At 37.9% G+C, this 72089-nt stretch overlaps 5 protein-coding genes and 1 pseudogene across 5 annotated transcripts; 3 read left to right on the forward strand and 3 right to left on the reverse strand.

Annotated features, from left to right (window-relative positions):
* Positions 1-4404: 4404 nt before the first annotated feature.
* On the forward strand, positions 4405-5355 carry LOC122200669 (olfactory receptor 52A1-like). Its single transcript, XM_042906387.1, has one exon. It carries the CDS (start codon positions 4405-4407, stop codon positions 5353-5355), a length of 951 nt encoding a protein of 316 aa, XP_042762321.1.
* Positions 5356-15072: 9717 nt separating this feature from the next.
* LOC122201216 lies at positions 15073-15992 on the reverse strand (annotated as a pseudogene).
* Positions 15993-18680: 2688 nt separating this feature from the next.
* On the forward strand, positions 18681-19613 carry LOC122200122 (olfactory receptor 51G2-like). Its single transcript, XM_042905575.1, has one exon. It carries the CDS (start codon positions 18681-18683, stop codon positions 19611-19613), a length of 933 nt encoding a protein of 310 aa, XP_042761509.1.
* A 4171-nt stretch (positions 19614-23784) lies between these two features.
* Positions 23785-24744, reverse strand: LOC122200944 (olfactory receptor 51L1-like). The gene has a single exon (XM_042906724.1). The coding sequence runs from the start codon at positions 24742-24744 to the stop codon at positions 23785-23787; it is 960 nt and encodes a 319-aa protein (XP_042762658.1).
* A 25595-nt stretch (positions 24745-50339) lies between these two features.
* On the forward strand, positions 50340-51299 carry LOC122201217 (olfactory receptor 51L1-like). The gene has a single exon (XM_042907137.1). It carries the CDS (start codon positions 50340-50342, stop codon positions 51297-51299), a length of 960 nt encoding a protein of 319 aa, XP_042763071.1.
* A 4354-nt stretch (positions 51300-55653) lies between these two features.
* On the reverse strand, positions 55654-66420 carry LOC122201218 (olfactory receptor 52Z1-like). The gene is made up of 2 exons (XM_042907138.1): positions 66240-66420; positions 55654-56612 (listed from the first exon to the last, which is right to left on the reverse strand). The coding sequence occupies exons 1-2, from the start codon at positions 66418-66420 to the stop codon at positions 55654-55656; spliced, it is 1140 nt and encodes a 379-aa protein (XP_042763072.1).
* Between the last annotated feature and the right edge of the window lie 5669 nt (positions 66421-72089).

Raw genomic sequence — 72089 nt, forward strand, 5'->3', positions numbered from 1 at the left:
AAGGATTTTCTTCTCTTCATAGACAAAATTGATTTTGTATGGGTACTGAAGCTGGACCAAAAGTTCTAAACTTGGACAACTACTCACAACTTAGTATCAAAAAAAAGTACATAAGTAAATAAACAGACTAGTGATGGTATCACATGAGACAGAGTGTCACACAGTTGATCCTCACTCAGAAGAAAAATATCTGGGCGGAAATCCTGCATTTTGGTCACTATCATCTAAAATGCAGTAACCCGCAAGCTTACTAGAGAAAAACAGTTTGCTGCCTTCACACTGCCATCAGTTAATTAATGATTTTCTATGTCGAGTGAATTAAAACTCTGAGTCAGAAAGTAGACGACCTTTGAAATATCCTCCAGTCTCTAAGAGGGATAACCCATTACTAACAAAAACCTATAAAACTTGTCCTCTGGGGTTTGGGATGTTGTTACTAAATTTACTGCCATCACCTTTCCAAAAAAAAAACAGAGAGAGAATGATACATTATTAAATATCTCAATGACCAGAGAGGCTTGAAGAATGTGGTCCTTGAAAAAAAAAAGTACTTAAGGTTTATTGGAAGCCGAAAATTACTATAAAATACTAGGCAACAGGAGTAACATTGTAGGAGGATCAGGAAGAAGAGGAGAAGGTGGTGAAATGCAAACAGTCTATCAGTAATGTAGCAGTAGCGGGAAAAAGGAGAAGCACGTAGAGCAAGATTACTATAATATTTATCAGCACAAGAATATCTACCATAGTACTTCATCTACAGGTCCTGCCAGATAACAGAGGGTGGAAAACATAATGACACTTTATTTCTTTAACTTAAGAAATCTCCATTTCTCATATTCTAGTGATCTCACTCCACATTAGCTTATGCTCAACTTTCTCTGAAAGTAACCCAAGATCAGAGAGTTACAAATTCTCATTCCAGGAAGACTCCTTCCTTCTAGAATTCACAGTGCTCTCTGGACATATGTTGCTGGGCCAGACCAACACACTCCTGGGATCAGAAGGATAATGACGCTCCAGGGGAATCAGAAAGGTAATGATGCTCTGGGATCAGCTCAGGCACTCAGGAAGGCCTAGCATCCTTTCCTTTAATATCTACTTCTGCTGGAAATTTTGCTGGAAACAAAGATGCAACTAGCCTATGCACAAGACAAATCAGTCCTCAGCTCTATCCAGGTAAGGTTCTGCCCCTACAGTTTGGGAACTGGGAGTGAAGTAGGGGCTGCAGCGGGTGTTTATCTTAGGAGAGAATGGATAGACTAAGGTTTTAAAATCCCGCTTTAGTCATTCACTTTTCTGTCCCCTGTCATGCTATTTCCATTCTCTGTGTTTAGAATTTTTCATCAACAAAAGAATTTGGGGGGATTAATGTAAATCTAATATAATTTTAAAGAATTTTGCAGATATCTTAGTCCCATCTTCTTCTATTTATGGCCCTCAAGTAATTTATGATACATGCAAAGTGTTTTTTTGTGATTCTAGATACCAGTTACTTTATGCCTGTTAACCGTAATGTTCTCAGGTTTACTGAAAATAAAAAAGGATGAGACAATCAGCCACCTATCTACCTGCACGGGCAGATGTGGGGTGTTTGGGTGATATGAAAAAGAGGAGAAATACAGAACACTGTAAACTATGAAAAGTTTCAGTATCTGCTTCATTTACACAGCATCTTAGTCCTTTTTGTGATGGAGCAAAGGATACCCTAACCTCCTTTCTGACCTCTTGCCTCTGTTGGAGCTCACCTATTAGAGTCTCTTCTTTTTCTTCTACTCAGTAACTAACAATGAGCCCATCCCTTTTATGATAGCATTTATGTTATTTTGAAAGCTTGGAGTCATCAAATTCTGCCTTTATTGTTTCTCACTGTAATTGTATTTAATGTAATTCAGATGCATTTTATTCCTATGACCTCACAAAGTCTGTAAAAGACTAATTGTTACAAAGATTTTTTTTTTAAGTCATGTGACATTTTGTAACCGCATGGGAATTTACAGACTAGTTTAAGACATCACCTTCTTATTTTGGTTGTGGTCAATCTTATATATAAGCAGATGGAAGAAAATGCTTTAGCTCTGGGATTTTCATCTTCTTGTAGGATTTTTTTTTTTCATTTCTATCATCAAGTAATTTTCACTTTTGTGTGTTTTTTCTTGTCTCCTTGAAATTGTGCATCCTATTTCTGTGTTGGCAAAACAGTTAGTCCTTTCATCAACTGTTACAAATATTATGTGAACTGTACCAACCATTGATGTATTCTCCATATGATCTCATTTAGCTCTGGGGTAAATAAGGATATTGTTCTTAATTTACAGATGGGTAAATTGTGGATGATGTGTACTCTGGCAAGATTCCATAAAAGGTAAATGTGTGTATGTGGTGGGGGGTTCAGGGTGAGTAGCCAGATCATCTCTCAGACTTTGAAACCCTTGACTTTAACTGCTTGCTGATTACTAGGTAAATAATCTGATAAAGACATTATCATCAAGTGGATGCAGCTGAGCATAATATTTATTTTTTCCTTTACAGTATCAGCCAGTTAGTGAACCATTATTTAGGGGATCCTGATTTATTCAGATTTTGAGATTTTTCTCTTACCTTCTATCATTTCTGGCAACTCACATTCATAACTATTAGGAACACCCTCCACACATTTTACCATTTCTCCCACCACATGCTTCCAAATACAACATGCGGACATCAGAGGAAATTATTTTTCACAATATTTGTTGCTTTAATCCATATCTTATGACCACTTTGACTATTGTTTGCTCATTGTATTGTTGCAAACAAGCAAAGAGATCTCAGTGTCTTTCTATCATTATTTTTCATTCATGTAAGAATTATTGCACCAAAAATTCCTTTGATATCTCCACAGATGTGCTTTAAGCAACCATTAAACTGCTATTTGTATGACCATTTTCAAGTGATTGCCTCAGAGAGAAAGAGAGACTTCCACTGCTGTACGTAAAAGGCTCCATTTTCCAGGGCGTATGAATGTGACCAGTTCAGAGGAAATCTCTTTGTGGGAGTGATTTCAGTAAGTGTCTTGACATGAAAATACTATAATAAAATGTGAACTGGTTTAAAAGTAAGAGTATGATTAATGAAATTAATGAATGGCTTCATTAATAAATTAATGAAGGATTAATGAAATTAATGAATAATGACATTATTGGGAAAAAATGAGTTTCTTAAATGCAAAATTTGGTTCCTACTAAAGAGAGCTTAGATCAATTCTGTAAAAAGTATAAAACCAGGGAGATGTAAGATTAGCTCATTATATTCAAAGGTGCTTCAGCTTTCAAATAATAGTTAATTATCATAGTATAGTGTATAAAAATCTTAATAGAGAATCATAGTATAAAGTTATTAAGGAGAAAGTAGGATCCCCAATGTGGAAACCAGAAGGAGGTGTAAATTTACCGAGTGCTCCATTGACACGTAACTTGGGGGGAGAAAACATCACACTCATCCAGCAGTGTGGTATCTCTAAACTGGATAGGCTCTGCTTTTGACTACATCGCATCTTATTTTTAGTTGTTACTTTGTTTAAAGCATTTCTCTGTATTCTTCTAATTTCCTAAGCCCCTCTGTAAACCACATCCTCTATATTCCACCTTTCCTTCTCCACTCAGCAAATCTCCTTTACACTTAAGTGAACTTAATCCATTCAGAGAACGAACCATCCCTGGCTGCCTTTGAAAACAGACCACCTTCTTCAAATCTCCTCTAAGGGCCACACTTGACCTCCTGTTAAACAGTGATTTGTTCAATATTTTTATGTGAACACTGAGTGAATGTAAGACAGCTATACGCTCTCCTACCAATCCCCATTGGAGACTTAATGCTACAGACTCAGGAATATATAACCTGCTTCCTGGGACCAGGAATAGTATTGGTTGAGGGTGAAGGCTCTCGTAAGCTACATACTTACCCACATGGGGACAGAAATGGGGTTCTTTTAGGTCCACAAGATGCCCAGATGGAATCTGCACTTGCAGCAAAACTGAGCTGGCATCTACAAGCAAATAGAAAAGGAAAGCCTACTGATGGTGTTTCAAACAGCCCAGCCTAGAGGTCATGAAAAATACAAAAGATCAGTGTTCTCAGACTCATGGTTTCCATTTCCACAAAAAATAAATCAGAAATCCTGAACTTTCCCCTGTTCACCTATGACTCTACTAGTTTTGAAGGATTGTTTGCTACTCTATGTTGGCATATAGAATAGAACCTCTGAATAATTCAGCCAAACTGAATAATCAGTCCTCCAAAGACTGAACTTATTTCTTCAATACTAAATGTGTCTGAACGATAGAGGGGTCTGTGTCCTTTCACTTCGCACTCCCACTCTCTTTCTGTAGGTATGAGAATTAGTGGTGAAAAGAGAGATCACGAACTTCCATGGCATCCATTAATATGTCATATCTAGACCCCACAACACTGATGCTAATTGGGATCCCCGGACTACAGGACGTGCAATTTTGGATTGGGTTTTCCTTCTTTGCAATATGCCTGGTGGCTCTTCTGGGAAATACTATTTTACTAATCATCATTCCTACAGAACACAGCCTGCATCAACCCATGTACGTTTTCCTGGCAGTGCTGGCAGCCACTGACATAGGGCTCTGTGTAGCCATTGCTCCCAAGATGTTGGCCATCTTCTGGTTTGGCTCATGCTCCATGGCTTTTGATGCTTGCTTAGCCCAGCTTTTCTTCATTCATGCCTTGCAGGGCATGGAATCTGGCATCCTGCTGGCCATGGCCTTTGACCGCTATGTTGCCATCTGTGATCCACTGAGGCACACATCCATCCTCACACCATCCATCCTGGTCACTATGGTGCTGGTTGTGGCAATTCGGGCAATGGTGCTTGTTGGCATTTTACCAATTTTAATCAAAAGACTACACCTTTTCCATTCCGTTGTAATTGCTCACTCCTACTGTGAGCACATGGCTGTGGTCAAGCTAGCTGCAGAAGACATCCGAGTCAATAAAACATGTGGTCTCCTAGTAGGTTTTACAATACTGGGATTTGACATGATTTTCATCTTCATTTCCTATATCCTTATTTTCCAGGCTGTTTTTCATCTACACCAAAAGGAGGCACGGCTCAAAGCATTTAACACATGCACAGCTCATATTTTTGTTTTCCTTGAGTTTTATATTCTTGCCTTCTTCTCCTTTTTCAGCCACCGTTTTGGACATGTTGCTCCTTCTACCCACATCCTTCTTTCTACCATCTATCTCCTTGTGCCACCTGCACTCAACCCTATTGTCTATGGTGTAAAAAATAAGGTAATTCATAAGCGTGTTGCACAGATTTTTCTTCTGAATCGTCACTCCCAGCAGTAACCTATTAAATGGTTATGCTCATGTAAAGAATACTTTTGCTTCCTAGGGATGAAGACAGGTTGAACTCTGTGTGCACATTGTTGGGGGATTCACTTCAATGTGTGCAAACTTAAAGAGATACATTAAAAGGTATTTATTTCACAAGCTATAGTTAGAATGAAATAAAATCTGTTCAGGTTAAGACTGATATTCGCGGTCTTCATTCATTTTAATTCTAATTTTCTTTCTTCTGTCCATCTTTTTTATTTCATTTGCAATTATTTAATAAGAAAACTTACTTAATAAAATGTAACTTCACAAGTGCCATGCCTCTGCCTCTTTCACGACTGCATATTCAGAGAAAAGAAAGGTCAATTTCAGAGTCAAGAAAATAATGTTTAATCCTAAAGGAAAAAAAAAAATCCTACCTGAACTGGGATCACCTCAACCAACAAATGCCTCTGAGATGGTTTGTGGTCAAGACCAAATTGTGTATAGTTCCTAGAGGCAAACTTCTGATATCTGAGGTTCTTCCAAATATCCTGGCAAAGATCTCTTTCCATAACGGGACCATCACTTGCCCTTTTACAAAGTCCACTACTGCCCTGCCTTCTTAACAGCCTGTGCTCTGAGGTTACCTAGCTCCAAAAGCCAAGAAACACAACTTGCCAGGATATAAAGGAGAGTTACAAAACACAAAGTTGCATTTTGCTAAGTGCCTAGAGCAGTAACATACTTATAATTTAGCTAAGTGCTTTAGATTCATTATCTTGCTTAAATATGGCCCCAAGTAGATATGGTTTATCATTCCCAATTTAGATAAGAGGAAATTAAGTCTCAAAGGACTATTAGTTCTTAAGCAAAGAGTTATGAATATCACACCTGTTTCTCCATTATAGAGTTCATTATTTTTACACAGAAACATGCTGAAACTAATGAGTAAATTTTTCTTAGATTAGTGCCCAAACCAGGTATGTTTTTTTTTTCTACATATCTATTAAAAAATAAAATTCCCGGGGTGCCTGGGTGGCTCAGTCCGTTAAGTATCTGACTTTGGCTCAGGTTATGATCTCCCAGTTCACGGGTTGAGCTCTAAATCGGGCTCTGTGTTGACAGGTCAGAGCTTGGAGTCTGCTTCCTCATATATTTGGAAAAGCAAAGATCAATTAATGTGTTTCATGAAACTGAAATTTACATATGAATATATATGGCTTTCAATTAGATATATTTTTCCCCGTCAGAATTATGGTCTTAAGTACCTAAACTTTTTTTAAAAGAAGAAATAAAAATACAATACCAGATTTCAAGACATTAAAAGTTAGAGAAGGAACAAATGCTGATAAAAATAGATGAAACCAAAACAATAAAAATAACTTTAGAAATAGTTATTTAGAAGTTTTACAAGGTAGATTTAATAATTAAACCTAAAAGTATGACTTTCGAGATCATTAGTATATTTAGCATATCAAGATATGGCTAAGAATGAAACCATTTTTGAAATTAATAAAATGTAACTTCACAAGTGCCTGATTCTTCCTCTTATATGACCGCATATTCGGAGCAAAGAAAAGGATATTTTGAGGCAAGAAAAGAACATTTCGTTCAAAGCAAAAAAAAAAAAAAAAAATCCTACCTGATCTGGGGGCACTTACAGACCTCCATCCGCTGATTTAGGGCATTTGCCGTCTCCTGGAGGAAGCCACCCAATCTCCGCTGGTATCACCTCCAAACTAGCAATTCAGCAGCACCTTCCAAGGCTGTTCCATCCCTTGTAGGCCTACAGCATCTGGGTCATGTGATATGTAAGAAGACTAACAGGTGCCATGACCAAGCCCAGAGTTGCACCTCCACCGCTACAAAGTTGGATGAGATCCTATCTGGGAGGCTCAATTACTTTGTAAACCTTGTTACTTTTGTTTGCTGAGGTCCTAAAAACAGAGAAGGCAATTCCATAAAGTAACTGACTGAATACAATCAACTCCAATCATGATGAATTGCTGATTCTTTCAGGGCAAAAGAGGTCCATTGTAATTAACCTGACACTAAGTGGCTGGTTGGTGTCCACATCAGCTCTGTTTCTGGAAGGCTGCACATTCAGCAGCAACGATGACAGTGGGGACCCACACAGTTGGATTCATGCACAACTTCCATCTCTACCCTCATGTCTACTGCATACGTTTCACACTTGTTCCAACACTGAGGGTGACCGATGACAGGAAGGCTTCTGGCCACACCATTCTGCCTAACTGGTTGTTTCAAGCTCCTTCCATGCTTGAAGCTCTCTGGTGGATATTAACTGTAAACACAAACACCTTTACTCGGGTGTCCTCTGCTTTGGGTCAGCTGTATGTCTCTTCTACGGAACGCTTTTGTCCAGTGTTTCATTACTTCTCTGTCCAACCTCCTGACCAATTAGTCTTTCATAAATTTCTGGGAGTCTACATATATTCTTACCGCAGGTCACTTCTTTTTAAACACCAAAGGACGATCGGGTACACCTCCTGAAGCTGTAACTATTGGGCACATTTGCCTTTGCTGGAACTTCCAAATCTCAGGTGCGTTTCCCTTCACTTTTATCTGCCAAGGACACTCCTGAGTGGTACTGTAGTGTAGAGGCAGTCTATTTTACTCAATCAGTCTAGACTTATTTCTTTCTCCTTTAGCTGGTCATAAGTAACTATTATGGGACAATAGATGTGACTTGAGGGAGAAGTGAAGGTATTAGGAGTGATAGTCGATGTGGCGACCTGGAACACTGGCTTGTGCTTGTGTCTTCTGGCCCCACTTGTCCCTGATCCAAGGTAAATGATTCCCATCTTATAATGAACTGGGATGGACCACATATTTTTCTTGATCTCACAGAATTTGGGGAATCATGGGTAGTCTGGCCAAATAGTCACATTTTGTTCCATGGGCTGGTGTTCTGTATCTCTGTACCTACCAGGGTCAAGTAAAATAACAACAAAAAAATTGTTAATATTTTGTTTGTTTTCATTTGCCTAAGAATTACTATTTATATTCATTACCAGATCAGCTTAGAAGTTTCTTTAGATGAATAAGAAAATTGTGTCTGTTTCCAAAATAAAGTACATGGGAAGAGAGAATTTTCTCCTTGATATTACGAGCAAAATACCTTCTTAAGGCTCTCAATGACTTATTGTGGAGGGAAGACAAAGGAACATATTCAGTACATTATTTCATTAACGGGTGCCTGGGTGACTCGGTTGGTTGAATATTGAAACCTTGACATGATCTCATGGTTCATGTCAAGCCATGCTGAATGTTGAAATCTTGGTCATGATCTCATGGTTCATGGATTCCAAGCCCTGCACTGGGCTTTGCACTGACAGTACAGAACCTGTTTGAGATTCTCTCTCTCTTCTTCTCTCTCTGGCCTTCCCTCACTTATGTGAGTTCCCTCTCCTCTCTCAAAGGAGATAAACATAAAAAATATATATTTCAATAAGTGGGTAAGGGAAAACATAAGGTAGAAACCTTGTTTCTCTACTACTAAAAAAAAAAAAAAAAATACATGAAAAAGTGAACAAGGATCCCAGCAACCCAGACCATCTGACAAACCCTTCTAACCCATTCTCTACACTGTCCAGTAATTAACATATTTAAACATGAACCTTTGCCAACTCATCTAAGATTCCTAAAAATGCATCAGCCTTGGTAGTAGAACTCACTGAAACCTGGTAAATCCTAATGATATCTAAAGTACAGCAAGCTAGAGGAAGAAGATCCCAGTTGGATGGGATGAGTAGGAAGGGCAAGTGGTCTCTTGCAGGTTGGAGAATGTTGCCTGCAGTAAATTCTGCTGCTGCACATGCTAGGTCCTTGCTAGACTGTGAACCACAGGGAAAGACCACGAACAGAGTTGGAGTCCACAGGCCTCAGGCATGTAGCTCCCAAAGCTCAACCACTTCTCCTCAGGCTGGCTTCACAGAGCAGATCCCCACCACGCCCAGGACTGAGGGTGTGCTGGCACACTAACACCTCATTTGGGGGCAGAAACATGCAACTCATACTGCTTATCCTCCATGGCTCCCATTTTCTATCACCTGTTTTAGAGATGTTCAATGCCTTGCATGAACATAGCATAGTAAGTTTCCTTATTGACCCTCAACATAAATACTGCAACATTGTATGTTTGCTGAGAGAGTGTAAGGAAGGTCTCGGAAAGCAAGCTGACAGCCCAAGGCCTGTGGAAATAAAAGGGGCCATAGCTGGGGGGAATAGCTCATCAAAGGACTGCTTTGGGGGAAATCCTTTCATACACTACTAAAAGGAGAGTCCAAACACGTCAACTCTCCCGGGACTCCTCCTCCCTTTACTGGGGATTATAGACAATGAAGTAGGGTCGGGAAAGGGAACAACAGGAGGCTCCTGGCAGGAGAAACAGCTCTAAGAATGGTGGCCAGAAAGAGTTTCTGGAGAGACAGGAGGCTGGCACAGACATGAAAGGAAAAGGTGGGGGTGAGTGCAACAGGAGAGTGACAACAGGACAGGAGAGTGACAACACAGACAAGGCCAGAGCCAGAAAAGGAGTGGCTCAAGAATAAAAGGAACTATTTTCCTCCTAAACACGAGTGTTTCTTGCACTAGGACAACTTGGACTTCACCAATGCCTAGCTTCACGGGGCGTGCAGTTTGACTCATGGTACAAAACAATTGTGAACCTGTGCTATACCCCCGGGCTACTTTCCAAGACAGCTACAGGAAACCTGCCTTGCTATAAAACTGAGTCCCATTTCTTTTTAGTCCCTCTCTGCCTTACTTCTTTCCAACTTCCTGCCTTCCTGGGGCTTCTCACCGGGTCAGATGCTGAGGGCCAGGGATGAGGACCCAGGGCTACATCCAACACCGGCCCACACAGGGAGACAGGGCCACGCGGTCAGCCGGGGATAGCAGGGTCGTCCAAGAAGGGCTTGCCTCAGAGTGGACAGAGAGGACCCGATTCTTGGCTTCGAGATTCCTCAAGCCACCCTCACTTGCCTGCAGGATCCGGGACTGCACCGCCTCCGCTGTCTCTCCACTGTTTGCAGGTGCCCCTTCCCTGCCTCTGGAATCTTTCCAGCCAGGGACTTCCAGGAAGCACTAAGGCAGCCAGGCCTCGCCCCTCTTTCGGCCGCCCCTCCCATTGGTGGAGAGGACCATTTCCCAGCCAATCACTTGCCCGAACACCTGACTCCACCCCTCAATCCCAGGCTGGGGATCTGTGATTGGCCAGACTGGAAGAGCTCTCGCCCCTCCCACCTCAGTAAATTCTGTTGGCGTGGGGCCGGAAGAAGCACCTGAGTAGGGTGCTCTATTCTTCTGAGGGGAGGATGCCCTGTCCCTGGAAACTCAGGTTGGCTTCAGAAACTGCCGCTGCTACTGGTTTTTGTTAGTTTTAATGGTGTATATTTTTTTCTGCACGTGGCATGGCTTTTCTCAAGTATTACAGAGATCTACAATGTGATTCTCTTGTTGGAATTAACCATAAATTCCACATGATATCTTTCCACTGGTAATATTATAACAGCCTAGAGACTGCCAGGTCCATGGCCTAAACCCTCAGGCTGTGTACACTGCAGCCAAGACCTGCTTCGTAACTCTTTCTTGCTTTAAACCTAACCCGAAGGTTAAAGTCTTTTGTGTGACTTGATAAATGGTTTGCAGAAAGAATTCCACCTGCAAAATATATTGTCTCAAGCACATGAAAAAGTATACCATGAATCGTGCTTAATTTTTGTAATGGAAAATGTCAGTTTCAAACATTTATCCTTAATTTGAGAACATGTCTGAGACAAACAGCCTCTTCAAAAACTCGCTGTTGAAATAATCCACTTAATATTCAGAAGGTTTATTTCCCACTCTTTCGAACACATGTGTCTTACCAAGGCCGCCAACAAACTTTTCAATTATGGCTCAACTAATCTTTTAACATGAACCAAGATGACATCCTCCGTTGAAAATTTTGGGATGGGTATCGAGGAGGGCACCTTTTGGGATGAGCACTGGGTGTTGTATGGAAACCAATTTGACAATAAATTTCATATATTGAAAAAAATAAATAATCACAACAACAAAAATAAATAAAAGAAAAAAAAAGAAAATTTTGGGCATGACTGTATTTATATTATGTTGTTGTTTTCCTTGTGAGTGTGCACTATTTATTAACTTTCTTTCTGATAGGATTGAAAAATAACGCATCTGCCAGATCAATATCTACATGTCATGTAGCTGAAAAATCCAGCCAAAACCAACTTCTGGCATAGCAGTTGCAATTGGTACCATTAATTGCTTGTGTTTTCAATAGTTCACTGACCCACTATCTATCTCCAATATTTGCTTAAACAGAGACAAAACATGTAGTTATGTTATACTATATATACTATACTATATATAATATATTTTTCTATATATATTGCATACTATATATATTTATATATATTGTATTATATATTATATACAATATATATGTATATATATTATTATGTATTGTATTATACTGTATATAATATATTTTAATATATAAAATATTCTGTAATACCTTACATGGGTGCATAGTTGGCATAAAATATTCTGTAATACCTTACATGGGTGCATAGTGCATTTACTGGCATTGCAGAGTCTCTCTACTCTATCATGTACATCTCTCTCAGCATTTTTGTACAATTGCATTTCTAGTGCTTTATTTCAGTCAGTATGGATCATCATTTTTCCAAGCTTCCAAGAGCCAAATTAGCAACATATTGGCACCATTTCCCAAGGTTCTTGGGAAAAAGTTAAGTCTTCTGTCATAAGGGATTGCTCTCATATAAACAAACTTTCTCCATCTGACTTTTAGTCCCCCCATTGTTGTTGTTGTCATTTTATTTTCTTTTTGTGTTTTAAGCTGAATTTTCAAAATTTTCAGATTTTCCAACTCAGATGTCTCCATTTTACACCTCCATGCCCCACTCTTTCCAAAACAGGAGATGGAACTTAGCATAGAAGACTTACAAGGTTTGAGAATTTTGCCTTCCCTGGAGCTTCACTACTCCTAGAAGTTCTCTGCTCTCCACGTATTTTAGGTGAGTGCTGATTGCATTCTTCCAAGGATGTCCTCTCTTCTTCCAGCTTTATCTTAAATTAGTGGTTAAAAATGGTCTCATTTCATTGTCCTTCTCTATTGCATCAGTGGCCCTCAGACATGCAATTCTGTGGTTCTAAGGATTAATGTGTTTGGTTTGTGTAGCCTTCCCCAAATGCATTTGTTACAACTCTCTCTTTTGTCCATGTTGTTCCCAACACACTGTTATTGTATCTGTCCTTAAATAACTTGAGCTTTTCTCTACCTCCAGGTTTTGTTAACTTGAGCTTTTCTCTACCTCCAGGTTTTTGTTTTGTTTTGTTTTTTACTTACTCTTATCCTTTCCATAGATTTTTCTCTCTCCAGCTTTTCAAAAAAATGCTTCCATTATATTATAGATCGCTGCTGATGGATAATCTGATCATACTATCTAAAGTAGCCCCCATTCAGAGTGGCTCAGTTGTGTAAGCAACCGGCTCTTGGTTTCTGCTCAGGTCATGATCTCATGACTCATGGGATCCAGCCACACATTGGGCCCCACACCAACAGCATAGAGCCTGCTTAGGATTCTCTCTGTCCTTCTCTCTGTGCCCCTCCCCTACTCATGCATGTGTGATCTCTCTCTCAAAATAAACAAACATTAAAAAAAGTAGTCTCGGGGCGCCTGGGTGGCTTGGTCGGTTAAGCGTCCGACTTCGGCTCAGGTCATGATCTCACAGTCTGTGAGTTTGAGCCCTGCGTCGGGCTCTGTGCTGACAGCTCAGAGGCTGGAGCCTGTTTCAGATTCTGTGTCTCCCTCTCTCTGTGACCCTCCCCCATTCATGCTCTGTCTCTCTCTGTCTCAAAAATAAATAAGGGTTAAAAAAAAATTTTTTTTAATAAAAAAAAATAAAAATAAAAAAAAAGTAGTCTCATCCTTTGTTCTCTCAGAGCATCTCATCCATTTTTATAACACATTTTCAGAATGCAAAATTCTTCACTCAACTTACGAGTTACATAGTTTATTTTATGTAATTTCCCAAATGCTCTCTCTCCATTAGATCAACATTTTATGAAACCCATCTGCTTCATAGCAGACTTGTTTTTTTACTACATCCTCAGCACCTACTACCATGCCTACATTAGAGCAGAATTCTAGTGTGCATTCATTGAACGAATCTTCTTTGATTGAATACCTGGCTGACCTATTGTGTGATAGGTAGCCTAGGCTCCTGACTACTCCAGAATAAGTGTTGCCATTGATCTATAAATAATTGAAATTATTTCTTCAATATTAACTAAAACTCACACCAAAACCCAAAAACCAAAAACAAAACAAAAATCCTCAAACAACAAAATACTTTACCTATGAGAATGGGATCATGAGCCAAAGTCGTCACTTTTATATTAAGCAGAACAGTGTAGACTTAGAATAAACATGAATATGAAGATGCTTCTGAGGGTATCAGTCTGTTTTTTCTAACTGGACTCTTTTCCTCTTTAATTTCTTTTCCTTTCTATGTTCACTGGCAAATTTTCATCATTTTTTAAATCAGAATTAATAAATATAGACACCTAAACAGTGAAGTTATTTCCAATTTACCCATCTGATTCCAACTTAAACACTTGTCCAGAAAGAAGAAATAAAAAATTCAAGGTTAAAAGTGACACGATACTTAATAAATAGACATTGAGAGAGGTATTCTAGCCACAGAAGAAATTGCTAACCTATGCTATTAAAGGCTAATTTTGAACATTATCAGGAATACAATAGATCATAAAGAAACTATAATCTTTATATCACATACCCATAATAACTTACCCTACAAAATAGTCCATATAAATATGAGTATTGAACTTCAAAAAAAGAAAAGAGGTATATCACAGTCAAGAGTAGCTAGAAAAATGAATTATAAGAAAATACCATAACAGAATATTTCTCTATTTAAAATAATAGATAAGGAGCAGATGGGATTAGAATATGCAAGATCATCAAATGGGAGAGGGGGCTATAAATATTTTCAAAGAATCAACTGAGTCAATTTGAACCACACTGAAGAAACAGATAAAAGAATGGTAAGACAGTTTTTGATATCATCAGGTCTTCTGGAAGAGTGTTTTTAGGAAGAGATTTCATTTAAAAACTTTAAAAGAATTTTAGCTAGACAGAGTGAAATGAGAATATGTTGCCGAAAATTCCAGGAAGAACTCTAGAAGGAACATCATGAGAGTTTCTTCATCTGTTCAGAAAATTTGGTCAAAATCATCCAGATCTCCAGGATTGCAAATTTAAAATGCCTTCAGTCTTAGTGTTCAAGAGATATAAATAATCCCATCAATTAAGACCTACAAATGTACAGCATCACAATGAAAGTCAGAGATAATGAGTCAATAAAACACCTCTGATAAAGGAGATAAGACTGAACAACAGGATAGTCTTGTGGCAGCAAACATAGTAGATAAGACCACATAATAGTGGATATATTACATTATCAGGGAAATATATTAAGAATATATCATTTAAATCAGCCACCTTCCAAGCAGTTCTCCTGAGAACAAAATCTAGTCAATGCTAATTAATACTTTAAATATTAAAAATAGAAGATATAGGGATTCAGGCTTTTAGAAAGAGGGTTAATATTTTTCCCCCATGTAAGTAAATGAATCTTAACAAAAGAATAGTTGATGAGGTTGTTGTTTCAGAATTTGTGAGAAGTAAAAGCTTGGAGGAATCGATCTCTGATCGTCTTGGTTCTTATAGATCATTCACCATGGATGGAGCAAGGAGGTAGATGCTAGCCACAAAGATGTGAATATGAGGAGCCATATGGCCACCAAATCTGTGAGTGAGGAAGGAGAAAAAGGCTGGAGCATAGACCACTAAGATCACACACACACATGAGATCCACATGTTTCCAAGGTCTTGAGCTTAGCACCTTTGGATGGAAGATGGAAGACAGTGTAAAGGATGATAACATAGGAACGTAGGATTAATATGAAATCTAAACCTCCAGCAAGGAAGGCAGCAGTCAGCCTGCAGATTCTGCAGATCCTTGTGTCTTCACAAGGTAGCCTGATTAGAGCCATAAATTCACAGTAAGTGTGAGAGATGACAGTAGTTCTGCAGTAAGGAAGCCACTGAGGCATGAAGGGTTGAGGACTGAAGAGCAAACCCCCATGGAGAGAAATCAAGTTCTTGATGACTCTATGTGTCAGGATAGCAAAATGTCTCAGAGGATCACAGATTGCCATATACCAGTCAAAGGCCATGGCCAAGATAAACCCTGAGGCCATGTTGCATAGTGAATGAATGAGAAACACTTGTGTGAGTGTTCTTCAAAATAGATCTCCCTACCATGGAGCCAAAAAATGCTGAGGATCTGGGCACAGTGGTGATGGAGATGAACAAGTCAGCCACAGAGAGCATACAGAGGAAGAAGTACATGGGGTCATGCAGGTTGGAATCTGTTCTGACAATAAAGAGAAGAATTACCCAGCAGAGCACTCAGGTAGATAGGCAGAAGGGCCATGAGAGCAAAGTGTGAATGGCCTCCATCCCTAGAAGGCCAAGGAGAAGAAAGGTACTGGGGTGGAAATTGGTATTATTTGACAATGACATGATGAAAACCCCTGGCTCCACTCAGTCGTGAGATGGTGCTGAGTCTTTCATACTCATTTGTCCATTCATTCTCTTCTGCCTTTATTTTCATTTATATAAAAGCCTTGGCGATGTTTTATACCCCAAGGATACAGTGATAAGTAGGACTGATCCCTAGCTTTAGATATTAGCATTCTAATAGTGGAGAAACCTATGCAAACCAAGGATTAAATTCCCAAGTGAACAATTCAGTGAAAGTTATATGAATAAACAGGGAGACTTATTCCACTTGTATGAGCCAGAAGATTCATAGTGAAGATGCTTAGTCTTGGTTCTGAAGCATATTGGACCTTTAAAATTAAGAGAAAACTATGACTACAATAAAGTTCACAGTCAGAAGACATCAGTGCCTCCACTGAGATTAAAGAATCTTCTTTTGCGGGGTGCCTGGGTGGATCAGTCGGTTATGCGTCCCGCTCCTGATTTTGGCACAAGTCATGATATCAGGGTTTGTGAGGGTGAGCCCATGTTGGGCTCTGTGCTTGACAGTGCAGAGCTTGCTTGGGATTCTCTCTCTTGCTCGCTCTCTCTCTGCCCCTCCCCTGCTCACATGCTCTCTCTGTCTCTCGAAATAAATAAATAAACTTAAAAAATAAAAAAATAACAATCTTCTTTTGTTTGTATGTGGGTGAATCTGGAGTAGGTTGTTTGAAACATAAGCTTTTATGTTTATTTATTTTTGAGAGAGAGAGAGCTCATATGATCAGTAGAAGGGCAGAGAGAGATAGAGGGGAGAGCGTGAAGGACAGAGGATCTGAAGCAGGATCTGGGCTGACATCCGAGAGCCCGATGTGGGGCTTGAACTCACAAGCATGTGAGATCATGACCTGAACCAGAGTCAGATGCTTAACTGACTGAGCCAGCCAGGCACTCCAAGACATAAGCTTTTGTCTATGGCTGCTTCCTCATGTTATCAAGCACAGAAGTGAAGCCATCAGGATACACTTTTAATTGATTAAAGACACTTTCTATGAATTAAACATTATGTGGTTGCCTAAAACATATCTTTTGTATACACCTCGGCATCATGAGAAGTCTGAAACATTACAAACCAATCTGTTAGCAGAGATTGGGAGTTGTAAATCCAGGGAGATAGAAACAAATATTGCTTCTTTATAACAATCCTGCATTTTTTTCCTATGTGAAAAAAAAAAGTTATGTGTTAGTGGTTTCTCACTAATTCGAACATGTTTTGTTTTCATTTTCATTCGCTTTAAACTGTTTTCTAATGTTTCTTTTGATTTCTTTGACCCACACACTATTTAGAAGTATGTTATTACTTTCCAAATATCTAGGGAGGGGGCTTCAAGGGAAATTGCTATTACTTTGGAATTATCATAGCAGAACTCTGACCTTAATTGTCTCACCCCAAATTAGAATTCATTTTTCCAGAACTGCTTCCAAGATATATTTGATGACAATGAAACTGTAGACTGAAGAGAACAGAGGATTGTTTCCTAAATTTCACCTGATTGCCCACTATGCTACATATAATTAGTATGTATTGATAAATAATATTAATTTCATGTATTCTAGATTCTTTTTCCAAGGAGTGAGAGCTATAAGAGTGACAGCAAAATGTCTTAAGCCAGGGCATATCTGCATCTATCTCCTTAAACTAAGCAAAAATGAGGAAATCAGGAGTTAATGAAATTAGAACCTGAGTTCTGAACCTAATCTCTAATTCCCAATAGCTTCTTTCTCTGACAGCATGGGCAGGCCATCCCCCTCTATGCCCTTGGGAACCTTTGATGTTAGGAAACATGTCTATAGCTGAGCTCATTTGGAAAAGCCATAAGTCATGAGAGAACTGAAGGTCTCCACAGGTGAGATGACTGCTCATCTTTATCCCCACAGAACCTCTGGTGAGGTAAGGCAATGCACAGTGGAGCTCACTTGTGTACAACTTCAGATGTTAGTCAGAACTCTTTAAAGCTCATTTTTTATGTGTCCTGTGTATTAATTATGAACTCCTTGGACTCCAGTCTTATTCTTTCGTACACACCTTTAAGGTGAAGTTGAGAGAGGATAAAGATACAGAAATAATAGAGTCAGCATCTTATCCTAATAGGACCTTGGGGTTATGTATTGATAAAGATTCTAATTTAATCAGGGATATGAGGGATATGAGGCTATTCTCACTGCAAAGACTCTGTATGGATGACATTCCTATTTCCCTAACTGTCACCATCAATTGCTTTCGTGGCCAAGAAGACAGATAGCAAGCATAAGAATCAAGAGAGGTTTCTCCCCTTTCCACCTATTTCCCTAGACTTTAATTTTTAAAGTAGTTTTAGATTGTCCTTGCCCAGCAACTATGCCACAGGTTATATGAAAAAAAATGGAAGAAAAATTTAGAGACTGTTTTCATATGATTTTTCATGTCTTTATTAAGATAGTGTTATATGTGGAAATTAAATAGCTCATATGAGTTTCTTCTTATGATCTCTTGTCTATAAGTTTACTAGTGACTTCGTGTTTCTCTTTGACTACAGCTTTGAATAGGTGGTGAAGGGGACTTGTGTAGTCAACAGCACAAGCACCGAATGTAAACTTCATGAAATAAGAATCATGGCGATGGGGTGCTAATCCAGACTCTCTTAATATATATACAAAGATTGTTGATTTCTGCGCTCCAAATGACACATCATGGTCTTCTTCAATGGTAGTAGCTACAGACCTTTTCTTCTGAGTGGTTTTCCTGGTCTGGAAGACTCACATCCAGTGATTTCCATTTTGTTTTGTGTCCTCTACCTGATTGCCCTAATGGGTAACGTCACCATCTTAGTGGTTATTAAAGTGGAACGGTCACTTCATACACCCATGTACTTTTTTCTCTCCATGCTGGCTGCTAGTGACCTTGGAATCTGTGCTACCACCCTGCCCACCCTGCTCAAGCTTTTCTGGTTTAATGTTCGGGAAATAGACTTTGATGCCTGCCTCATCCAGATGTTCTTTATCCATGTGTTTTCCTTAATGGAGTCAGGCATCCTCCTCACCATGGCTTTTGACCGCTATGTGGCCATCTCCAACCCACTCAGGTACACTACTGTTTTGACTGATTCTACCATTGCCAAGATAGGTGTGGGGCTTCTGCTACGGGCTGTGGCTGTCATCTTCCCAGGACCCTTTCTCATCAAACGACTGAGGTTTTGTAAGGCTAATGTGCTCTCCCACTCATACTGCCTGCACCCAGATATAATCAAGCTCTCTTGTTCTGACCACCGAATAAATAGCATCTATGGCCTCATCATCATTCTCATCACCTTTGGTGTGGACTCTGTACTCATTCTCCTATCTTATTTGAAAATCCTGATTACTGTGCTAGGCATTGCCTCCCGGGAAGAACAATTTAAGGCCCTTAACACTTGTGTCTCCCACATCTGTGCTGTGCTTCTGGTTTATGTCCCTATGCTGGGTGTATCCATTATCCATCGTTTTGGGAAACATGTTCCATCTATGGTGCACATTATCATGGGTTATATATACCTATTGATTCCTCCTGTTCTCAACCCTGTTGTATACTGTGTTAAAACCCGAGAGATACGTACCCGTATTCTAGGTAATCTACTGAAATTATAGCTGAAGTGCTTTAGAGTCACCTATTATTTCTAGAATAATCCTTATGAAATTAATTTCTAACTTGAGAAAATGAAATATATATCACTGAGAAACATTCATATGTTCACAATTCACATGTACATATTTTTCTCTCACTCTTCTGGAATTTTTGAAGATAGTATCAATATACTACGACTTTTCATTTCCCTCAAGTAACTCGACATAGATAGATGATAAATAATCATACAAATAAAGAGTGACTTCTCAATCATCTATATTGTCAGAAAGCTCCAATATCCATGGAAGTCAGTGGATTAGTTGGAAGATGTAAGATGCAAAGCATAAGGCATCCAGTAGAGGCCATGCTATCATCTGACTCCATGTAGTCTGCAATTTAACTTCTGATGACACCTCCCACAAATGTCTCTTCCATGATTTTTTACTATCCATCTTTGAAATTATATTTAATTTTGTCAGCTTTCACTTGTGAGAGATCCTTAAATATGACTTTACAAATGTATTAATCTATTTTACCATGCACAGGCCCAACTTCTTTGATATCTGCAGGCACACATGTAACATCTAGAAAACTAAACTAAAAATTTTAGCACAGACTGAAAACCTGACATGAACTGGTGTTTTGGCATGCCAGGTACTACTCTTTGTCTCATATTTTTTATTTGCTAATGAGTATTCTGCTTATTTGTGAAATTATGTAACTAAGCTTATATAAAAGTAGGCTATTGACTCTCAGTAGCTTTTGGAGAGTGTGCTGCTGAGAATATTTGATAGAGGACAGTTACTTTTATTTGAACAGCATCAACTTTAAATTGTTTTTGCCTCCAAGGAGTTATTAAAATAATGACAAAAAAAGAGAGAAATAACAGTGTTTCCAGTTGGTTGCATTTGCAGCATATCCTGCCAAGAATAAGACGGAAATATTTCATGAGTCAGGACATCAACTTCTTAGAGGCTATAGGGCCTTATATATTCCTCTATCTCAAGGTTTGCTGATTTCTATGGCTTTCCTATACCTACTGAAGAAAAACAAACAAACAAATTTCTACAAAATTATGTTTACAAAGATTTCCAGACAGGGGCACTTGGGTGGCTCAGTCAGTGAAGCGTTAGACTTCAGCTCAGGTCATGATCTTGTGGTTCCTGAATTTGAGCCCTGCATTGGGCTCTGTGCTGACAGCTCAGAGCCTGGAGCCTGTTTCAGATTCTGTGTTTCCCTCTCTCTCTGTCCCTCCCCTGCTCACTCTCTGTCTCTCTCTCTCAAAAATAAATAAAAAACATTAAAAAACCACAAAGATCTCTGGACATAAATGGGAATTTCATAGTATTTCTAAATGTATGGTAAAGTAGGACCTTGTAAATTTAACTATTGCCTCACCTGTGTCTGTAAACAACCTATTTCCAGCTGTAGACATTCCATTTAGACACTCTGGAAAGCCAATGAACGTTTCCTACCATTGTTATTTTTATTTTCTCATTTACCATTTTCATCTTTCATATAATTCCAGAACTCTTTATTTTTTAAACTAAATGCCTTTATCTTACCTGGGAAACAATTGTGTGTATGTGTGTGTGTGTGTGTGTGTGTGTGTAGAGTATCTGAATATTTCTTTCATTAAGACACAATACTTGTATCTTTCCCTGAGTATTCATACTAACAAGAAATACAGCATACATGTGATCTACAAAATATGTATCAGAAGAATAAAGAAATAAATATATGGTCGTATATTATTTGAGATATAAACCACAAAGTAGGCAAAAAAAAATCAAGGCCATGGTCTAAATAAGGAAAAATTACATAAATTTTCTGGGCAATAGAGAAAAGCAGTTTATTTCTTTTGGAGCAACTGGGACATTTGCGCTTAGACATGACTCTGAGATCAATGGCAAAGGTGAGGCTAAGACCTGTATTTGACCTGTAGGAAAATTCTAAATGAAGATCATATTATTGAACTCTACCTTGAATGTTCTTCAGTGGAAAATGTGGCTTAGTATTATATTATCCAGTGTTTTCTGACTGATAATTAATAATTTCTCAAGTCTGGTGGTGAGGTAGTTAATAGGTGTCAATAGAAGAATTTCAGGATAATTTCATATTGGTGAATTAAAATACATGACTTACTATATCCCTTTGAACTACGTACGAGGGTATGTAATTTCAGAGTTCAGGAGTACCTGAAGGCACAAATATAATTAATGTAAAAATAAGAATACATATGAAGACAAACTGCATTGATTTACATCTCTAACCACTGAGTAGCATCATAATTATGTATCTTCACTAAAGGAATGTTCTTAGCTTATTGGTATTCTCTTACCATTGCAATAAGTTGTCTCACTTCTCTGGATCATCAACATTCAATGAATTCATTTTTGTTTTTCTCTCAGGTAAGCATATACATGTAGACTCCTTTTAATTAATAATGTGTATATTTCCTTAATCTTATATATAATCTCCACTCAAAATTATGGTTAGTAATGACAGTTTTATTTACTCCTCTTCTAATTCAGGTGGTATATACCTAAACATGAACAGTTATTACTTGACCACTGGAAGCTGTTGTCTTGGTATTAGTTTATATATAGTACCAGGAATGATCAAATGATAGAACAGTATTGGAGTTGCCCATGAATTTTAACTGAAAGTTAGGCAAGCCAATAGCAGTCAACATCATCTCTTTCTCTTATTCTCCTCGGTAAATTGTGTAAAGAACATGGGAATCTGTGCTAAACCGTTCGGGGAATAAACAGCTGATTGCAGTGCCAACCTTGACGCAGGGGAACTTGACATAAGTGAAATCAACTTGCAGAAGTGGAAGTATCAGGGCACCTGGGTGGCTCAGTTGGTTAAGCCTCTGACTTAGACTCAGGTCAGGATCTCATGGTTCACAGGTTCAAGCCCTGCATAGGACTCTGTGCTGACAGCTCAGAGCCTGGAGCCTGCTTTGGATTCTCTGTCTCCCTTTCTCTCTGCCCCTCCCCCACTCATCCTCTTTCTCTCTCTCTCTCTCTCTCTCTCTCTCTCTCTCTTTCAAAAATAAACATTAAAAAAAGACTTCTACAAATATTGGGAATTATAAGGCATTTTAAAAGTATCATTCCCCCCTTCATTTTTTAATTTATTTTTTTGCCTTTAAACAAGTGTAGACCATGAACCAAGAAAATTCAGTTACATTTGCAAGGTATTTTTTGTACCACCCTATGCACAGCTATGTGCTAGATAATTTTAGAATTATAAGGAAAGATGGTTTTGTATACTGAAAAGAGTTACAGATAAAATTGAGACCTAAATCTGTAACTGTCTCCTACTACCACAAATTTATAAGTTGCTACACCTCAATGGGTTATATTGTTACATGAATGAAATTCCTCATAGCCAAATTCATCAGGGATACATTTATTTTTACATTTGAATAAGTAGTGTAGCCCTAAATTATTATTAAGATACATTTGATCCAATGGATTATAGTCACTGGCTTCATATGACAATATCTAGAGGCTTTCAAAAATTACTGAGTCTCAGTAATTATTCTAAAAAATATTTCTTAAAATTAAGTAAAAGAAAAATATGCAAATGGCAATTTTCTATTCCTGAGGGAAACAAATCTCCTCAGAAAAGGCGGAACATGTGTATAGACTTTTAAAAGATGATGCTGATGTACCATGAATCTTGATAATTTCTGTTTTGAGCCTTAATATTCTCTTAAATCAAGAAAAAAATTTCCAATCTTTAAAAAAGAGAGAATAAGTGGACATGCAGATATAGAAACACATTGATATAACAATAAAGGTAATATTAAATATCCTGGAAATATAAATATCAGGAAGCAAAGAAATATGGGTTTAATATATTTAAGGCAAACTTAATGGATAAATGACTTTGAAAGGGTTGGGATCAGAAATGGGAGGGAGCAGATGGAAATGATTTCTAAAACACTCAATACCAACATGTTCATATTTAAAGGGAATTTATGAAGCACTTGTTAAGTCAATCTGTATGGTCTCAGTGGACATCAACTCTCTCCTTTTGGCCATTCTGAGGGTACTCTGTTAGCACCATTTCTGCCTTTCAGTATTTCACTGATAATTCTGATGCCAACATACCTAGAGCAAACAATCAGTATGTATTTACATCATTTAGACTGATGTCATCATTGTTTTAAGGATATACCTACATCATAGTAGAACTGATTTTTGTGTGGAGAAGTAGGTAGAGGACTCCTTGACGGATCTGTTTGGTCTTCACACTATAGATGATTGGATTGAGCACAGGTGGAACCAATAAGTAGATGTGAGCCATGAAGATATGGATCAATGGGGAGGAGTGTTTGGCAAAACGATGGACAATAGATAACCCAATCATAGGCACATATAGGATGAGTACAGCACAGATGTGAGACGCACACGTGTTGAGAGCCTTAAGCCGCCCTTCACGTGATGCAATTTTTAATATAGAGTGAAGGATGTACACATAAGACACAAAAATACCCAGAGAGTCCATTCCCCACAGCACACTGATTAGAACCAACCCATATATAACATTAAACTTGGTGTCAGCACAGGCAAGGCGGATCATGTCCTGGTGCAGACAATATGAATGAGAAAGGATGTGAGAGTGGCAGAAAGGAAAGAAGGCCAGCCGAGCCAGAAGTGGAATCATGGCACAGGCACTCCTAAGCAGGGCTGCAATTCCAATTTTCATGATAAGTCTTGGGGTGAGAATGGTAGCATATCGTAGAGGGTGGCAGATAGCCACGTAGCGGTCAAAGGCCATGGCCAAGAGCACAGATGATTCTGTGAAGGAGAAAGTGTGAATGAAAAACATTTGGACCACACAGGTACTGAACTGGATTTCCCTGGAAATGGACCACAACACCCTGAAGAGTGATATCATGGTGGGCATGGACATGCCCATGTCGGTGAGGGAAAGCATGGCCAGAAAGTAGTACATGGGCTGATGGAGCCTGGGGTCTGTCCGAACAATACGCAGGATGGTGCAGTTACCCATGATTCCAACAAGGTACAGGAGACAGAATGGAATGGATATCCAGTGGTGAAATTCCTCATAGCCAGGGATACCTGAGAGATAGAATGTGGAGGACAGGGTATTACTGGAGTTAAAGGTTGCCATAGAGCTCGCTTTTAACCACAATCCACTTTCAGGATCACACTCCAGTGGGGAGGGCAATGATAAGATCAGCATCTGAGTCAGGAAAACAAAGCAAAACAAATAAAACTGCAGCGCTTTCCTGTAAGCACTCTTAAATTCATCCCTACATTTTTCTTTCTTCATTTCATTGCTGAGTAATGTTGGTTAAGTAAAATATATACTGTATAACAACTCTTTCCCTCCTGCCTCTCAGATGCAGACTCGTTGACATTCTCTTAAAATACAGACAATCTTCTAAAGACTACCTACAGCAGCACGCACACAACCTGTTCAGGATGACATCTTTCATTTTATATTTTTCTTCCAGAATTTTCTTGGCAAGAGCTATTGATGTTAATATTAATCTTTTTTTAATGACTCCTGCTATGATTTACACACAATGCCTTTTTCTGCCTAAGCTTCAGAGCTTTTTCAATAATAGTAGAATGGCATGTGAGATGTCTACAGAATTCAAGCAAGTATGGGTCAACAGTATGTATTACCATAAGCAGGTCTTAATAACATAACTGCAGTTATATAATTGAGGCCACAGGCCTTGTCTCAGACTAGATTCCCAAGAACTAAACATGGGTTAAACTGACTTAATTAAAATAATTTTTAATTTTAAAAGTTGTAATAATGAACTATGTAATTTTACATATAATGTTCTCATTGTAATAAAATATGTTATTTAAGCAAAGTATAACTGCTTCTGACTCTGATTTTTAATTTAAAAAAAAATTTTAATGTTTATTTATTATTGAGAGACAGAGGACCAGCAGGGAAGGGCAGAGGAAGAGGGAGACAGAATCTGAAGCAGGCTCCAGGGTCTGAGCTGTCAGCACAGAGCCCAATGCAGGGCTCGAACTCACGAACCGCGAGATCATGACCTGAGTCAAAGTCGGATGCTCAACCAACTGAGCCACCCAGGTGCCTCAACCTCTGACTCTGATTTTAAAGATGCACAACCTTCTTTCTATTATGATTCAGATCTGATCAGTCATTTAGAGAGTGGTACCTTGTGGAAGAAAGAAAGAAAGAAAGAAAGAAAGAAAGAAAGAAAGAAAGAAAGAAAGAGAGAAAGAAAGAAAGAAAATAGAAAATAGATAGGATTTGTGGAAAGATAAAGTGAAAACTCATGCTTCAAGGCAAAAACAACACAAATAACTAAAAAACTATAGTGCTCAGAAAAAGCTTCTGACCTTGATCCTAAATCTTTCCTACTAAGAACAAATGAGAAAATATATTTCCCCCAGCAGATTCCAGTATTTATGTGCTCAGGAAAAACATCTCTGAAGTAAGAAAGAGGAGCCACCTCTCAAAATCCCCATCAAGTGCCCATCAAGTGCCAAGAATCCCTGCTCACCAAAATGCTGTTTTGAGAATTTACAATCCATGAGACAGATTGCTTCCCCTTGTAAATGAATAAACTGCTATCTTCCTGTCTTGTAAAGTCTACTGTGGCCCTTTGGGAACCTCAAATCCCCTTCAATCTTCTCTAGTTCCATGCAGATAAACCCTGATTGTAGCAGATATTTGGCTGGAATGATAAATAATGATAATTTTCTAAGAAACAGAAGACCCATAATGTAGAAGTCAAACAAGCAAGTTCCAGAGATAAATTCAGCCTTTCTGGCTACTCATATTACAGTGAAATACTGTTCATCTGTTGTATGACCTGGTGATTAAGGTCCTGCTATTTTCCTCAATCTGCCTGGCTTATTACCACCACCAATCCCTGCTTCTCTTGCCTGGGGCTTGTCTGTATAAATGACAGACAAATAAAGAAACTGATCCCATTCTCAATTGCACCAAGAAGCATAAAATACCTAGGAATAAATCTAACCAAAGATGGAAAAGATCTGTATGCTGAAAACTATAGAAAGCTTATGAAGGTAATTGAAGAAGATATAAAGAAATGGAAAGACATTCCCTGCTCATGGATTGGAAGAATAAATATTGTCAAAATGTCAATACTACCCACAGCTATCTACACATTCAATGCAATCCCAATCAAAATTGCACCAGCATTCTTCTCGAAACTAGAACAAGCCATCCTAAAATTCATATGGAACCACAAAAGGCCCCGAATAGCCAAAGTGATTTTGAAGAAGAAGACCAAAGCAGGAGGCATCACAATCCCAGACTTTAGCCTCTACTACAAAGCTGTCATCATCAAGACAGCATGGTATTGGCACAAAAACAGACACATAGACCAATGGAATAGAATAGAAACCCCAGAAATAGACCCACAAATGTATGGCCAACTCATCTTTGACAAAGCAGGAAAGAACATCCAATGGAAAAAAGACAGTCTCTTTCACAAATGGTGCTGGGAGAACTGGACAGCAACATGCAGAAGGTTGAAACTAGACCACTTTCTCACACCATTCACAAAAATAAACTCAAAATGGATAAAGGACCTGAATGTGAGACAGGAAACCATAAATACCTTAGAGGAGAAAGCAGGAAAAGACCTCTCTGACCTCAGCCGTAGCAATCTCTTACTCGACACATCCCCAAAGGCAAGGGAATTAAAAGCAAAAGTGAATTACTGGGACCTTATGAAGATAAAAAGCTTCTGCACAGCAAAGGAAACAACCAACAAAACTAAACGGCAACCAACAGAATGGGAAAAGATATTTTCAAATGACCTATCGGACAAAGGGCTAGTATCCAAAATCTATAAAGAGCTCACCAAACTACACACCCAAAAAACAAATAACCCAGTGAAGAAATGGGCAGAAAACATGAAAAGACACTTCTCTAAAGAAGACATCCGGATGGCCAACAGGCACATGAAAACATGTTCAACGTCGCTCCTTATCAGGGAAATACAAATCAAAACCACACTCAGCTATCACCTCACGCCAGTCAGAGTGGCCAAAATGAACAAATCAGGAGACTATAGATGCTGGAGAGGATGTGGAGAAACGGGAACCCTCTTGCACTGTTGGTGGGAATGCAAACTGGTGCAGCTGCTCTGGAAAGCAGTGTGGAGGTTCCTCAGAAAATTAAAAATAGACCTACCCTATGACCCAGCAATAGCACTGCTAGGAATTTACCCAAGGGATACAGGAGTACTGATACATAGGGGCACTTGTACCCCAATGTTTATAGCAGCACTCTCAACAATAGCCAAATTATGGAAAGAGCCTAAATGTCCATCAACTGATGAATGGATAAAGAAATTGTGGTTTATATACACAATGGAATACTACGTGGCAATGAGAAAGAATGAAATATGGCCCTTTGTAGCAACGTGGATGGAACTGGAGGGTGTGATGCTAAGTGAAATAAGCCATACAGAGAAAGACAGATACCATATGGTTTTACTCTTATGTGGATCCTGAGAAACTTAACAGAAACCCATGGGGGAGCGGAAGGGAAAAAAGAAAAAGAGGTTAGAGTGGGAGAGAGCCAAAGCATAAGAGACTGTTAAAAACTGAGAACAAACTGAGGGTTGATGGGGGGTGGGAGTGAGGACAGGGTGGGTGATGGGTATTGAGGAGGGCACCTTTTAGGATGAGCACTTGGTGTTGTATGGAAACCAATTTGACAATAAATTTCATATATTAAAAAAAATAAATAAATAAATGACATTGTCTGGCTCTAATGCTTGCTCGATTTTTCAGTTGAGCAAATGACTTATTTCCTTCTGTACCAAAGTAGCCTCATCTGTAAACTGAAGATAAAATCATTGACAGGATTGACTAAGATTAAAGGAGATATAGTAATCAAAATACTTAGCACAGATTCTTTATATATAGTGACCATAAAATAATGGTAATTTGATGAAGACAATATATGACAACAGCAGTATTTCTTTGAAAAGTCACAGGAGGTAGGAAGCTATGAGGAGATTCTGAAGTATCCTTCCAGAAAGGAAACACCCCAGAGCGGGCACCTCACAAAAGTGACCTAACCTGGTAACCTGAGGGGTGGGAATGATGCCAGTTTCATCTCCATCTCATCCAGTTGAAAATTCAGTGGAGCCATAATATAAATTACTTCATAACCTTTTTCTCCACCCCCAAAGTCTTTGGGTAATTATGATGGCTTTACTTCTATACTTTTCATTCTACTCAGTGTCAGTTGTGGAGAAAAAAAAAAGTCAGAACCCAGGATGAAATGGGAAGTCTCTCCAAGAACAGGAATGAGGTCTTTGGGACTACAGGGAGCCTGGAATCTGAGTAGCCATGTTACTGTTCTCAAGTTGCCACAACATATAATCACTACATTCCATATATTCACTAATGTTTGCTCTGCGTGTTTTTCCACAGCTCCTTATATGCTGGCTTTGGTTCAATTTTTGTCCAATTCTTCTTGTTTCTGATCCTATATTTCAAATTCATTCACATGATCTTGTGATGTCTTCTACCATTTCCTAGAGGAGGAGGATTGAGTTTAAGGATTGAATTTAAGATGTCAAACATCAGAAGAAGTGTAATTCGGTTTTAGACCTCTGAGTCATATTAATGTCACCTTAAAAATCACTGATACTTGGGATTGGAAGGGACCTTCTTGAAGGTCATCTAGTACATCCTACTAGAATTCTTGAATCCCTATTCTGTCATATCAGAAAAAAAAATAATCCTTCTCCCGTTATAAGCATCACATCCCACCCACGGACTCAAAGACCACCTACCATAAAGATCTAGGGCATCCTGGGCACGTCCAGCCTGAAAAGCCTGAGTCTGGCTTGAATGCTATAGGAATGAACATGAACAATGAAGGTATTTTAGTGAAAATTATATCCTCTGGTGAACTGAGAATGTCTCTCTTCTCCAACAGTGTCCTGGTCCTCCTTTCCATACTCTGGGTGTCCACCTTCCTCTCTTTTGTCTCTCAAGTGCCCCCCTATAATTTCCTCTTACCTCCCACTTTTATTTCCCCCAGGACTCACTCATGTACTAGGGAGAACAGTTCCACTTGTCATCAGAGACCATTCTAATTCTCAGAGGAAGAAGGATCAGTTCATAAGTCTCCTCCAGTCCTTTGAGATAGGAGGCCCCAGGATAAATGCAGGGCAGTGTTTGTAACCCTGTCAGGGCCACCACTTCAGTCTGTGTTTCTCTGGCTACAGCAGTATTGAGACTTTGGGAATACAGGGGCAAGTAGGCTATTGAGAGTCTCAAATACTATTGCATCTAGGTCTAGAAGAAATGAGGTAGCACAACATGAGATGAGATACTAGTTTGTACCCGAGATATGATGGGGCAGTAACGATTTGTGGATATGGTGCAGCCAGTGAGAGGGACTTCTTAAGGACTTAAACTGAGGAGGGACAGAGTCTATACCCTAAGAGCTGGAAGTGATCTACTTCAGTTCTATTATTATACACTGGATAAAAATGAGATTCAGTTATGATCTGCCTCCCTCAAAATCATACAACAGTGGATATATGGGAAATCTCTGTTCCTTCCACTCAATTTTGCTATGAACCTAAAACTGCTATAAAATATAAAATCTATTTTCAAAACCTCATGATGTGCCATAAAAGCAATGTAATCGCTCAGATCTGATTGACCAGTGTAGTACTTTGTTCACCGTGCCCTAGAGCTCTTCCTGATGAAACAGATTAATATGTTTGATAGGATTAAAAATAGAGGCCTTTACTCAACCTTTAAAACTCTATGTTTGTCAACAATATTGTTTTCTACATGTCTATTGGTGATTGAGCAGTACAGCAGCCTGGCATGTGCATTAACGAATGATCAGAAATCTCTAACTGGGGTGGGAGTTCCAATTGTAATGTCAGCCCTGTTTAGTATAGGAACTACATTTGAAAATGTGGTGTACAGCTAATTTTTCCAACTCCAGTTTTGATCTTGGCAATATTGGTCTAATTATAACTCCTAACAACTTTATCATAGGTTCACTCAACTCAGATTTGTCTATTGCACATTTGTCATGACTCACCAATCTCTAGACATTGCTGTATTTAATACTTTCAGTTGAGAACTGTTTTTTTCAGGAACTGATGACCTCAATATAAATAATAGTTTTCCTAAAGAAAATGTACTCAATTACTAAAGAAATTCACCATCCACTGGTAGTCTATGTAAATGAAACTCTTTATACTTTAACAGTAGAAAAATCCTCACAGTTCCATCTTCAAACATCTTCTTATGGAATTACCAGACAAATGATCTGAACTGACTGCCTTCACTGATACTCAATGCATCATTCTTCTCCTTTTACTTTAATTTCTTTTTATTAAAATTTTTATGTTTATTTATTTTCAGAGAGAGACAGCATGAGTGGGGGAGGGGCAGTGAGAAAGGGAGAGGGAAAGACTCCCAAGCAGGCTCTGCACTGTCAGAACAGAGCCCAATATGGGGCTTGGACCCACAAAGCCATGAGATCATGACCTGAGCCAAAACCAGGAGTCAGATGCTTAACCTACTGAGCCACCCAGGCGCCCTACTTTAATTGCCTTAATGTTAATTTAAATCACTCTTCATGGATTTTCCTATAAAGCAAATAAATAATAACATACATTTTAAAACTTCTGATGATTTACATAAGCCAAAATGAGGGAACTTTAGCCTATGGAGAAACTACAATGCATATAAATGTTTAGGTAGGAGTTATTTTTGTCATAAGACACAGCACCATATAGTCTTTCTGAGTTACTCTGCCTCAGCAAGGGCTACACCTGAACAAATACATACAAGGTATCTTTAGGGACAGACAAGTGCAAGAGTATTTTGTTTTGTTATTGTAAGGCCCTGAGGTGATCTCTGTGAATATCTCCTTATTTATCAATAGAGAAGCTTTGCTAAATTTTACTAATACATTTCCACATATATTTACATTCATGTATATGTATCTATATGGAATTTTCAATATGACCTTTGGGTGGATGCTAAATGAGGGAAAATATCTGAGCACCAATATCCAGAGTTAAATGTATGAAAATCCAAAAATCTTCCATTTGGAAGATCGTGATACCACCTGAAAGCTGAAGAATGTGCATGAGTCTTAGGATTGGGGTACTTAGTAAGAAATAGTGCAGTTGTAAGACAATAAATAGAGTGAGACATGATGTGAGAGAAGGTTTTTGCTACAGAATAGATTTCCTCCACCTTCTTTTCTTTTTTGTTCTTTCTTTCTTTCTTTCTTTCTTTCTTTCTTTCTTTCTTTCTTTCTTTTCTTTTTAAGATTTTAGTCTTAATAGTTTAGGGACATGCCAAGTTACAGGGTGGGGCTTTGAGATTGAAAAGCCAGAATTTTTGATGATGTGCTGCTTGCTGTGGAATGAACAGAAGGAGGTTCGTTGGCACCAACATGAAGTTCATTCAGTGTGAGGACAAGGTGAGCCCGTTGCCAGTGTGCTGGGAAACCGACAGCTCCTTGCGTTGCTCCTGACTCTCCACTTAGGACACAATTTGTACTCACTCTGGACCTCAGCAGGCAAGACCTGCAACAATGTGGTTACAACCTGTATGGTGAGCTTCCTTCACTTCCTTCTACATATCCAGTTAGTCAAACAACTTTATGGCTTTCTCTCCATTCAGCTCCCTCTCTAAGCAGTCAGATTCATCCAAACTTCCCCTCAAGACCTTTCCTCCACTCTGCACACTTCTGGATTGGCTCCCCCTCCCCCCACCCCATGCTGTGATTGGCTGACTATACTTGTCTCATTTCCTAAGATTGTAGAACAACGTTGGGGCACCTGGATGGCTCAGTTTGTTGAGCATCTGACTTTGCCTCAGGTCATGACCTCCTGGTTCATGAGTTCCAGCCCCGCGTCGGGCTCTGTGCTGACAGCTCAGAGCCTGGAGCCTAGTTCAGATTCTGTCTCCCTCTCTCTCTGCTCCTCCCCTGCTCATGCTCTGTCTCTGTCCCTCTAAAAAATAAATAAAGATTATTTTTTATATACAAAAAGATCATAGAACAACATTTTGAAAGTCATACTGGTCCCACTGGTCCCATAATAAACAGCCTCGCCGCCACCCCCCACCATGCGTTCTTTTTTTTTTTTAATTTTTATTTATTATTTTAAAAAAATTGTTTTCAGATGCTGAACAGTATTTTATTTATGCTGCCAAAAATGCTAGACCTTAAAAATCAGTCCTCATTTTTGTCTTCAAATTAAAAAAAGGTAAGAAGATAACCAATTTTTAATAGTATGTTATATATTACCATGTTAATACACTCTATTCAGTACTCAAAGTACTGAACAATATGGATTTATTTATTTATTTATTTATTTATTTATTTATTTCTGATATAATTTATTGTCAAATTGGCTAACATACAGTGTGTAAAGTGTGCTCTTGGTTTTTGGGGTAGATTCCTATGGTTCATTGCTTACATACAACATCCAGTGCTTATCCCAACAAGTGCCCTCCTCAATGTCCATCACCCATTTTCCCTTCTCCCCCACCACCCCATCAACCATCAGATTATTCTCTGTACTTAAGAGTATTTTATGGTTTGCCTCCCTCCCTCTCTCTTTGTAACTATTTGTTCCCCTTCCCTTCCCCCATGATCTGTCTTCTGTTAAGTTTCTCAAGTTCCATATGAGTGAAAACATACCATATCTGTCTTTTTCTGACTGACTTATTTCACTCAGCATAATACTTTCCAGTTCCATCCACATTGCTGTAAATGGCATGATTTCATTCTTTCTCATTGCCAAGTAGTATTCCATTGTATATACAAACCACATCTTCTTTATCCATTCATCAGTTGATTTGGGTTCTTTCCATATATGGCTATTGTTGAAAGTGCTGCTATAAACATTGGGGTACATGTACCCCTATGAATCACACTGTTGTGTCCTTTGGATGAATTCCTACTAGTGCTACTGCTGGGTCGTAGGGTAGTTCTATTTTTAATTTTTTGAGGCACCTCCACACTCTTTTCCAGAGCGGCTGTACCAGTTTGCATTCCTACCAACAGTGCCAGAGGATTCCCCTTTTTCCACATCCTGACTAGCATCTGTTGTTTCCTGAGTTGTTCATTTTAGCCATACTGACCAGTGTGAGGTGGTATTTCAGTGTAGTTTTGATTTGTATTTTCCTGATACTGAGTGACGTTGAGCATCATTTCATGTGTCTGTTGGCCATGTGGATATCTTCTTTGGAAAAGTGTCTATTCATGTCTACTGCCCATTTCTCCAGTGGATTATTTGTTTTTTCAGGTGTTGACTTTGGCAAGTTCTTTATAGATTTTGGATACTAACCCTTTATCCAATATGTCTTTTGCAAATATCTTTTCCCATTCTATGGTTGCTTTTTGGTTTTGGTGACATTTAGTTTTGTTGACATTTTGAAAGTCATACTGGTCCCATAATAAACAGCCTTATCCCCCCTCCCATACCCACATGCTTTCTTCTTTTTATTTTTATTTATTTTTAATTTTTAATGTTTAGTTTTGAGAGAGAGATTGACAGAGTGTGAGCAAGGGAGGGGAGGGGCAGAGAGAGGGGGAGACACAGAATATGAAGCAGGCTCTAGGTCTTTTGTTCTACCCACTTATACATTGGGGGAGTTCTCAGGACCCAAGACCTCAGCCACCAACCAATGTCAGGTTCTTGACTTCGCTGGAGAAAGAATTCAAAGACGAGTTAGAATAAAGTATAAGCATAAGATTTATTACAATGCAAAAGTACACACTCCCAAAGTGGAAGTGCGGGAAAACTCAGAAAATCCAAGTGATGCCAAGTGGATGTTAGGCTCTGATGCGTATGGGAGGTTATCATTTGGGGACTAAATATTCCTATGGGGTTCTGGGAATAGCAGGGGATATCTAGGAACTCTACATAGTATTACGCATGCTCTATGGTCAGTACTATGCAGAGGCAAATTTTGCTCTTGCGGATACTCCATATGTGGCCAGGACCTACTAGGAGTCTTCTGGCATTCCCAGTGGAGGCGTCATTCTCAGTCATTTAGTGCAGAACGGGCTTTTTGTGCGCATGCGTGCTGCAGTTAAGTCTACTTGCTGTCTTGAGAAACCACAGAGCTGTCACAGTTTGGCTTAATCACCACAAACTGTCAGATGTCAGACTCAGTTCCCTATTTTTTTTTTTTTTTTTTTTTTTTTTTTGTTACTCTTGCAAATATCCAGCGCTTCCCTAGTCTGCCTGCCTCACCACTATTATAGACACCTGAAGATTATGGAGTTTTGTGATCAGGAAAAATAACCCTTAATTCAGGGTCCATTGAAGAAAAGATTTGAATACGTACAACAAACTGGGCATCGATATTGAGTTACAGTGATGACACGTGTGTTTCCACTTACTCTGTTGAAGTTTCATATCCAAAATTTCTGCTTACTGTGATCATTTGTACTTCAAGGTCCTAGGGATGGATATTCTCTTTTGAACATTTAAACAGATGAATATGTGGATATATAGTTGATCCTTGAACAGCATGGGGGTCAGGGGCTCTGAGCCCTGTGCTGTCAAAAATTTGCCTATTATTTTTGATTCTTCAAAAACTTAACTGCTAATAACCTACTGTTAGCTCTACTGATAACATAAATTGATTAACACATATTCTATATGTTATATTTATTATATGCTATATTCTTACAATAAAGTAAGCTAGAGAAAATAAAATGATTTTGTGTTTTTTTAATAAAGTTTATTTATTTTGAGAGAGAGCATGCACAAGCAGGGGAGGGGCGGAGAAAGAAAGAGTGAGAATCCCAAGCAAGCTCCACACTGTCAGCACAGAGCCTTACATGGGGCTTGATCTCATGAACAGTGAGATAATGATCTGAGCTGAAATCAAGAATTGGCCACTTATCAAACTGAGCCACCGAGGAACCCCAAGAAAATAGATGTTAAAATAATCATAAGAAAGAGAAAATACATATACAATACTGTACTGTATTTGTTTAAAAAATCCATGTGTAACTGGGCTCATGCCATTCTAACCCATGTTGTCCAAAGGTCAATTGTATAATATATGCACATTTGTAATGAGAATTATATAAACCCAGAAAACAATTTAAAAGAATACATACCCAAATTAGGAGTCTTAAATGTAGGATGGATGGAAAAAAAGTATGGGAAAGATATAATGTAGTTGTATCTCTGTGGTTTGATTTTTTTTTTTTTAACAGAGCTAATGTACTCAGTATACTTGTGTCACTGTGTAGCTTAAGGGAGGCAAATAAATAATGCAGTTACAATTGTACTCATCAGAAAAAATATAAACCAAGAAATTACAAAGAAAATGAGGCCTCCCATGTCTTGTAAAACATTAAATTTTTCTATCCTCTTAAGATTCCTTTTCTATATCTCTCTGCATAGAGAACTGGTCATTTACTTAGTTGATGAAGGTAACAACTCTGTGTCTTTGTTCATAGTGGTATTTCTTCACACATACACGCCCTCAGCAACTTGGTTAGAATTGGAGATTCTGCTCACATATCAGTTCCTGTGAGAGTATAATTCTAGGAACTTTGAACCACCATCGACATCTATCCTCATTCCATATGGCACATGAACTTGTCTTTTATTTCTTGCCATTTTATATTTTATATTTTTGTATGTCTTTCTCCTTTATTGTAGTGCACATTTTTCCTTAGCAGAGGCCATATCTTCTATATTTGCCATCATTTCAATGAATGAAAAAAAAAGAGAAACAAAAAGAAAGCAAGGGAGTGTTATTATTTTTCTGTCCAATAATGTCAGTATAAATTTAAGACAACCAGTGAATTGTCATAAGTTTATTAGATTCCACACCAATCCCCAAATACTGTTGTACATTCATAGTTTACTGATTATAATATTGAATCTTTCAGACATAACCAGGGATCAGTCTCCAACAAAAGCAAATTCTGTCAACATTTTGCTACTTATTTAACTACACGTTGGAGAAAAAAGGGAATAGAGGAAAGAAACTTCACATCTTATTTCCATGAAGAATAAGATAAATGGCCTATAATGTATTCTGGCTAAATCTTACATACTTTATCTATCTCTTTACAATAAATAAATAAATAAATAAATAAATAAATAAATAAATAAATCGAAGAGATAAACTAATATGTATTGAGCATATATGAAGGTTATGTTCGTTGTATTGTAGGCATTATCCCATTTGATACTTTTTTTGAGTTTTGATTTTATATTTTAATTTAATTCCACTATAGTTAATATACAATGTTATCTTTGTTTCAGGTGTATGATACAATGATTCAAAAATTTTATACATTAGTCAGTGCTCATTGTGATAAGTATACTCTTCATTCTCTTCACCTATTTTTCCCACCCCCACCCACCTTCTCTCTGGTAACCACCAATTTGTTCTCTATAGTTGAGAGTCTGTTTCTTGGTTTGCCTCTCTATATCCTTTTTTTTTTCCCTTTGTTCATTTGTTTTGTTTCTTAAATTCCACATATGAGTGAAATCATATGCTACTTTTCTTTTCTAACTGTGTTATTTCACTTTGCATCATGCCCTCCAGATCCATCCATGTTGTTGCAAATGTCAAGATATCATTCCTTTTTATGGCTGAATAATATTCCATTATATTAGTGGATATATGCATATATATCACATTTTCTTTATCCATTAATCTATAGATGGACATTTAGGCTTCTTCCATAATTTGGCTATTCTAAATAATGCTTCAATAAATCTAGGGTGCATATATCTTCTTGAATTAGTGTTTTTCGTATTATTTGTATAAATTCCCAGTAGTGAAATTACTAGATCATATTGTAATTATATGTTTAATTTTTTGAGGAATCTCCATACTGTTTCTCATATCCAATTTAATTCTTAAGGAATTTTATTGATATGTAATCATACCATAACACAGTTAAGAAAACTAGCTAAGAATGTTCAGTTCATTTGCCTAAAAACTATTCTAGTATGAATTCATTGCACTGGAATTTGAACCCAAGTAAAATTACAAATTTTTAATCTTTACATTAACATTGTAAACTGAGGAGTCATATAGTTACATATTGTTAAGTTAAACTATTAGTTAAGTTTCGGAGGAGTCAACTTAAAAGATGAGCATGTCACAGGATTTTGTTAATGTAAAATGACATAATGAATTTAATACTGTTTTAAGCTGCATGAACCATTAATCAGATATCATCTATTTCTAAAATTTGCTCAGAATATGGGACTGATTCATCTACTCTCCTACCCATCACTCCATCGGCCTTCCTCTGATGGACTGAATTAAGCAGAGATGCCCATGCATAAATTCAATTTCAAGGGAGTTGCAATCTAGTCCCAAAATAGAGTGGAGATTCTGTTGCTTGTAAAACAGAAGCAGATGTATAATTTTAGTATCCACAGAGCCTTTTGTTCTACTAAAGGCTTTTCAGTTGAAACTTGTCCACTCCTCTGTGTATGTATCTAAGCTCAGCCAGCTATCAGAGATACAGTCAGAGTTTCCTTGAATTTATCCACCTGAGTCTTTCTTGGGCAGTCTCTGTTCCTGTGGAAATCCCCACTGTCTCATCCTGAGCTACATTCATCCCTTATGCCCATGGGTCCCCTACTCCTTATGTGGAATTAGTGGCTATGGTTCTCTCAGGCTTCCAGGAACCATCTATATCCAGGAAAAACTAAAAGCTTATTTTGTCTCAGATATATAATTTGGTAACTCCTATGCAGCTTAGGAAGCACCATCTCCAATTTGAGCACTCCATGAGCAAGAAAGCAAGGCACTGAAAGTTAATTAAGTAATGGGGAAACGCAAGTGGCTATAGACTTGGTAAGTCTGTTATGGGGGAGCAGGGCTAAGCTTGGAGGAAAAACAATGACCAATTTGTCAATGGAAAAAGGGAAAGAGAATGTGGGTTAAAGAAAAGAGATTGTGGGTGGTTGGACATAAGGATTTGGTTGAGGTGGAAAAAAATGAATTTTGTGGGAAAAAATACATAATGTGGTAGAGTACTATGAGAAGAGATATGTTGCAGTATTTTAGATAAGTGGAAAGAGACTATTTGAATAGAATTATGAGAAGACTTGGATTATTATACAAACAGAGAAAGAAAGAATGTCGGTAATGTGGTGAACAATGGGAACCATAATGTTTTGAGGCTGGAAATAGTAAAACTGTCTGAGAGGTACTCTGGGGGATTTGAGCAAAAGGTAAAGAGTCAAGGGAGTAGGGGCAAAATCACATGTAGAAATCCATCTTCCTTTCCCCACACACTGGAAAGAAAGATCTTATGAGTAATGGCAATGGCTTTCCTTTCATCCTGAGATCAGTAAGCAGCAGTTAACACATTTTAAACACAGGAATGATTTACCTTGCTGATGTCTTTAAGAATTTACTGCTATAAGAAAAATTCATTTGAGGGAATGGCTCAAAAAAGAAAAGAATTAGATGAGTTAAATGGCTAATAAAATAGTTTAGAAGAGAAATCATAGTAGTGATAAAAAGCAGAAGTGAATTCCTATTCTGGACATAGGAACAAGAGGACATGTTAGTGGGTTAGGTTGAAGTGAGAAGATTTGACTAATCAAGGACAATGCCTAGTTTTTATATTTGATCAGCTATGCAGCATGAGTTACATTTACTAAAATGGAAATATTAAGGCAATTATCAAGAATTCTTTCTTGGCCATGTGACCTTTGTTGTGCCTTTTAGACATACAAGCAGAGATATTCAGTGGACTGTTTCATACATCCTCACTCTTGTTGGAGATTCTTAGAGCTCTTCCCACTTCACTCCTTTCTCTGCCCAGCAAAACCTTTTCCTTTCACGACCTGCCTCCCTCAGTTTTGTTCTAGACCTATCTTTTTGGTAAAATTGTAAAGAAAAGTGAGAAAACAACACCTGCCCAGGTAAAATTTGGGGGCATTTGCAGGAGAGCACAAGGGAATTACATAAGGAAGCCGGGAAAACATGCTCTGCAGTCTGAGTAGGAAGAGCCATTTATGAATTATATCCATCACTCTAATTCTTACTGTGTGACTAAGAGTCATCACAGTACAGAATCGGGCTACTTTCTGAAATAGGGTTAACATGTTTCAGTAGAAGTTACGGAAGGTTTAGAAGCAGGGGCTTAGATTCTACTTCTAATGATTCTTTTGTTTGGTCAGTAATATTTCTGAACCCAGGCTACTCATATATAACATGGCTTCTGTTGATCTCATATAGATATTTAGTAGTTCAAATATGATAATAAATGTGTAAATAATTTTAAAGAGTCAAAAATACTCTTAGATATTGGGATATGATTATAATTCATGAATAAACTTAAGGAATTAGATAATGATAATTTTTTTTCTTCTTTAACTATGTAAAGATCTCCATTATAGGCAAATTTCTCTTATGAAAGAATCATTGCATTATGAGGAATAAGGCATAGATGGTTAACTGATTAGGGCTTTAGTAACAAACATAAGATGTTGTGTGTTTGTTGTGATAGAAAGAAGGCATGGCAGCAAAAGTACAGATGAGTAAAATACTGAGCTAGTGAAGTGTCTGAAGGAACTGAATTTATTTTAACATTGCTTTGGTCTTAGGGACTGCTCACTGTAGTAGGCTGGACTTGGATGTTGACCAAGCTAGTCACAAGGCTGCAGCAACCAGACAGGTGATGCAACCACTATTCTGGGAAATTACCATCTACATCTGTGTGCCTTTAGGCAAACCATTTAAGTCTCTAAGCCTCAGTCTACTTACCTATAACATGCCTCTCTTTTGATGTCATTGGAGATATTTTATGGTACAAATATGATAATTAAAATGTAAAAATTCAAATTGAAAGAGGACTGTGGTAAGCATTTTCAAACATTGTTTAATTACCTGTAAAATATTGTGACATAAAGTTAAGTCACTTTGTAACTGAAATACACTAAAACTGAATGAGCAAAGAAGCAAAAATAAGAAAACTAGGAGAATGGCACCAGCTATTTGCAATTATAATGGGCCATTGGATCATAGTCTGAGGGTGTGGGGGTACTAATTTCATTAGTTAGGATCATGAGAATAGGATCAAGGTTTCCTAAGGGTACTATCACCCAAAAGGGTTGGGCTTACACTTAAATGGGATAAGATTGTCTATTACTTTGACCTTTGCATCCATTTTCTGCATTCTAAAGATAACTTGTTTAGAATTTCTTGAGCACATTTTGTGCGTAATAAGTACATGATAGTTAATAAATTCTACATGTCTCTGCAGAAGAATGAAACCGGACCACTTTCTTACACCACTCACAAAAATAAATTCAAAGTGAATGAAAGACCTAAATGTGAGAGAGGAACCATAAAAATCCTATAGGAGAAAACAGGCATCAACTCCTTTGACTTTGCCGCAGCAACTTCTTATTAGACATGTCTCTGGAGGTAAGGAAAATAAAAGCAAAAATGAACTATGGGGACCTAATCAAGATAAAAAGCTTCTTCAGAGGGAAGGAAACAAATAAACAAAACTAAAAGGCAACTTACAGAATGGGAGAAGATATTTGCAAATGACATATTAGATAAAGGGTTAGTACCCCAAATCCACAAAGAACTTATCAAACTCAGTACCCAAGAAACACAAATCCAGTGAAAAAATGGACAAAAGACATGAGCAGACACTTTTCCAAAGAAGACATCCAGATGGCTAACAGACACATGAAAAGATGCTCAACGTCACCCATCATCAGAGAAATACAAAACAAAACCACAATGAAATACAACCTCACACCTGTCAGAATGGCTAAAATTAACAACTCAGGAAACAACAAATTTTGGCAAGAATGAGGAGAAAGGGGAACACTTTTGCACAGTTGCTGGGAATGCATACTGGTGCAGTCACTCTGGAAAACAGTATGGAGTTTCCTCAAAAAATTAAAAATAGAATTATCCTATGACCCAGCAATTGCACCACTAGGTATTTATCCAAAGGATACAAAAATGCTGATTTGAAGGGGCACATGTGCCCCAATGTTTATAGTGGTGCTATCTACAATAGCCAAATTATGGAAAGAGCCCAAATGTCCATCAATTGATGAATGGATAAACATATGGTATATATATGCAATGGAATATCACTTGGCAATCAAAATGAATGGAATCTTGCATTTGCAACAACATGGATGGAATTAGAGTATATTATGCTAAGTGAAATAAATGAGGCAGAGAAAGACAAATATATGATTTCACTCGTACGTGGAATTTAAGAAACACAACAGATGAACATAAGGGAAGGGAAGGAAACATAAGACAAAAACAGAGAGGGAGGCAAACCATAAGAGACTCTTAAATACAGAGAACAAACTGAGGGTTGCTGGAGGGGAATTGGAGGGGGATAGACTAAATGGATGATGGGCATTAAGAAGGGCACTTGTTGGGATGAGCACTGGGTGTTATATGTAAATGATTAATCACTGGGTTCTACTCCTGAAACCAATACTACACTGTATGCTAACTAATTTGAATTTAAATGCATTAATTAAAAATGAAAATAAAAAATAAATTATACATGTGTCTATAAGAAAAATATTATAAGAGTTTCTATCGTTACTTCCTAGCTTGAAAGCATCTCCAAATCCTGGTACAAGGAGATTTAGTAAGAGGAAATTAATTTCACTCAAAAAATATGGAGATACTTGATATTCAGGTTTGAGAAGTCCAATTTTTCATATTAAAGCTAAGACTTACAGAAGTTAACTATTCAAAGATAACAGAGGTAATATGTAAAAGAGTGGGCAATGGTAACCAGGTACATTTTCTTTCCATTGAGGCAAAGTAAACCTTATTCTCTAGATTTTGAGCTAAATCATAATCAAATAGATGCTTCAATTTAGGTATAGAATAAATAAGAAGTTTGCATTTCTTTGTTTCCTTTACTTCTATTGGAATGAATGTCAGAAAAAGTTTGGGCAATGAATTAATTGAGATAGTTTTCACAAGACCAATCTACACCTCACACTTAAAGGGCTATATACCTATGATGAAATAGGATAAAAAGTATATCAAAATCCCTTGATTAAGTGTACATTCCTAGTAAGCAAAATGTCTTCAGAACTTTATATAAACTAGAGTAAGAGAGATGCCAAAAACTAGACTCTTGCTGTCCCATCTAATTCCCTAAGAAATAAGAGGAAACACAGTTTTAATACTGAAGCTTAAAGGTGTACACTCCAATTGGAGAATAGAATGTATCTGAGGCAATTAGCATGTCGGTTCAAAGAAAATCTAAACTAATGTTTGTACAGATACTATTTTAAATCATTCCCCTCAAAACTCCCTTTGGTTAAATAATGGGAAGCTGAAAAACATAAATAAACACCTTTTATACAATATTATGGCTAGGATTCCCTGAAAAGAAGAAAAAATATATAAACAATTAAAAAATTAAAAACTTTGTCAAACCATAGTTTAAAATTTTTTTATTTAAGGAATAAAATTATTTCAAGTAACAATGAAAAAAATAACAACAGACTGTAGTTTCCAATGATTTTAAAAGCAAAAAAATCTGAAAAATGCACTTTAAAGATGAAATGAGATGGGAAAACAGATTTTATAGCAAAGGCACAGATGAATGTTAGAGAAAACAGAATGCTAGAGAATAAATATATACATGCAGTTAAGGTCGATACATGACAAAGACCTTATTTTTTACATTCTGACCATGTGGTCTTATTTCCCACAACAAAAGTCTAAGCTCCAGGGCAATTCCCATCTACTCTGGGAAGATGATTCCCATCTACTCTGCTCTATGTACATTGCCACTTGAAGAATTGATTCAACTTTTCTTTGTGAAAGAGGCCTCTTTTCTTCTTCTTCCCTAGTCTCATTCACTCTTCTTATCTTTTCTCAGTGCCAGCTTTTTCTAACTGGAGTATGTAAGAAAACTAAGCATGCAATAATTTATCTGAAGTTTTCTCTTATCCACTTAAGTAGCTGGCTTCTCTAAGTTGACCCTCAATTTTGAAAAAACAAAACAAAACAAAACAAAACAAAACATTTTGTCCCTTTTAATAAAAAAAATGGACATCATGTTTCTTGTAAGAAAACAATGAAGAACAAATTTACACACATAAAAACTTTGGCATGTAATAAACTCCCAGAGAGTGGTAGGGAAGGTGATCAACACAGAGATGGAGAGTAACAGAAATGTATACGAGGTAGACATGACTCCTTTGTATTAATTAAGTTTTTCTTGGAAACAGATGCCACCCTCACACTGGATAATTTCAAGAATTTGATAAAGAGGTCAGGAGTCATTAAAAATATATAGGCAATATTTAGGAAAATGAAGAAAATTTGTATTTATAGTTGTATCTTTATCTGTATATATATTTATTTTATAGTATTCCAGATGAGATGTTTGCTACCATCACTAGTCCTGAAGTGGCAAAGGAAAAAGAGTTTACCTGAACTCAGGAAAGGCATCGCGTGGAGAAGGACACCTGATATACACTTGTCCTTTCTGTAGAGAGATACAGCCATCATGAAGGGTTGATAGGAACCCAGGGAAGTAAATATCTAAACTGTATGTTCTTCTGTATTCCTGTTTCCAGCTCCCATCACTGACCAAGTCAAATGAGAACCCAGATAGTGAAAGGACCCATTGAGGCAATCCACTATGATCAAAACACAGAGCAGGGAAGATCTGGGAAATAGACAAAACATGCCCTTCTCACAGAAACCACTTTGACTTTTATATTTATATCCACTCTCAGGCTTGTGATTTAGGTAGTGCTTGAATATGGATATCTGCCCATCACATTCTCCCCATCATAGTGAATCATTCAAAATTGGACTTATGACCAGTATTGTCAAAGATGTGGGCAGTGGAAAATAAAATTGTGTTCTTATTTCCTTCCATTGTATACCTGAGTAATATATAGACCATATGGCAAGGGAGTATGGATACATTGACTATTAAAAATCTTTTAATTTGGGATCCTTGATTGTATCAAATTTATATGATATCAAAGTGATTTCAATTAATATCAAATAAATTAAGTATAAGGAGAATTGTGAAACATCCATCCAGTGAACACAGTAAGTTCATATCATTTGTCTGGCAATCCATGGAGAAGACATTTGAAGATGGAATTGTGAGGGTTTGCAACTGTTAATGTATAAATAATGTCTTATTTCCATAGACTATCAGTGGATGGTGAATTTCTTTAGTAATCGAGTATGTTTTCTTTAGGAAAACTATTATTTATATTGAGGTCATCAATTCCTGAAAAATTCCTGTTGTGCTACCTCATTTCTTCTAGACATTGATGCAATAGTATTTGAGACTCTCAATAGCCCTCTTGCCCCTGCATTCCCAAACTCTCAATCCTGCTGCAGCTGGAGTGGTGGAGAAAAACAAACCAAAATGGTGGGTGGCACTGACAGGGTTACAGATACTGTTTTGAATTTATTGCAGGGCCTCATATCTTGAAGGACTGGAGGAGACTTATGAACTGATCCTTCTTCCTCTGAGAATTAGAATGGTCTCTGATGACAAGTGGAACTGTTGTACCAAGTACATGAGTGAGTCCTGGGGGAAATAAAAGTGAGACTGTAAGAGGAAATTACAGAGGGGCACTTGAGAGACAAAAGAGAGGAGGGTGGACACCCAGAGTGTGGGAAGGAGGACCAGAACACTGTTGGAGAAGAGAGACATTCTCAGTTCATCAGAGGATATAATTTTCACTAAAATACCTTCATTGTTCATGTTCATTCCTATAGCATTCAAGCCAGACTCAGACTTTTCAGGCTGGACGTGCCCAGGATGCCCTAGATTTTTATGGTAGGTGGTCTCTGTGTCCATGGGTGGGATATGATGCTTATACTGGGTGAAGGATTATTTTTCTGGTGTAACATAATAGGGATTCCAGAATGGGATTAGGATTGTACCAGATAACCTTCAAGGTCTCTTCCAATCCCAAGTATCAGTGGTTTTTAATATGACATTAATTATGACTCAGAGGTCTATGGGTGCCTGGGTGGCTCAGTCGGTTATGTGTCCGACTCTTAATTTTGGTTTGGGTTAGTTTTTTTTTTTCATGGTTCCTGAGATCAAGCACTATTCTGACTATGTTCTGACAGCACAGAGCCTGCTTGGGATTCTCTATCTTCTCTCTCTCTCTCTCTCTCTCTCTCTCTCTCTCCTGCTCCCCTGCTTGCACTTTCTCTCTCAAAAAATTAAATAAACACTTAAAATAAGAAAAATATATTAATCAGAGTCTAAACCCCAAATTGTAGCTCTTTCTGGGTTTTTAGTTTATAATCTGACTACTCAAAATCCATCCTCCTTCTCTGGGAAATGGTAGAAGACATCACAAGATCATGTGAATGAATTTGAAATATAGGATCAGAAACAAGAGGAATTGGACAAAAATTGAACCAAGGCCAGCATATAAGGAGCTGTGGAAAAACACGCAAACACTAGTGAATATATGGAATGTAGTGATTATATGTTGTGGCAACTTGAGAACAGTAACATGGCTGCTCAGATTCCAGGCTCCCTGTAGTCCCAAAGACCTCATTCCTGTTCTTGGAGAGACTTCCCATTTCATCCTGGGTTCTGACTTTTTTTTTTCTCCACAACTGACACTGAGTAGAATGAAAAGTATAGAAGTAAAGCCATCATAATTACCCAAAGACTTTGGGGGTGGAGAAAAAGGTTATGAAGTAATTTATATTATGGCTCCACTGAATTTTCAACTGGATGAGATGGAGATGAAACTGGCATCATTCCCACCCCTCAGGTTACCAGGTTAGGTCACTTTTGTGAGGTGCCCGCTCTGGGGTGTTTCCTTTCTGGAAGGATACTTCAGAATCTCCTCATAGCTTCCTACCTCCTGTGACTTTTCAAAGAAATACTGCTGTTGTCATATATTGTCTTCATCAAATTACCATTATTTTATGGTCACTATATATAAAGAATCTGTGCTAAGTATTTTGATTACTATATCTCCTTTAATCTTAGTCAATCCTGTCAATGATTTTATCTTCAGTTTACAGATGAGGCTACTTTGGTACAGAAGGAAATAAGTCATTTGCTCAACTGAAAAATCGAGCAAGCATTAGAGCCAGACAATGTCATTTATTTATTTATTTTTTTTAATATATGAAATTTATTGTCAAATTGGTTTCCATACAACACCAAGTGCTCATCCTAAAAGGTGCCCTCCTCAATACCCATCACCCACCCTGTCCTCACTCCCACCCCCCATCAACCCTCAGTTTGTTCTCAGTTTTTAACAGTCTCTTATGCTTTGGCTCTCTCCCACTCTAACCTCTTTTTCTTTTTTCCCTTCCGCTCCCCCATGGGTTTCTGTTAAGTTTCTCAGGATCCACATAAGAGTAAAACCATATGGTATCTGTCTTTCTCTGTATGGCTTATTTCACTTAGCATCACACCCTCCAGTTCCATCCACGTTGCTACAAAGGGCCATATTTCATTCTTTCTCATTGCCACGTAGTATTCCATTGTGTATATAAACCACAATTTCTTTATCCATTCATCAGTTGATGGACATTTAGGCTCTTTCCATAATTTGGCTATTGTTGAGAGTGCTGCTATAAACATTGGGGTACAAGTGCCCCTATGTATCAGTACTCCTGTATCCCTTGGGTAAATTCCTAGCAGTGCTATTGCTGGGTCATAGGGTAGGTCTATTTTTAATTTTCTGAGGAACCTCCACACTGCTTTCCAGAGCAGCTGCACCAGTTTGCATTCCCACCAACAGTGCAAGAGGGTTCCCGTTTCTCCACATCCTCTCCAGCATCTATAGTCTCCTGATTTGTTCATTTTGGCCACTCTGACTGGCGTGAGGTGATAGCTGAGTGTGGTTTTGATTTGTATTTCCCTGATAAGGAGCGACGTTGAACATGTTTTCATGTGCCTGTTGGCCATCCGGATGTCTTCTTTAGAGAAGTGTCTTTTCATGTTTTCTGCCCATTTCTTCACTGGGTTATTTGTTTTTTGGGTGTGTAGTTTGGTGAGCTCTTTATAGATTTTGGATACTAGCCCTTTGTCCGATAGGTCATTTGAAAATATCTTTTCCCATTCTGTTGGTTGCCGTTTAGTTTTGTTGGTTGTTTCCTTTGCTGTGCAGAAGCTTTTTATCTTCATAAGGTCCCAGTAATTCACTTTTGCTTTTAATTCCCTTGCCTTTGGGGATGTGTCGAGTAAGAGATTGCTACGGCTGAGGTCAGAGAGGTCTTTTCCTGCTTTCTCCTCTAAGGTATTTATGGTTTCCTGTCTCACATTCAGGTCCTTTATCCATTTTGAGTTTATTTTTGTGAATGGTGTGAGAAAGTGGTCTAGTTTCAACCTTCTGCATGTTGCTGTCCAGTTCTCCCAGCACCATTTGTGAAAGAGACTGTCTTTTTTCCATTGGATGTTCTTTCCTGCTTTGTCAAAGATGAGTTGGCCATACATTTGTGGGTCTATTTCTGGGGTTTCTATTCTATTCCATTGGTCTATGTGTCTGTTTTTGTGCCAATACCATGCTGTCTTGATGATGACAGCTTTGTAGTAGAGGCTAAAGTCTGGGATTGTGATGCCTCCTGCTTTGGTCTTCTTCTTCAAAATCACTTTGGCTATTCGGGGCCTTTTGTGGTTCCATATGAATTTTAGGATGGCTTGTTCTAGTTTCGAGAAGAATGCTGGTGCAATTTTGATTGGGATTGCATTGAATGTGTAGATAGCTGTGGGTAGTATTGACATTTTGACAATATTTATTCTTCCAATCCATGAGCAGGGAATGTCTTTCCATTTCTTTATATCTTCTTCAATTACCTTCATAAGCTTTCTATAGTTTTCAGCATACAGATCTTTTCCATCTTTGGTTAGATTTATTCCTAGGTATTTTATGCTTCTTGGTGCAATTGAGAATGGGATCAGTTTCTTTATTTGTCTGTCATTTATACAGACAAGCCCCAGGCAAGAGAAGCAGGGATTGGTGGTGGTAATAAGCCAGGCAGATTGAGGAAAATAGCAGGACCTTAATCACCAGGTCATACAACAGATGAACAGTATTTCACTGTAATATGAGTAGCCAGAAAGGCTGAATTTATCTCTGGAACTTGCTTGTTTGACTTCTACATTATGGGTCTTCTGTTTCTTAGAAAATTATCATTATTTATCATTCCAGCCAAATATCTGCTACAATCAGGGTTTATCTGCATGGAACTAGAGAAGATTGAAGGGGATTTGAGGTTCCCAAAGGGCCACAGTAGACTTTACAAGACAGGAAGATAGCAGTTTATTCATTTACAAGGGGAAGCAATCTGTCTCATGGATTGTAAATTCTCAAAACAGCATTTTGGTGAGCAGGGATTCTTGGCACTTGATGGGCACTTGATGGGGATTTTGAGAGGTGGCTCCTCTTTCTTACTTCAGAGATGTTTTTCCTGAGCACATAAATACTGGAATCTGCTGGGGGAAATATATTTTCTCATTTGTTCTTAGTAGGAAAGATTTAGGATCAAGGTCAGAAGCTTTTTCTGAGCACTATAGTTTTTTAGTTATTTGTGTTGTTTTTGCCTTGAAGCATGAGTTTTCACTTTATCTTTCCACAAATCCTATCTATTTTCTATTTTCTTTCTTTCTTTCTCTCTTTCTTTCTTTCTTTCTTTCTTTCTTCCACAAGGTACCACTCTCTAAATGACTGATCAGATCTGAATCATAATAGAAAGAAGGTTGTGCATCTTTAAAATCAGAGTCAGAGGTTGAGGCACCTGGGTGGCTCAGTTGGTTGAGCATCCGACTTTGACTCAGGTCATGATCTCGCGGTTCGTGAGTTCGAGCCCTGCATTGGGCTCTGTGCTGACAGCTCAGACCCTGGAGCCTGCTTCAGATTCTGTCTCCCTCTTCCTCTGCCCTTCCCTGCTGGTCCTCTGTCTCTCAATAATAAATAAACATTAAAATTTTTTTTTAAATTAAAAATCAGAGTCAGAAGCAGTTATACTTTGCTTAAATAACATATTTTATTACAATGAGAACATTATATGTAAAATTACATAGTTCATTATTACAACTTTTAAAATTAAAAATTATTTTAATTAAGTCAGTTTAACCCATGTTTAGTTCTTGGGAATCTAGTCTGAGACAAGGCCTGTGGCCTCAATTATATAACTGCAGTTATGTTATTAAGACCTGCTTATGGTAATACATACTGTTGACCCATACTTGCTTGAATTCTGTAGACATCTCACATGCCATTCTACTATTATTGAAAAAGCTCTGAAGCTTAGGCAGAAAAAGGCATTGTGTGTAAATCATAGCAGGAGTCATTAAAAAAAGATTAATATTAACATCAATAGCTCTTGCCAAGAAAATTCTGGAAGAAAAATATAAAATGAAAGATGTCATCCTGAACAGGTTGTGTGCGTGCTGCTGTAGGTAGTCTTTAGAAGATTGTCTGTATTTTAAGAGAATGTCAACGAGTCTGCATCTGAGAGGCAGGAGGGAAAGAGTTGTTATACAGTATATATTTTACTTAACCAACATTACTCAGCAATGAAATGAAGAAAGAAAAATGTAGGGATGAATTTAAGAGTGCTTACAGGAAAGCGCTGCAGTTTTATTTGTTTTGCTTTGTTTTCCTGACTCAGATGCTGATCTTATCATTGCCCTCCCCACTGGAGTGTGATCCTGAAAGTGGATTGTGGTTAAAAGCGAGCTCTATGGCAACCTTTAACTCCAGTAATACCCTGTCCTCCACATTCTATCTCTCAGGTATCCCTGGCTATGAGGAATTTCACCACTGGATATCCATTCCATTCTGTCTCCTGTACCTTGTTGGAATCATGGGTAACTGCACCATCCTGCGTATTGTTCGGACAGACCCCAGGCTCCATCAGCCCATGTACTACTTTCTGGCCATGCTTTCCCTCACCGACATGGGCATGTCCATGCCCACCATGATATCACTCTTCAGGGTGTTGTGGTCCATTTCCAGGGAAATCCAGTTCAGTACCTGTGTGGTCCAAATGTTTTTCATTCACACTTTCTCCTTCACAGAATCATCTGTGCTCTTGGCCATGGCCTTTGACCGCTACGTGGCTATCTGCCACCCTCTACGATATGCTACCATTCTCACCCCAAGACTTATCATGAAAATTGGAATTGCAGCCCTGCTTAGGAGTGCCTGTGCCATGATTCCACTTCTGGCTCGGCTGGCCTTCTTTCCTTTCTGCCACTCTCACATCCTTTCTCATTCATATTGTCTACACCAGGACATGATCCGCCTTGCCTGTACTGACACCCTGTTTAATGTTATATATGGGTTGCTTCTTGTTGTTGTGCTGTGGGGAATGGACTCTCTGGGTATTTTTGTGTCTTATGTGTACATCCTTCACTCTATATTAAAAATTGCATCACGTGAAGGGCGGCTTAAGGCTCTCAACACGTGTGCGTCTCACATCTGTGTTGTACTCATTTTATATGTGCCTATGATGGGGCTATCTATTGTCCACCGTTTTGCCAAACACTCCTCCCCACTGATACATATCTTCATGGCTCACATCTACTTATTGGTTCCACCTGTGCTCAATCCAATCATCTATAGTGTGAAGACCAAACAGATCCGCCAAGGAGTCCTCTACCTACTTCTCCGCACAAAAACCGGTTCTACTATGTCTTAAGGCATGACCTTAGACATTGATGGCATCAATCTAAATGATGTAAACATATACTTATTTGTCCACACTAGGTATGCTGGCATCACAGTTGTGAACAAAATAGAAAGAGGAGCTATAGAATCCACAGAGTATCAGGAGAAGTGCTTAAAGGAAAAAGCTGGGGTCCTTGGGACTATACAACTTAACATGTGCTTCATAAATTACCTTTAAATATCAGTATATGTAGGTGTTGAGTGTTTTAGAAATCATTTCCATCTATTCCCTTCCATTTCTAATCCCAACCCTCCATGAGCACTTACCCATTAAGTTTTCATTAAATATATTAAAACCAGGGGTGCCTGTGTGGCTCAGTCGGTTAAGCTTCTGACTGTTGTTTTAGGCTCAGGTCATGATCTTCAGTTTGTGAGATTGAGCCCCATGTTGCGCTCTGCGCTGGCAGCATGGAGCCTTCTATGTTTTCTCTCTCTCTCCCTCTATCTCTGCTACTCCTCTGCTCTCTCTCCCTTTCTCTCACAGAAAATAAATAAATAAATAAATAAATAAATAAATAAATAAAACTCATGTTTCTTTGCTTCTTGATACTCTGTAGTTGTTTGGAAATCTTATATTGCCCTTCTTGTTATAACAATGTGTTTGTATATCTGCTATTCTTTCATTCTTCAAGATGGAAAACATTTTATCTTGATATAAGAGCATATTAGGGTTCAAAGCAGAACTTATCAATCCTTATTGTGAATCAGCATCATATTTTAAAGTTTATACACATGTCTGCCCTACTAAGAAATTTAGTTTGCTCAGGAATAGAAAAGGCCAACTGCATATTTTTTTTATTCTCTTAATTTTTAGAAATAATTTTAATTTTATAAAAATTTGAGACTCAGTAATTTTTGAAATACCTCAGCTACCGTGATATGATGTCAATGATTATAATCCATTGAGTAAAATGTATCTTAATAATAATTTAGGACATACTATTTCTTTAAGTGTAAAAAAGTACTGGGGTGCCTGGGTGGCTCAGTCGGTTGAGTGTCTGACTTCAGCTCAGGTCATGATCTCAAGGTCTGTGGGTTCAAGCCCCATATCCAGCTCTGTGCTGACAGAGCCTGCTTCAAATTTTGTGTCTTTCTCTCTGCCCCTCCCCTGCTCACTCTCTCTCTCTCTTTCTCTCTCTCTTTCTCTCTCAAAAATAATGAATAAACATTAAATTTTTTTTAAATAAATGTAAAAAAGTACTATCCTTGGTATTCCTGGCTACGAGGTATTTCACTTATGTATCAATATAACTCACTAGGTGTAGCTACTTATAAATTTGTGGTAGCAGGAAACAGCTACAGATTCAGGTCTCTTAATTTTATCTAGAACTCCTTTCAATATACAAAACTATCTTTCCTTATAATTCTGAAATTAGCTAACAAATGGCTGTGCATAGGGCTGTGTAGAAAACTTGCAAATGTAATTGAATTTTCTAGTTTGTCTGGCTATACTTGTGCAAAGGCAAAAAGTAAGCAAAGGGTACAAATAAGATTTTAAAAAATGTGTTATAGTTCCCAGTATTCGTGTATTTGTGGAAGTCTTAATAATAATCTATTTTTACCTATCTTGTTCTACCTAGTATAGGAACTGTGCTTTGAAGAGTTTGTTACTTGTAAAAATGAATATATGCTTGGTATAAAAGTGACACCAAGTCTTTATTGAATGTAAATGATTAAATAAATGAATCAATCACTGATACTTTGGATATTAAAGAAAATCGAGGAAAAGATTTGACATGTCATGAACCCCCATGTCATCTAATAAAAGAGATCTTACTAACTTAAAATTAGTGTTTCAAATTTCAGTCATATGGAGCACATCTACAATTTATTTCTGCTCCCTGGTTTTCACTCAACTATGTCTGTTTGCCCTTTTATCCTGTTTCTTGATTCTAATTGCCAACTGCCCCTGTCCTTTTAGCATATTCACCTTGAATAAAAAATGTCAACTAAAAATAAAGCTATGTAAACATCAAAATTAGATAATATTTGTTGTAATAAATAATTAAATCAAACTGATAGGAAAAATTAAAATTTTGAGAATGAGCATTACCATCAGCCACACATTGTATATGTAACATTCAACTATTGCTAATCATCTTTAAAATTAGAACTTCAAATTCAAAATATATTTTGACCTTTCCTAGTCTTTGTGCTCTAAAAAACGAAGTCTTACTAGTTTTTATTTGCTAACGGAAATATGTTTAAACTATTGCATACTAGATTTTGCATTTTACATGCCAATAAAACTATTTTAAATGAACACCTACATAGATAATCTAAATTTTGAGTTTACAAATTATTATTTACTATACTCACTTCTTAAATTTGTTATTAGTATTACATTATATTCATAAAATATATTTTACTCTAAACATTTAGAAACCAGATATATTCAAAATTAAAATATTTATTCTCAGTAAAATACAGTTGGTAGGGAGATAAGTGAATATAACAATGAATGAATGAGTGAACAAGGTTGTATTAGGAGTTGAGAACAGAAGCATTATCCTATTTTGGAACCTTAATGAAGGCAGGAATTTAGTCTTCTGGAAAGCATCTGGTGCTCCAAAAACAAGAAGGTCTCTTGTTCCTGCCTAGAATTGCAACAATACGACTAAAGCATCTTTCTCACTTGTACGTGGATTTATAAATTAGGATACACTATTACTCATATTATCTTGTTTGACAAAGTCTTGAGTGGTTATTTGCCTTTTGAAAGCATTCTCTGCCTTCTTGCAGAATCTGTAAGATAACCAGAAGCCAAAATAAAAATTCATTTGTGTATTTGAATCCCCTATCATCAGGCAAATATGCAATGCAATTATTTTCGTAATGTCAAATGTTATCTTATAAGTTATACATTAATTATCTTGATGCTGCAGAAGGCTCTTGGTGGCAAAACACAATGGCAAGAAAAAAATAGTAGAGAAGATCACTATCCCTTTTGTCATCTAAGTATCTGGCATTTTCTTCTATACAAAGCATTGCACTGCAAAATACTTCATTATCCCACTTAGCCATTCAGTTATTCAATCTGATATCTTAAATAATAAAAGCATAATTTCCTTATAAAACGTATATTATCATAATTACCTGGTTACACATAGAATCTAGAAACAGCCATATACATTTTTAAAGAGAATGATAACAATATAAATATTTTCAAGACACTCCATTCAATTAATTCAACCACTAGACCATTTATTATGCTCATGATGCAATTTTTTATTCTCTTATGCCAGGGGTAGATTTTAGGTCTTTTATTAATTGACAGGTGAATATTCTCTAGAGGAGAAAAGGGATTACATGCAGGAATTATGACAGATAGATTTATAGATGATAGTTTGTCCCAGCTACTATAGAATGAAATTAGTAGGAATGTTTGGTGTGCAAAAACCAATAAACTAGAAAAATTGCAGGTGCTTATATAAAAGAGCCAAATGAATCCAGTGAACATAATCTTGACCATTTGCCACGATTTATCTTTTTTGAGAATTTCCCTGACACAATTTCAACGCTGTTAATCAGAATATTAAGTGCTGTAACAGATTGATGCAGTTTTAACAATATGACCCAATATGGGGCAGTTAGCCTGGCTGTGTCCTTCCTGAGTCACAGATATTTAAATTGCTTGAATGTATGCCATGCCTCATACTGTTTTTCTGTTTACTTAATCTAACCAAAGTAACTTTCATTTGTGTGTAACCAAAATAATCTTTATTACACCAAGGTATTAAAGGAGATAGCAACATTTTCTGAAAGATAAGGGAAAGTTTTTTAAGAGGAAAGGAAAGAAGTATTTAAAGTATAGGTCTTATTTAATACATAAGGACATAGTAGGGAGTTTGTTACATAAAATTATTAGCATTTGACTTTTGACTAGGTAGTGCATTTACCTATTTAACAATATTTATTAATTTTTTTTATATTCTAGGTTCTGTGGATGTAATGATGAAGCTGGAATCTGAACTAAGCCATGACTCACAGAGTTTACATTTTGTCCTGTCCATAGCAAATTGACATAAAGGAGGAATTGTGTATTTAAAAAGGATGTTTAAGTCCCCTGTGCTTACAGTGACATTCCACTGATTTTTACCTCATTATGTTGAGATATTCCTTGATGGTACTGAAGCAGTTCCCTATTAGCTTCCTGTTTACCCTACGTCGTCGGGAAGACAGCATTTAGAAATGTGACTATTTTAAGCTCTATTCAGAGGTTAAGTGTTTTGGGAATGGATCTGCCCAGGTTGATTCAGACTTGACATTTAAGCCTGATCCCCATCCTGGACTTATCTATTCCTTGTTGCTTCATAACCTTTGAGTCATTTTGGTTTGTTACAGAGCCCTAGTACATGCATCCTTATCTCCTTTGTCTTTACTCCATAAACAATGGGGTTCATAGTAGGTGGCACCAGTAAGTAGAGGTTTGCCAGGAGGATAAGGACATGCTTGGGTACATGATCTCCAAAGCGATGGGTAAAGAAGGAAAAGAAGGCCAGAGTATAAAATATCAAGATGACACATATATGAGCTCCACATGTTGCAAAGGCTTTTGTCCGGGCTTCCCTAGAAGGTAGTTGGAAGACTGTTCTCAGGATTAGCCAGTAGGACAGGGAGATGAGGACAAAGTCTAGCCCTGTGGTGAGGAGAGCAGCAGTGAGCCCATAAATGCTATTGAGGGCAATGCTATTACAGGCCAACTTGGCAATGCCCATGTTCTCACAGTAGGTATGGTGGATGATGTTTTCCCGGCAAAAGCGTAGCCGGAGAATGAGGAGGACACCAGGAGTGACCACAGCCACACTCCGAGTCACCAGAGCCAGACCCACCTTGCTAATGAGAGAACCTGTAAGAAAGGTTGCATAATGGAGTGGTGTACAGATAGCCACGTAACGATCAAAAGCCATGGCCAAGAGAACAGCAGATTCAGAGAGGAACAGAGCATGAACAAAAAACATCTGTGTGAGACATGCAGGGAATGTTAATGGGGAAGGACCCTGCCAGAAGATAAGAAGCATTTGGGGCACTGTCACAGTACAAAGGAGAACATCATTGAGTGCCAGCATGGCCAGGAAGAGATACATGGGTTCATGGAGGTTCCTGTCCCCAACCACCACTGCCATAACCAGGCCATTGCCTATCACAGCCAAAAGGTACATGAAGCTGAAGGGGATGGAGATCCAGATTTGGAAGTCTTCTAATCCTGGGACTCCAGTCAGCAGAAAGGCAGTGAGGTGAGTGGATGTAGAATTGGATATTCTTGTAGACAGGTGGCCCAAGTCTGTTACATGAAAATTAGAGAGAAAATAGCTGGAGTAAATATTAATAGAAAACACATTACTTCATCCTAGTTAAGATCTAACCATTAATTCTGGGATAAGGAAGTAGAAACAGAATAAAATCATCTGAAAAAAATTATTAAAAATCTGAATGAGGGTGCCTGGCTGGCTCAGGCAGTAGAGCATGTGACTTTTGATCTTGAGGTCTTGAGCCTGAGTTCAAGTCCCACTTTGGGCTTACAGCCTACTAAACACACACAAACACAACAAAAAAAAACAAAAAAAAAAACACCCCCCCCAAAACCTGAATGATTATGGGCAAACCACTTCCCTTTTATGGGGCATCTTGTTCTCTCTGAAAAAAAATATGAATCAGAACACTAAGTGGTAAACCTTTATTTTTGTAAACTTAATTGTTACAAACACATGATTTATGTATATGTCTTTTGAACTTTCAACTGTCCTATGTATATAGTTTTTGCCTTTCTAACTTGATAATAATTTATTAAATACCAAAAAGTAATTTGTATTTATTTTTTCTATGTAACACTGAATAGAAGACTTTGTCAAACAATATTCCATTGTTTGACAAAGTTAACGGGAGGACGTGGGTTCGATGGTCAACTAATACATAATGAGTCAGCATGAAGATTCCAATTCTTATTTTCCATCCTGATGGTGTGAGTGATGTTTCCTTGGCTTACTTTTTCTACAGTAAAGAAAATGTTTTATTTTGCCTCTCATTTCAACTCTTGAAGACAATAGTTTAATTACCATGAAATTTAAACTGCTTTGCTAAAGTTGTAGTGTTATTCAGACCCTAACAAGCACAAACATTCAAGGATCATGAAATGGAGTCAAGGAAGACGAAGACAAATGAAACTCCAGAGTACAGAATGTTCTCATTCAGAGCAAGACAGTCACTGAAGATGCCAAGGCCCATGATTATTCAATTCCTATTATTGAAAGACCCAACCGCAGAGTAGAGTGACTAAAATGTTCACATTCACAAACAAAAGAATAAGATCACATTTTAGCAACTTTAAAAAAAAATTTAATGTTTACTTGTTTTTGAGAGAGAGAGAGACAGAGCAAGCGAGAATGGGGGAGGGGCAGAGAGAGAGAGAGGGAAGCACAGAATCCGAGGCAGGCTCCAGGCTCTGAGCTGTCAGCACAGAGCCTGACGCAGGGGTTGAATCCACAAACCAGGAGATCACGACCTGAGCTGAAGTCAGATATTCAACTGACTGAGCCACTCAGGCGCCCCCACATTTTAGCAACTTTTTAAAGTAGCAGCAGTTCTTACTTTTCACATATCAAAAAAATTTTGAATAAAAATAGATTTTGTAAAAAAAAAAAAACACCTCAAATATCTTTTCCCAGGGCTTATAAAACACAAATTCAATTAGTCAAGTTTGTAATCAAATGCAATACTTTTGGTAAAGGCACCAAGTATGTTTATAAACACTTTTTGACTGCAAATCATGAGAGGTTTCAAAAAGATGGATAATAAATGCTGTTTTCACTAAAAAGAACCACCAAAATCTAGAATCTGCAAAGGATCCACTTTTCATGTTACACCACCACGAGGATGGAAAACTACACTGTAGTGCAAGATGTCTGTCATCCCTTTAATGGTTAATTGAAACCCTTTTCAGATTATCCCAACCCTTAACAAAGAAGTAGGACACATTATCACATAAGTTAATACATATTTATTCTAGGGGTGCCTGGGTGGCTCAGTTGGTTGAGCGTCTGACTTCGGCTCAGGTCGTGATCTCGCAGTCTGTGAGTTCAAGCCCCGCATGGGGCTCTGTGCTGACAGCTCAGAGCCTGGAGCCAGCTTCTGTTTCTGTGTCTCCCTCTCTCTCTGCCTCTCCCCCATTCGCGTTCTGTCTCTCTATGCCTTTCAAAAATGAATAAATGTTAAAAAAAATACATATTTATTCTATTGTCCTTCACACTGTCCTCACTCTCTCTCTCTCTCTTCCTCTCTCTCTCTTTCTCTATTGAGATGATGAAGAAAAGACAAAATTTTTCATCAAAAGGCAAACACATAGAAGAGATGAAATGGTTTTTAATGCAAGTCCAAGAGAGAATTTTTGAATGGTTGTTTTGGAGGTATAACCACAACTTTAATTAGCCTGGTAAGATTGAGGCTTTGCTTCTTTTATCTGGTTGTTTCCCAGCAGTGCCTGGCTTTGCCATGTAGCAGTCACACAGAAAATGTCAGCATATTTAAATAGAAGACATATCACATTTCAGCACGGGGATGGGCAATATGGCAGTAATGGTAAAAATAATAATTATATAGATGTATTAATGCTTACCATGTGCTAAGCATTTTCTTAAAACTCATTCTAATCACTTTACATAGATTATCCATTTTTTTTAAATTTTTTTTTAACGTTTTATTTATTTTTGAGACAGGGAGAGACAGAGCATGAACAGGGGAGGGTCAGAGAGAGGGAGACACAGAATCTGAAACAGGCTCCAGGCTCTGAGCTGTCAGCACAGAGCCCAACGCGGGGCTCGAACTCATGGACCGCGAGATCATGACCTGAGCCGAAGTAGGCCGCTTAACCGACTGAGCCACCCCGGTGCCCCTAGATTATCCATTTTAATGGTAACAACTACTATATGAATAACTATTGTTAGTATCTAATTTTACACAGAAGGGAACTCAGGTACTCAAGGACTTTCCCAAGGTCACATCACTAAGGAGTATGTAAATCCTGTTTCAAAATCAGGGATCTAATTGCAGCACCCACAGTATTAACCACTAAACTATGCTAACTTACCTTTTAGATGCATGAGTTTTCTAAATCATTGGGAACATAAAAATGCAGATCTTGAATTTCCTCTTAGCACTGTCCACAGTGGTATTCTTAGGTCTTAAGTAAAAAAGTCATGTCTAGCTTATAGAGATTCAGAGAACATGTGTATACATATATATACCACCTGCATTTTACATACATATCTATAACAACAATTGAAATCACCTCGGGGCCAAGAAGTCTTTTGGGTATTTTACCTGATGCGTGATTGTTTTTGCACCTGAGACCCATAGTTTGTATATGGATTAGCTGATTAAACCAACCCTTCACACTTGTGAAGTTATATTTCCCAATTTTGAAATGCATTGTGTAATTTTCCATCTCAAACCAAGTACCTGAGCAACATCTCTGCACTTTTTTGCTAGTTCAGTATGTAGTCCTTGAGGGATACTATTGCCTGACTATTCTGGAACAAGGAAATCTTTTTTGATAAAGACCAACTATTGAGGCTATTTTAATACATGTCCCTACATGGCTTGGTCTCCTTTAGTGAGATATTTTGAGGTTATTCCAAAGGAAAAGCACGTCAGAATATTTGAATGTTTGAAATATTCAAAATAATTGAAATATTTTAAACATTGAAGATTTAAATATATATAATTACATATATATATATATTACTTATAAAGCAGTTTTAAGTTTATAGAAAAATTAATCAGAAAGTACAGAGTCCACACATAATCCTTTCACTACAACCCACCCGGTTTCTCCTGTTATTAACACATCACAAAGGTGTGATCCAACAGTTATAACTTATTAGCCAATATTGCCACATTGTTGTTAGTTAAAAACAATAGTTACATGAGACCTCACTCCTTAAGGTGTACATTTTATGGTTTTGACCTTGTCAAATGATGACATGTATCCCCTGTTACAGCATCATACACCACAGTTTCACTGCTCTACAAATCCCTTCTATTCTACATGTTTACCCATCCTCCTTCCAAGCCCTTTGACAACCACTAATCTGTCTCTATAGTTTTATTTTTTTCACACTGTCATATAGTTGGAAACATGCAGTATTGGTGCCCTTTCATATTGGGTTCTTTCCCTTAGCAATAAGCATTTAATTTCCTCTGTGCCTTTTCGTGGCTTAATAACTCATTTATTTTTACTGGTGAATAATATTCCATTGTATGGAAGTGCTACAGTTTATGCATTAACCTATTGAAGGACATCTTGGTTGCCTTCAAGTTTTGATCATTATAAGTAAAACTTCTATAAATATGTTGGTACCAGTTTTTGTGTGTAAAATAAGTTTTCACCTCATCTAGGCCAATACAAAGGAGTGTCATCACTGGCGTGTATGGTAAGATTATATTTACTTTTGTAAGAGCAACCAAATTGCCTTCCAAAGCGATTTTAGTGATACAGTAACTATCAAAACAAATATTCCTCCACCTGCATTTTAAGGGATGGAGGGCAGTCTGACAGGAAAATACTCAAGTGAAATCCACACTATGTCAGAAATAAGAGGCTTTTGGGATCAAAATTACCATAGTTTATTTGTTCCCAAGGATACATGATCTGGGACCCATTTTCTCCATCTTCTGGCTGGCCATCAACTTTTATGTCACAAACTGGCTCCATACATTGAGGGCAGGAAAAAAAGAAAGAGGGAGCCCACTCTAGACAGGTAAGTGGCAGGTTTAATAAGCAAGGGAACTTGCTTATGAGGCTTATCTTGGGTGGCCACAAGATGAGTAACTCCCTACACCAGCCCACCAGAATCTTAAAAGTTCATATGGAGGCCCTTGTGGAATTTGGTCATGTATAGCCTCCAGGCGGTCTCAGCAACATGTGACTCTCTCAAGGCTATGTCCTTGGAACCGGTCCTAGTCTGAAATGGTGGGCAGAATGTATATTCCAAAGACAGTGGAGTGGGTGAGAAGCCAGCAATTGCTTGGGTCTAGCTTGTGGGTTAACCAGCCCTCAAGTTCTCTTGATGACCTCCTTCAAAAATATGAACACAACATTGATAATAAAACAACTATGTGTTTCATCTTCCTTGAACTACATCTTCCAGAATTTTTCTATATCATTTCATTATGTTTCAATAAATATTACGTGTGGTTTACCTATCAAAAAAAACCTCCCCTAGATTATTTACAAACATGCCTGAATCCTACATTCTTGTCTTGTGCATTTAGGCATATTTTTATGCAGCTTCCTGAGAAAGGGAAGACTAGAGGAAGAACAAGATTGTGGAGATTGGAGTTCAAGAATTCTGATTTAGAAGTATTAAGTTGAAATTCATATTAGATACTATATGGAGATGTCAAGTTGTATGAGTAAAGAAATATAGGGCAGGGATGGTGATATGCACTTGGAAATTATCCGCACATATTGTTTGTGGTCATAGGAATAAATGTGGTCATAGAAGGAAAGACTATAAATATGTAGAAGGTAAAGGCAGAACAAGAAATAGGGGCCCTACAGATCAGGAGAAAAAGGGAAGATATGTAAGGAGGTAGATGATATGAAGTATCTCCACTGATTCCCTTTTTCCTACCTTCTACATTCATTTCAACAGACAGCTTTATTTATTCTACCTTTAATTGATCTCAAATTTCATTTTTAAGTTTATTTTGAGAGAGAGTGAAAGAGTGTACATATGTGTGCATGTGTGTGTGTGTGTGTGTGTGTGTGTGTGTGTGTGTGTATACATAAGCTGGGGAGGGGCAGAGAGAAAGGGAGAGAGAAAATCCCAGGCAGACTACCCCCTGTCAGTGCAGAGCTAGATGCAGGGCTCGATCTCACAACTGTAAGATCATGACCTGAGTTGAAATCCAGAGTTGGCAGATAAGTGATTAAGCCACACAGGAACCCCCTGAAATATTATTTTGAATTTGTTTATTGTTGATTTCTTCCCCTTCAACAGATGTTTCTCACATCATGGGCTTTGTCTGCTTTGTTTATTACACTGCCGTTTGTTAGAATATTCCCCTATTACCTAGTGCTAAAAAATAGTTGATTTAATGAATGAAAGAGCTGATTTAATGAGTAAATGCAGGAATGTGAAAAAAGTCCATGTGCATGGTGGTGGAATAAGAGATCTTAAAACTTCTTTGCAGGGTAGTGTTCAGAGCAGTAGATATGTGTAGTTTTGTCTTTCTTTTTTCTATATTTCTGATATATTCCTATCATATTTTCATAAAGAATTGATCTTCTTCATATCTTTTCCTAATCAGTATAACAATAAAAATAAGACATATATCTAAGAACTGGAAAATGGTTAAATGAAGTATAAAACATGAAATTAATGAACTGTTTTGCGACCCTTAATATTGTAATTCCAAAAACTGTAGCATTAAAAGCAGTCTTTACTACATAATATTTTCTCATTGGAAATCAGGAATTATGTATGTGCAACCATGTAAAAAATTATTATGTAAAGCCAATGTGATTACAAATTTGAAAGAATTTAGTGTGAGAAACAGATCTGTAAAGTATTTTTGACCAACAAATACACCCCCACTGAAAATAGTTTTATTGGGAGACAAATTCTACTAAAGAAGTCATCTGTTTTCTTTCCCTTTTCATGGGCCATTAATAAAAATAGTGGGAGAATAACTCTGAGGATTTGGTGCTATCTTCTGTTCAAGAGTCTCTGCTCCAGCATAGTTGGGTTCCACAGGGAATGCATGCACAGCTGGGCCACTTTCTTGGCTTCCCTGAGGCAGTTCTAGAACTATTAATATAGTTGTGGTTAGCTGAAAAGGCAGTAGATTATAATAAAGTCAGGTCAGCAGCTTCTGATGATACAGGACAAGTAAGATCAAGGATAACACAACCACTTCAGTGTCTCACTTTATCACTAAAAGTATGGAACATGAGACACCGAACACTTCATCAATGTCAGCAGGGTCAGAGAACAAAATAGCATTGAAGATTCAAATGTTCTCTAAGGCAATAGGAGGGAGGAAATAATGGGATGCTGATTAGTATCTTCTATGAAGGAAATTCCTCATAAAATTGACAAGATGCCATAAAATTGTGGGGTTTTTTGTTTTGTTTGTTTTGTTTGTTTGTTTGTTTTGTATCTTTCTCCTTATTCTATCAATTCAGGTCCCGAGTGCCACAACACCTTACCTCTCTTTAGAATTCTCCTTTTCTCCAGCAGCTTTACACTATTCCCATCTGATCTTGTATCTAGGAAAGGCAGGCAACCCACCTGAGGTTTTCTGAGGGTAAATAATGGCAGTGAAAACAAAAGACATAAAAGTAGCAGCCCCTTGACCTCCTATTTAGTCAAATCCTAGGGCAAAGCACAGACATCAACATTGTTATGTACAACAGAATCAAGGATAACCCAAGTTATTTAAATATTTTTTAATCAAAGATCTGATAATGAAGAATTCTAGCCTGTGATACAGAAACACCTGGAAAGAGAGGGGTTGTATCAGTTTACTCTCTTTATCCAATTCTGTATCCTCAGGAAGGCTACCTGCATATGTCATATCTGCAGTGCATAATTATTGTTGAAGTGAGAAGCAGGGACTTTGTGATCTACTGAAAAAAAGTCAGTTCCTATAGTGCCACAGTGACACAGAGAAAACAATTCCAAGCAAGTATTGTACCATGTTGAATTTCATGCTAAATATTTTAATTGCTACTTTGCATTTGTAAATTTGCTTAATTATCCATTTAGTTTTTCTTAACTTTGATAGAATCTTAACAGATTTTGCCCTGTTTTAAATAGTATGTTCTTATTTTTTTTAACTGTCCTGCCAGATTCCACTTTTTAAAAACTTTCATTATTTTCTTATTCCTATTTCTCTAGAGATTATTGTTGGTGTTATTTTGAAATTCTCAATTTAATACTTCTTTATTTATTTCTCTTTTTTATCATTTATATAATAAAACCAAAGAAGTCTATGATTTTACTACAAACTAAGAATCGGAATTTGCCATCCAGATGACAATGTTCTCATATTTTACAATTTCATAGGACTGTATTTTGAACTTGATTTACTCTTTCATTGAAGAGCTGCTCTGAAAAGCAAATTTAATTGCACAATGATGGGTGTGCTTTACTTACCCTTTACATACTTCTGTCTCCTTTCTAAACTATTGTATTTGCTGAAGTAAAACTAATATTCAAAATACATATTGAACTGTATATATTCAGCCAATTTCCAATTTCATTACCAAGTAATTTGAGATTTCCTTTTTTGTCTGTTGTCTTATGCATTCTCAGAGAGAAAGATCAGCCTATTCTCAGTAGTTGCTAACTCCAAAATTGAGTGATATATTTATTGTCCCCCCACCCCTCTCTTTCTGCCATCCTCCAGGCTACTAGGGTCTAATGACAAAACTATTTTGGACATTATTAGGAATAATATAGATCTTAGAGAAACCATAATCTTTATATTATATACCCACAGTGACTTATCCTACCTGATATTCCATACAAATGTGAATCATTGAACTTCCAAATTGTTTTTAATTCTATGCTTTAACTTTTCAAGCTCCTCATAAGTTAACACCAGGGGAACCTAATCGCATGCAGGGCATTTTTTTTTTAAATGTCAGAATTATTTTCTGAAATTGCTACAGTCAATATCTCCATTTTACCACTAAGGAAACTGAGGCAGAGAAGCGCCATAATCTGAGGGGCAACACAGATTGTAAGTGGCTGTTTTAGGATTCAAAACTGAGCAGTACGACTTGAGAGTAGTTGTCTTAAACGGTACCATTTATTGCCTGTCTTAGAATTTTCCATATGCAAGGATATTCCATCTGCACCAAGACAGTGTGACATATAGGACAATAAAATACATTTAGACAATCGGAAATATGAGCAAACAGTTAACATGGTGCTTTCAAAGGAGAAGGTACAAAATCACATGTCAGCCAACAAAGTGTGGTCATGTAGTTCCTGACACCTGATAACCCACTTGTTTAGAAAACAGAAATAAAACAACCAAGGGAAAAATTCTCATGATCCTGAATAACTTCACATTGAGAGAGGTACTCTAGCTGCAGAAGAACTTGATAAAAGGCAGAGAGGGACGAAAAAGAAAAAGGACTCAGTTTTATAACAAGGCAGGTTTCCTGTAGCTGTCTTGGAAAGTAACCCGGGGCTATAGCACAGCTTCACAATTGCTTTGTGCCATGAGTCAAACTGCAGGCCCCGTGAAGCTAGGCATTGGTGAAGTCCAAGTTGTCCTAGTGCAAGAAACACTCATGTTTAGGGGGAAAATAGTTCCTTCTATTCTTGAGCCACTCCTTTTCTGGCTCTGGCCTCGTCTGTGTTGTCACTCTCTTGTCCTTACCTGTTGCAGTCACTCCCACCTTTTCCTTTCACGTCTGTGCCAGCCTCCTGTCTCTCCAGAAACTCTTTCTGGCCACCATTCTTAGAGGTCTTTCTCCTGCCAGGAGCCTCCTGTTGTTCCCTTTCCCGACCTTACTTCATTGTCTATAGTCCCCAGTAAAGAGAGGAGGAGTCCCGGGAGAGTTGACGGTGTTTGGACTCTCCTTTTAGTAGTGTACAAAAGGATTTCCCCCAAAGCAGTCCTTTGATGAGCTATTCCCCCCAGCTATGGCCCCTTTTATTTCCACAGGCCTTGGGCTGTCAGCTTGCTTTCCAAGACCTTCCTTACACTCTCTCAGCAAAGATACAATGTTACAGTATTTATGTTGAGGGTCAATAAGGAAACTTACTATGCTATGTTTATGCAAGGCATTGAACATCTCTAAAACAGGTGATAGAAAATGGGAGCCATGGAGGATAAGCAGTATGAGTTGCACGTTCGTGCCCCCCAATGAGGTGTTAGTGTGCCAGCACACCCTCAGTCCTGGGCATGGTGGGGATCTGCTCTGTGAAGCCAGCCTGAGGAGAAGTGGTTGAGCTTTGGGAGCTACATGCCTGAGGCCTGTGAACTCCAACTCTGTTCGTGGTCTTTCCCTGTGGTTCACAGTCTAGCAAGGACCTAGCATGTGCAGCAGCAGCATTTACTGCAGGCAACATTCTCCAACCTGCAAGAGACCACTTGCCCTTCCTACTCATCCCATCCAACTGGGATCTTCTTCCTCTAGCTTGCTGTACTTTAGATACCGTTAGGATTTACCACATTTCAGTAAGTTCTACTACTGAGGCTGATGCATTTTTAGGAATCTTAGATGAGTTGGCAAAGGTTCACATTTAAATATGCTAATTACTGGACGGTGTAGAGAGTGGGTTAGAAGGGTTTGTCAGATGGTCTGGGTTGCTGGGATCCTTGTTCACTTTTTCATGTATTTTTGTTTTTTTAGTAGTAGAGAAACAAGGTTTCTAGCTTATGCTTTCCCTTACCCACTTATTGAAATATATATTTTTTATGTTTATCTCCTTTGAGAGAGGAGAGAGAACTCACATGAGTGAGGGAGGGCCAGAGAGAGAAGAAGAGAGAGAGAATCTCAAACAGGTTCTGTACTGTCAGTGCAAAGCCCAGTGCAGGGCTGGAATCCATGAACCATGAGATCATGACCAAGATTTCAATATTCAGCATGGCTTGACATGAACCATGAGATCATGTCAGGGTTTCAATATTCAACCAACCGAGTCACCCAGGCACCCGTTAATGAAATAATGTACTGAATATGTTCCTTTGTCTTCCCTCCACAATAAGTCACTGAGAGTCTTAAGAAGGTATTTTGCCCGTAATATCAAGGAGAAAATTCTCTCTTCCCATGTACTTTATTTTGGAAACAGACACAATTTTCTTATTCATCTAAAGAAACTTCTGAGCTGATCTGGAAATGAATATAAATAGTAATTCTTAGGCAAATAAAAATAAACAAAATATTAACATTTTTTTTTGTTGTTATTTTACTTGACCCTGGTAGGGACAGAGATACAGAACACCAGCCCATGGAACAAAATGTGACTATTTGGCCAGACTACCTATGATTCCCCAAATTCTGTGAGATCAAGAAAATTATGTGGTCCATCCCAGTTCATTATAAGATGGGAATCATTTACCTTGGATCAGGGACAAGTGGGGCCAGAAGACACAAGCACAAGCCAGTGTTCCAGGTCGCCCTATCGACTATCACTCCTAATACCTCCACTTCTCCCTCAAGTCACATCTATTGTCCCATAATAGTTACTTATGACCAGCTAAAGGAGAAAGAAATAAGTCTAGACTGATTGAGTAAAATAGACTGCCTCTACACTACAGTAGCACTCAGGAGTGTCCTTGGCAGATAAAAGTGAAGGGAAACGCACCTGAGATTTGGAAGTTCCAGCAAAGGCAAATGTGCCCAATAGTTACAGCTTCAGGAGGTGTACCCGATCATCCTTTGGTGTTTAAAAAGAAGTGACCTGCGGTAAGAATATATGTAGACTCCCAGAAATTTGTGAAAGACTAATTGGTCAGGAGGTTGGACAGAGAAGTAATGAAACACTGGACAAAAGCGTTCTGTAGAAGAGACATACAGCTGACCCAAAGCAGAGGACACCCGAGTAAAGGTGTTTGTGTTTACAGTTAATATCCACCAGAGAGCTTCAAGCATGGAAGGAGCTTGAAACAACCAGTTAGGCAGAATGGTGTGGCCAGAAGCCTTCCTGTCATCGGTCACCCTCAGTGTTGGAACAAGTGTGAAACGTATGCAGTAGACATGAGGGTAGAGATGGAAGTTGTGCATGAATCCAACTGTGTGGGTCCCCACTGTCATCGTTGCTGCTGAATGTGCAGCTTTCCAGAAACAGAGCTGATGTGGACACCAACCAGCCACTTAGTGTCAGGTTAATTACAATGGACCTCTTTTGCCCTGAAAGAATCAGCAATTCATCATGATTGGAGTTGATTGTATTCAGTCAGTTACTTTATGGAATTGCCTTCTGTTTTTAGGACCTCAGCAAACAAAAGTAACTGAAGGTTTACAAAGCAATTGATCCTCCCAGATAGGATCTCATCCAACTTTGTAGCCTGGAGGTGCAGCTCTGGGCTAGTGGTCATGGCACCTGTTAGTCTTCTTACATATCACATGACCCAGATGCTGTAGGCCTACAAGGGATGGAACAGCCTTGGAAGGTGCTGCTGAATTGCTAGTTTGGAGGTGATACCAGCGGAGATTGGGTGGCTTCCTCCAGGAGACGGCAAATGCCTTAAATCAGCCGATGGAGGTCTGTAGTGCCCCCAGATCAGGTCGGATTTTTTTTTTTTTTTTTTGCTTTTGAACGAAACGTTCTTTTCTTGCCTCAAAATATCCTTTCCTTTGCTCCGAATATGCGGTCATATAAGAGGCAGAATCAGGCACTTGTGAAGTTACATTTTATTAACTTCAAAAATGGTTTCATTCTTAGCCATATCTTGATATGCTAAATATACTAATGATCTCAAAAGTCATACTTTTAGGTTTAATTATTAAATCTATCTTGTAAAACTTCTAAATAACTATTTCTAAAGTTATTTTTATTGTTTTGGTTTCATCTATTTTTATCAGCATTTGTTCCTTCTCTAACTTTTAACGTCTTGAAATCTGGTATTGTATTTTTATTTCTTCTTTTAAAAAAAGTTTAGGTACTTAAGACCATAATTCTGACTGGGAAAAATATATCTAATTGAAAGCCATATATATTCACATGTAAATTTCAGTTTCATGAAACACATTAATTGATCTTTGCTTTTCCAAATATATGAGGAAGCAGATTCCAAGCTCCGACCTGTCAACACAGAGCCCGATTCAGAGCTCAACTCATGAACTGGGAGATCATGACTTGAACCAAAATCAGATGCTTAACGGACTGAGCCACCCAGGCACCCCGGGAATTTTATTTTTTAATAGATATGTAGAAAAAAGAAAACATGCCTGGGTTGGGCACTAATCTAAGAAAAATTTACTCATTAGTTTCAGCATGTTTCTGTGTAAAAATAATGAACTCTATAATGGAGAAACAGGTGTGATATTCATAACTCTTTGCTTAAGAACTAATAGTCCTTTGAGACTTAATGTCCTCTTAGCTAAATTGGGAATGATAAACCATATCTATTTGGGGCCATATTTAAGCAAGATAATGAATATAAAACACTTAGCAAAGTGAGCTATTGCATCTTAGGCACTTAGCACAATGCAACTTTGTGTTTTCTAACCCTCCCCTATATCCTAGGAAGCTGTGTTTCTTTGTCCTTGGGGCTTGGTAACCTCATAGCAGGCAGTTAAGTCAAGGCATGTGCTTCAGATTCTGTGTCTCCCCCACTCTCTGTTCTTCTATTGCTTGCACTCTGTCTCTCTCTTTCAAAAAAATAAATAAAAACTTAAAAAATACAGAAAAAAAGGGGTGCCTGGGTGGCCTGTAGGCCAAGCATCAGACTTCGGTTCAGGTCATGATCTTGCAGTTCATGAGTTCAAGTCCTGCATCGGGCTCTGTGCTGACAGCTCAGGGCCTGGAGCCAGCCTCGGATTCTGTGTGTGTGTCTCTCTCTGGCCCTCTTCTGCTCACACTTTGTCTCTCTCTCTCTCTCTCTCTCTCTCTCTCTCTCTCTCTGTCAAAAATAAATAAACATAAAAAAAAAGAAGGCAGGGCAGTAGTGGACTTTGTAAAAGGACAAATGATGACCCTACTATGGAAAGAGATCTTTGCCAGGATATTTGGAAGAACCTCAGATAGAAGCTTGCCTTTGTGAACTATGCACAATTTGTCCTTGACCACAAACCATCTCAGAGGCTTTTATTTGTTGGTTGAGGTGATGATCCCAGTTACTGTGTTCATTCAGAGCAGAGCAAAAGGAAAAGGTTCCTTTGCTATTGACACTTAATTCCAAGGTATTTTCCAAATTCAATTTAATGTAACATTAATAATGTAGTGATTTTGCCCATTTTTTAAAAATATTGTTTAAGTTTATTTATTTATTGTTGAAGGAGATAGTGCAAGTGGGGGAGGGGCAGAGAGAGAGAGAGAAAGAGAGAGAGAGAGAGAGAGAGAGAGAGAATTCCAAGCCGGTCCTGCACTGTCAGTGTACAGCCTGATGCAGGGCTCAAACCCACAACTGTGAGATCATGAACTGAGCCAAAATCAGGAGTCCGATGCTTAACCTACTGAGACACCCAGGTGCCCCTGATTTTGCCCATTTTATTCACATTGCTCTATCCCAGTGTTTTTACTGTGTCTGGTAGTAAGAGGTGAATAAATATTGAATGAGAGTTATTAATTTGCATAATATAAAATGAATTAGTTTCTCCTTTATTTGAAGATCTTGCAGTAAAGGTCATGTAGAACAATTTTACATCTGAAGAAAGACATAGCACAAGTTCAATTTTAATGAAATTCAGGATGAGTTCTTACCATTGCTATTGGAGAATTAATAGAATTTGTTCAGTGGTAGGTATCTTTATTTACAATCAGATTGTTAATCTTTTAAGACATTGGCTTTTTGAATTATTGATTCTATAGCACAGTATATATAGACATACTTCCTCTTCCAGATTTTCTTCTTATATTTTATTGTTTGGCCTTTTGGATTAAAATTGAAAATAAATCTGCAGTCTAATTTTTGTATATGATGCGATGTTGGCATTAAGATACACTTAGGAGTATTTTTCCTCCATACAAATATCCAGTTTACTCAACAACATATGTTAAAAATAGCATTATTCTCTATTGCACTGTGTGGCACTTTGACATATCTAGACAGTTGTCCATTCTAGATTTCGTGTTTATCACATTGGCCATTTTCAGAATCTTTGCATCAAAACCACTTTGACAAAATGGATACAGACTTTTGCGTGAAGCACAGTGAAGCCTAGTAAGAGACAGAGGTTGGCTTTAGTCATTTGAGGACCTGGAGGTATATTACAGAGTAAGGGAATAACTATGTACAAAACAAATGTCCTCATACTGAAAACACAGAACACTTGCTTCAGTTAAAAATCTCCTAAAGACATGACATAATTTATATTAGTGTGTCTGTTCTTCTTAGTTGCTACAACTCATCAGGGGTCTTTATTGGCATCCTCTGTGTAATCTCTGTTTGAGAAGTTCAGAGAAGATAGAATTTACACCTAGGACTAAGTGTTTCTTTATGGGGAGTCATGGAACATTCTGGCTAACATGATTGTCTTCAATTTGCTTATATTACTGTTGTAAAGTTAATTGCATTTCAAAGGGATTTTTGGAGATATGATAATGTTCTACAACCCTTTGAACACTGACCAGAGTTATAGATTGACCTGGCAAAGTGGCTGGCTTAGAGGAAGAAATCAGATGAATAAATTTAGGGCAAGAACATTCCAGTTCTAGAAGGTTAAAGCATCATGGAACCTGCTTGGGATTCTCTATATCCCTCTCAAAAACAAATAAATAAACTTAACAAAAAACAAAACACTTTTCCATTTGGATTCATTGACATCATACTTCCTTAATCCTTTTATTGCTTCCTTTTCAGGCTATTTTTGGGGATTCAGCTGCACCCTGTTTTAATATTCAGGGTTTTTATTTAGCATACTTATATTATTTCCTTTACTTACTCAAGTTGTCTGCTCTCATAATCTCAAACACCATGTTTATGACCTTGATTTGCAAATTCAGTATCCAGCTCTACTCTTCTCATCTGATACCTGATACCTATATCAAACCCCAGGCTGGATATCTCTCCTTAAATGTACCTTGGGCAGATCACACACGTAAAAAAGAATATTTCTAACACAAATGCCATT

The sequence above is a fragment of the Panthera leo genome, chromosome D1 (genome assembly GCF_018350215.1).
Source record: "Panthera leo isolate Ple1 chromosome D1, P.leo_Ple1_pat1.1, whole genome shotgun sequence".
In the NCBI taxonomy this organism is placed as follows: domain Eukaryota; kingdom Metazoa; phylum Chordata; class Mammalia; order Carnivora; family Felidae; genus Panthera; species Panthera leo.

Coding starts and splice junctions, on each gene's coding strand:
- LOC122200122 (XM_042905575.1), top strand. CDS start 18,681: ATGGTCTTCTTCAATGGTAGTAGCTACAGACCTTTTCTTCTGAGTGGT.
- LOC122200669 (XM_042906387.1), top strand. CDS start 4,405: ATGGCATCCATTAATATGTCATATCTAGACCCCACAACACTGATGCTA.
- LOC122201217 (XM_042907137.1), top strand. CDS start 50,340: ATGGCAACCTTTAACTCCAGTAATACCCTGTCCTCCACATTCTATCTC.
- LOC122200944 (XM_042906724.1), bottom strand. CDS start 24,744: ATGGCAACCTTTAACTCCAGTAATACCCTGTCCTCCACATTCTATCTC.
- LOC122201218 (XM_042907138.1), bottom strand. CDS start 66,420: ATGTTGCCTGCAGTAAATGCTGCTGCTGCACATGCTAGGTCCTTGCTA. Junction 56,613..66,239: donor CACCATGCCCAGGACTGAGG/GTGTGCTGGCAC, acceptor TTCATGTAACAG/ACTTGGGCCACCTGTCTACA.